The following is a 72,089-nucleotide window of genomic DNA, read 5'->3' as shown; positions in this document are numbered from 1 at the left end:
TGTTAAGCCCACCAAAAGCAGTTTATAACATTTCACAGCTCTTTTTCAATTCTTGGCCTTCTTCATCATCTGGTACAACAAGCCCAGTTGGTATAAGGTCTGAATGAGCCCTGCAATGGACTGGTGCCCCGATAGTCTCAGTGCTGCCATGAGATTCTCTGAGCCACCATGGCACTGAAATGGACCAGTCAAATTCAAGAATGTTATGTTGCAATGTAATCAATAAATGTAACTGCTGTTGTATTAGTACAGTTGTTTCTGCGGTGTACACAGTCATTCAACACCTCTGAATGAAGATGGCTTGATTAGTGTTAGTTGTCCAAGTCTCTACTACAGTGTAAGGGTCAAGTTGTTTCTGTGTGTTTCTATAGGGTTAATATGAGCAATCATGTCAAGGCAAAGGGTTACTCTACTTTGCAATGAAAGGGTTGGTAAAATTCAATCTTAATACATTAGACACAGAAACACAGTAAACATGAAGTGGCTTTAAATAAAAAAATACAGTTTTTATAACATAAAACAATAACAGTGCCAATAAAAATACGCTTGACTCTAAAAGTCTGAGGTGTTATGTACCACCATCAACTCCATCCCCCCTTCCAGACCCTTCCAGTTCACCTGCCCATAACTACATCTATGAATCTTTTTGCATGCCACTTAATTGGGAGATTCATTTCCTGATGGTACAGGTTGCCTCCTGTCTCTGGAGTACATTTTTAGGGACTGTAAGCAAACAATGTTTTTTCTGGACATATTTCTAATAAGTAATACTTGTCATTAAACTGTCCAGTATTCGTTCATGTGTTGCTTCTGTCGCATCCAGGATATAACCTGGCCCCAGCTACATTAGACTGCATTAAGTAAGTTTGAAAATGTTCTGTTAAACATTATATCATTGTTTTTGTGTATCTCAAAAATAAGCAAAAACATGAGTTATTCCCTACCCTTGCCAAAAGTCAAGGATTTTTGATTTTTCACTATGATGAGCTGAGTAGCTTCAACATTGAAGGACAGTTCTAATTTTCAATGCCCAATTTCCATTAGTACTTTCAATAAAATGACAATCTCAGACTCCAAGTCAGCATCACAATAAGGGAATGAACCTTCCTCAGCAAGATTGTGTGAGCGACAGGAAACAACCCTGGACTGAGCTCCAGTCCTGAGAAATAAAATTAAAAATTAATTTTAAAAATATAAAAATAAGATACAGTTAATAATAAAGTGTACTACGATACAATACAATACAATACAATACACAAAACCAATTAGCATAAATATTACAGTTTTGACTGTCTTAATTATTCAGTAGATGGGAAATGGGAAACTAAACAACTTTTTGGATAAATAGCCTTCAAAACATATAAAGAAAGATTAGAGAACACACCCTTTCAAACCTGTTGATGGAAACGTATATGGGCAAAATATATTGTTACTCCCTCCATTTTTATTATTTTCACCTTGGCAATAATCTCTTATTTGTTTTTTTTTTTCTTTTTGCAGATGCACATTGATGCATATCTTCATCAACTTCATAACCATATTAATATATAAATTAAATCCAAAACATGCTCAATGTCATGTGTTGCCTGAAGTATGAGTGTCCAATATGGTGAAGAATTCAATAAATAATATGTACAGTGGATGGTATAATAATACAGCTCATCTTTACTTTACAAAATATTTTTGCAAACACTCTGGCAGCCAATCCACCTTGCCACTGCTACTGAGTGAACAAGCCCAAGATATACTTACACAGGGATCTCAAGCTCCTGGAAAGCCATAGTGACTGCAGGTTTTCATCTGAGTCATTTTCTTAATTGGTAACCTTTTATAGATAATAATGGAACAGTCGTCTTTGGCCATAACTTTGATTAGCTTACTTTTAGGAATTCAGACCCTTTAAACATTTCTTAACCTAAACAAACTGGTGTAAAATGAGTTGAGATATAACTTAGGATTCTCAAGTTCAGTGTCAGGAAGGTCACCAGTTACTTTTCAAACAGTTCTGTAATTAGCGTCCAACTGTTTTTAATTAATAAATTTTAATGAAGAGTTTTATAGCTTGTCAGTGCTGTCGTTCTGCTACACCATTTCCAAAAATGTTGATTTTCATTTTTTGAAAGGATCACCAACATGTTTTGTGGACTAGAACTGATCGATATTTTTTAGATCTTAATTTTTACTTCCAAATATTTTATTGGAGATATTCCATTATGAACATATAAGTGCAAATTGAGTCAAATTAACTGATAAGCATTAATCACCATTTTTCCTAAACAAAATAAGGACTTATTACAATGTGCAGCATACAGACCAATTTCACTTTTGAATAATGACGTTAAGATACTCTCAAAAATTATAGCTAGAAGGATGGAGAAAGTGCCCTCCTCGGTAATATCACAAGATCAAACTGGATATATCAAGGGTCGACACTTATCCTCAAATCTTTGATGCATGTTTAATGTAATATACTCACCAATTAAGTCAAACACCCCAGAAATATTATTATCATTGGATGTAGAAAAAGCATTTGACATGATTGAACTGAAATACCTTTTTACTACATTGGAGAAATTTGGGTTTGGCCCAAACATTTGTGCATGGATCAAACTATTGTATACCAATCCAGAAGCTTCAATTTGTATCAACAACATTTGTTCAGACTACTTTAAACTAGAACGAGGTACCAGCCAAGGATGCCCCTTGTCATCGCTGCTGTTTGCAATCGCAATTGAACCACTGGCAATATACACTGTCGAAATGCTGATCAGATAAAGGGGATTATCAGAGAAGGACTGGAACAAAAAAAATTCTCTATATGCAGATGATATGGTACTGTATATATCAGACCCACAAAATTCTGTGCCTGCAGTCTTAACAGCACTCACAGAATTTCAAAAGATCTCTGGTGTCAGAATTAATCTTAATAAAAATGTACTCTTTCCAGTGAATTCTCAAGCATATAATATTAGATTAGACACTCTACCTTTTATCATTGCAGAACAGTTTAAATACCTTGGGTAAACATCACAAGTAAATATAAAGCTCTTTATCAACAAAATGTTGCCGTCTGCGTGGAAAAAATTAAGCAAGACTTGCATAGATGGTCAACCCTTCATCTTACTCTGGCTGGAAGAATTAACACTGTTAAGATGAATATTCTTCCTAAGCTCCTTTTTATTTCAAAACATTCCAATATACATCAATAAATCATTTTTAAGCAATTAGATTCAGCAATAACCTCATTTATTTGGAACTCAAAACATCCACGTATTCAAAGAGTGACCCTACAAAGACAAAAGGCAGAAGGTGGCATGGCTCTACCTAACGTCCAGTTTTATTACTGGGCAGCAAAAATGCAAGCTATAAAAATCTGGACACAAACAGACGAACATATACAGGCCTGGTCTGCAATAGAAGTAAAATCCTGCAGTACTTCTTTATATTCCCTGCTCTGTGCCCCAATAAATGCAAGTTATTGGCAATATACTAATAACCCAATTGTGCTTCACTCACTCAGAATATGGAACCAATGTAGAAAGCATTTTAAGATGGAGAAGCTTTTATCTGTGGCACATCTGCAAGAGAGCCACCTCTTTCAACCTTCTCAAAGATATGCAGTTTTTAATACAGTATCTGGAAAAAAATGGGGATTAACTTACTTAGAGATCTTTATATAGACAACATCTTTGCATCCTATGAACAATTACATTCCAAATTTAACATTCCAGCTAGACATTTCTTTCACTATCTTCAAATTAGGAACTTTATTAAACAGAACCTTCCCGATTTTCCTCATCTTTCACCCTCATCCATGCTGGAAAAAGTATTGCTCAATTTCAAGGACTCAGACACCATCTCTGCAATATATAAAATCATTTTACAGTCCCTCCCTTTCAAATATCCAAAAGAACACTGGGAAAAAGATCTCTCAATTAATATATCAGAAAAGGAGTGGAAAGTAGCAATGCAGAGAATTCACTCGCGCTCCATATGCGCAAAGCATACAATTATTCAACTCAAAGTTATATATCAAGCACATCTGTCTCGTCTAAAACTCTCCAAAATGTTTCCAGGGCAAGATCCAACCTGCAAACGCTGCAATCAAGTCCCAGCCTCACTGGGCCACATGTTTTGGGCCTGCACCAAATTTACATTATTCTGGACCAAAATCTTTAATTACCTTTCAGACATCCTTGGTGTCACAATCCCTCCTAACCCATTAACAGCTGTGTTTGGGGTTCTTCCAGATGGGTTTAAAGTGGAGAAAGACAAACAAACTGTGATTGCATCCTCTACACTTTTGGCATGCAGACTTATTCTGCTAAACTAGAAAAATGCAAACTCTCCTCTTTTAAATCAGTGGGAAAACAATGTTTTATACTATTTGAAATTGGAAAAAATCAAATACTCAGTTAGAGGATCTGTACAGATTTTTTTCAAAACATGGCAGGATCTAATCAGTAATATTTTAAAATATGCTCTCAAAGCACAGAGGATGCAATTATTTCTGTATTTCTTTTTCTTCTCCATTCATCTCTATTAGCTTATCAAACTTATCAATTTAGGTATGTTTACAAGCCTTAAATTTTACTCCATTGGCCCTGCTCTCTCTCTCATGGATGGGGGTCAACTTGTTCTCAATTCTACTTTTTGTAAAAATTGATTGATTTTTATGGAATGATTGTGATAAAATTAATAAAATTAAAAAAAAAAGTTAACTGATAACATGTTGGCTATCTGTTGGCATCTCACTATTGTTAAGGAATAAAGAAACAAGGGGCCTGAATTTTATAAAAGCAAGTCAATTAAAATTAAGGCAAAATAAGTCTGTTCTATTAGCAGCAGTGGTTAGTTACTAATTGAGAAAGTATCTAGAAAAAATGTGTACCCGTTGCAGAGTTTTGACATCTGTGAACTAGCACTTTGTATCGCAGACCTCATTACCTCACATTTTGGCTCAATGTAAAATGGAACTGGAAAACGATGATCAAGTATAGTATCTGATCATCAATGATCTACTTGATAATGTCTGCATTCATTGCCATTGCAAAACAGGTAACACACTGTGATTGTTTGCTTCACATCTATATTCATCACTGGATGATAACTGTCCAGTGCACTTAAACAGAAGACATCAAAAAAACTTTAAGCAAAAAGAGACAACATTACAGTACAATGGATTGTTGTTATATACCACTTGTATTACTGGCAATGTTAGCAAATGTCAGATGAATCCCTGATTATGTAAGCAATATGTATTTTAATATAGAAACCGAGTTTACTTTAACACAACAGTTAGTGATGCCTCCTCTCAACTCCAGGATGTCTGCTGCTAATCTCTGAATGCTCTATCTGTGTGGAGTTTGCACCTGCTCAAGTGGGCTTTCACCAGTCTTCCTCCTACTATATTAGGTATGGGTGGCACTACAGCAGTGCTGCTGCCTCATAACAAGGAGGTCAAAATTCATGTCCCAGGTGCTCCCTGCGAGGAGTTTGCAGGTTTTCTTCTTGTCTGTGTGGATTTCCTCCAGATTCTCTGACTTCCTTCCATTGTCCAAAGGTTAGGTGAATTGGCGATGCTAGGTTGAACCTAGCGTATGTTGGATAAAGCGGGTTTGGAAGATGCAACAGGTGTTAATTAAATATTGGGTTCATTGATAATACTTTATATTGTCACAGTGCAGCCCTGCACATAAATGTGTCCACAGATGAAAAAAATAGCCATTCTCTCAATGTACTGAGCAAAACTGAAATATGGATGTGCCACTCAAACATGTTCATTTGATGTTTTACCCACAGTGTTGGTGTGGGGAATATTCTGCATTGCCGAGCTGCACAAGACATTGAGGATTGTGCACATATTGTTTATGTTAAAAATGGGAAGGGTTTACATGGCAATAATTTTCAGGTCTCAGATCATTTCATTCTGCAAATTAAGTTAGTTGCATGTGGAACACTTCCCTCAAAGAAGAGAATGTTGATTAACTAAACATTGTTATGCTATATATAAGTGTGAGTGTGTCTGCACAGCGTGCACTCTCAGTACGAGAATTATGTCCCCTTTGTCCTTCACATATCTAAAATAGATGTCTTAATGCAAAGTCTCCTGAATCTGTGACCGTTGAGTAACACCAATGTTCCACAAACAGTGCTCTCAACTTTGTTCATTACACTTAATTCTTTGTTTTTGTCATCCCTTTTTCAGGACTCTGCAACGTGTTTCTGGTTTGACAAACTACTGGAGATTTGGCTCTGAAGAGATGGCTCTAGATGTGGCTGAATCTCTTAGGACATTCTATAGGGAAAATTTGCAGAATGAGCTGCGGTGAGTAGGGCTAGATACATGGGCAACAAACAGTAGATTGGTTGAATGTATTCTTTTGTAATATAATGAACTCAACAGATAAACTAGGTGGTGCCAGTTTTACATTTGATAAAAGAGTTTTGTGGTGATAACATGATAAATATGCTGCAATAAAACTATATCATTGGTACAGCTTTCATGTACAGTACCATACATGCTGATCTCTGATGGTTTGATGGTACTGTTTATTTCAGGAAGTCAGCAATTACAAATGATGGCTCTTTGGACCCAGTGTTTAAGCTTTTACAGAAAAAAGAAGAGGTGGCTGAAGCACAGCACAGCTTAAAAGAGCATAAAGAGGTAAACCAATGTGAAAGGACAATCACAGAAAACACTGACTGCTGTAAAATGCCTTGCACATGCATTTCTACTTTCAGCTGATGCCTGACCAATTTGTGTTTTGTGCATAGCATAGTAATAGAAACTGTGTAATAGAGAACCTGTGTGGGATTGAGGCTGGTAGTTCACATAACAAGAGAGGAGTCAGGCTGTAACATGCCCCGGAGGACTATGAATTGGCAATGAGACAATGGGCCACCACTAGCAGGAGGTGTTATATCTGATATATCGTTGCTACTCATTATAAACAGGTGACAAGTGGTGGGCCTGACCATTTAAATGGATGTTGCAGTTCAGAACAGCAGGGATATCTGGTTCTGCAAGGGGGAGTTCTATCCCTCAGAGTAATAGACATCATTTTCTACCTAAGAAGGTATTAGGAAATTTAACCCAGAAGTGGCCTTAGGCTAGAAGATAAAGGCCTCTTCATGGTATAAATTCAGTGTGTGGAGTTGGGAGGAAAGTTTTAAGAAGCACTCACATGACAAAAGGAAGATAAACCGAGGAAAGGAAGGAAGGAAGGATCATGCAGGAAGAGACTGAATTGAAGGGCATTAACAGATAGACAAGTGAGAAACCAGCTTATACAAAAGACATCCACAAGCCAAAATAGGTTGGCCTAGAGATGCTGCCAAGTTTTGCTTCTTTGTTGAATTATTGTTTTCTTTGTACATTCCTGTCACTAATACCCTGTAACCTTGTATTTACTATTCTTAATATAATATTATAAATCTTTAATAAACACCCCTTTTTTGTTACCATGATCTATTTTGACATTATTTGGGTTGGGGATGGCTCTAGTGCATCCACTATTGGTCACAACTGGTTTGAACCGGCGGTGTTCTATAATATTATTTGGTTTGGGGATGGCTCCAGAGGACCCATTACTAGTCATAACTAGTTTGAACTGGTGGTGTTCTACCTGTAGCATTTTATTTCTATAGACTTCTAAAGCATGATTTATTTGGTGTGGCCTTATAATGTAGTGCCTTATTTATATTTGGAAAGGCTATGTCACTATCCCTACCTCTAGCAAAGTAGGCAGTAGTACCCTGGGGACCTTTAAAAACTCACATTGATCTTATTTTGGATGAATTAAAATGACGTGTGCTACTGGTAAATGGCAAGGCTAGTCCAATTTGCATACACAGCATATAGTGCCTAATGCTGCTGCCTCATGGATTAAGTTTCCTGGGTTTAAATGTCACGCCCAGTCACTGATATTTACTTGGTATGTAAGATTAATTGGTGATTCTAGATTTCACCTGTATGAGTATAGGTGTATTTATGATTGGGCCCTCTGCTTATCTGGTGGTCTGTCTGGAATTGTATCCTGCCTTTTACCTAATGCTGCCAGGAAAGGCTTTAGACCCTTGTGACCATGAACTGAACTTCAAGTGAGTATAATGTTTTTGTGCCACAATATGACTGCATCAAATATTCACTACACAACATCAGAGACTAGTGGAGCAAAGCTTCCCTTTTTACTGTTCATGTGAGAGTATTGATCCTATGAACCTATTTGTATTAAAATGCTTTGCTGCTTATTGTACACAGAATATAGTGATAATCCACTGTAAGCATGTTTTGACGTGGCTATTATTTACATATACAGCACCTTACACAGGCAGGGCTGTAGTGCTCCATATATTCTCAACATACTATCTCAAACTGGCATATTCTGGCTTTCCCATAAATGTATGATACAATTATTTATCCTTACCTAGGAATGGTGCATTTTATTCTCCATTGCTTCAAGTTAAACTGTCTGCTCCTCTCTAGAAATTTCGAGTGACGCGCAAAGAGCTTCGAAAGAGAAGAGAAGAGCTACAGGAGAAGAAGAGGCACTTCCAGGAGCGGTGTCACAGCTTTGATGAGTTCTTTAAGGTGATCTAGTAACAGAGAGTGAGTGGGTACCTCAAAGAGACAGCCCCAGAAGCATATATGCCTTTCAAAAGATCTATAAAGCTCATCTCCCTTTCTTTCTGTCTGCCTCAAAGGTCTCTTTTTCTCTCTCTGTGTCCTTTTAATTCATTTTCTTTTTCGATTTCCCTCTCACCAATAGAAAAATGAGGAAATGCGTCAACGTGCCCTGCAGAGAGCATCTAAAGAGCGGGAGTTGATTGACCAAATGGAGCTACATCTGGCAGATCTACAGAACAAAACTGCTTCCTTACAAAAAGTGAAGATGCGGCTAGAACAACATGTTGAAAAACACTCCATCTACCTGAAGTACCTGGAAGCAGTGGTGCTGGCCTCCAGAAAGGTGAGTAACACACTCCCGTTCAGAGCACTGATGGAATATTCCCACCTGTGCCATTTCATAACACCTGAGTTCTTATTCTAGTTTCAGACAGTCAATGAGGTCATAGAGAAGTACACAAGTTTGGCAGCCATCAGGAATGAGCTATTGCAGGAGGCAGAGCAGAACCAGAGAGAACTGGAATGGGCCAGAGGGCAGCTAGAGTCAGATAAGGAGAAGAAAAGCATCATAATGGATTTGAAAAATGAGCTGGTCCAACTGCAGAAGGAGCTGGGTCAGGCCAGAGCAAATGTGCAACAGTGGGTAGGGTGCTATCATACAAATAAACTAGACCAGGCACAAAATTCTGTTTCATGCATATTAGTGGAATTACTCAACTTACTGTCCTTTGGTTTATAGTAAAGAAATGTTTAAGTGAGCCCCCAGCTGCTAACCCAGACTGACACTGCTTACACGTCCTCTCAGCACCTCCAATATATTTGCAATTAGACAGTAAATTGGGGTAAACCCACAATCAGTACATGCTGCACAGCAAACTAATGCCTTTCCCAGCCCTGTGTTTGCTACTTGTCAACTTCTTCGCTCTAAACTTAAGATTGATGTATTATTTGACGTAGGCCTTCTAATTAGCATGAACAGAATAAATATATACTGCTATCACATTTAACAGTCACACTCTGGGCAGAGGGTAGAAAACTGATTTGCACTACTTCCTCACTACTCTATTGGCCAAGGTTTCATTTCTGGCCAGGTAACTGTGTGGAAATGTCATGTCTTCATGGGTTTTTTTTCTTGGTAATCCAGTTTCCTCTTTTATGAGAAAGACTTGCATCTTAAGTTAATAGACAAGTCCAAAATGACCATGATTGAACTTGAATATCTGCACAAGTGTGCCTTGCCCTGGACTGACATCTCATTAAAGAGTGGCTCCTGCCTCACATCCAATGTTATTAGAACTGGCTTAATTTCCAAGCAGGTAAGACTTAGGGAATTTTCCAAATGAAATGAGACCATATGGTCCATGAAAGTCTTCATTAAATAATATCTAACATTTCATAATGTCTCATGGGACTAGATTTTATAAACCATCACTTGGGAGTTTGTTGTATTTTCTTCTTATCCTGGCCTCCATATGTCAGCCTCCACAAAATATTGTTTAGCTTTTAAGAAGTATTTTAAAATGATGATAATGTTAGTATGGTGAATGCTAGCTGTTATTCTAAAGTGAGTTTTTCAATATGGCTACAGGGGCACAGATTAGAGTGTGTTTAAGGGTTAATTCGCAATAATTTTAGAAGGTATTTATTTACACAAATAACCTTCTGGATTTGGTCTAAAACAGGAAACACAATGGGCTCGTGTCCAAAACAGTGCAGCAAGCCGGACCCTCATGCTGGGCACCATCAGAATGGCAACCCTCAACATGTACCGGACTATCTGTAGAGAGGCTAATGTTCCCAAAAACATATCTGTTCCTGCAGATGACACCCTAGCACAGCTGGACACGGTACAGGGGGCATCCCCATCTATTTTATATCATATCTCTTTCAAAATGCTTCAGTACTTACAGTGGCTTCTTTGCTTCTAAATCTTAGATTCAAAGGTTTCTCTTGGAGCTGGCAGCCATTTGTGAGACTGTAAAGAGCTAGAGCCAGACAAAGGGCTGAATTGCCATCCTGTGACAGAAGAGCAGATGATAGAAGTCTCTGGACATCTAAAGAGTGACCATGTGGGTATACTCTTATGCATACATAAACAAAGGTATACATGTGTTGGATGTTTATGTGCACATGTAAATATCCAAAATATGTATGCTCTTGTAGTTACATGCCTGTTCTTATCAGGTGTATGCATATGTGTAAATATGATTTGTATTCTCCAAAATGTTGTTTTTATTGATAAAATCAGACAAAGCTGTTTAGAACTTTCTAAATATAAATTGGATTGTGTGTGTGTGTTTTTTCCTAAGCTGCTTTATGATGATGGCATACTGTTCATTTTTCACATTCTTAAACATTTCCCTATCTCTCAATATTTGTTACTAAACTAACAGAAATCTTTAAGTTAAAATCAAATATTTACATTTTACCAAAAGCCACCTGTCTTTAAGTTGTAAAGCCTCTTATCACTCTTGGGGTGTTATTTAAAACTCAAACCCTTCTACTTCCTTTCAAGTCGGGGACAGACATGTGTGGCATCAACTGGTATGTTTTGTGCAGTTTTGCTCTCCATATTGCAAAAAACATATGGCTGCATGGGAGAAAGCTCAGAGATAAACTGCTAGATGTACAGCAGTACTACGGGGGTATGTGCCACAAGTATAAGGAAATATTAAATGAATTATAGCTTTTTTACTTAAAACAAATAAACATTAAAAGATATTAACAGAACAAGATGCAGAGGACAGAAAGATATGGAAGAAGATGATCCGCTGTGGCGACCCCTAACAGGAGCAGCCGAAAGAAGAAGAAGAAGAAGAAACATTAAGAGATATAATAGAAGTGTTTAAAATTGTAAAGGGAATTAGTAGGGTAGCTGTCAGCTATTACTTTAAAATGAATTCTTTCACTTAGAACACAAAGAAAACAGATAGTAGCTAGCAAAGCAATTTCTCTAGAATAGATTAAGTAGAAGATGGCAGTACATTAATGATCTTCAAATCTGGACTAAATAAAAAGAGACTGACAAGCTACATTAGCCTCAGTGGCCTGTTTTAATCAAAACATTTATGTTTTAGCACTAGTATCTGATACCTGGCCAACATGAATATAGTGCAGCAGCTCTACAGGCCAACACTTTTAATGGTTAATTCTACTGAAGGGTTTCTGATAATCTTGGAATATTTACAAAGTACTGACTCATAAGAATTTTAACCATGGGTCTCCTGCCATACCTTTCCAGAAAAACGCCCCAAGCTTTGAAGTTCTAAAAGAATTGTTTGGGGGTAACAAGTTGTATTTATTATGCATAGTCTACCCCAGATTGAACAGAAACCCCTAGGTTGTAGTTTGTAGTATTCAGTTTTCTCTGTCAATTAGAATTACTGCTATCATTAGATTGAGCACAAATTACAAATAAACTGCTATTCAGGTTATGCATTTTTTATTTCACACATGTATCTGCTGTCCACTTGTTCACCTCATTTATCAACTAATTATATATCTACAGCATTTTCTAAATTAATTTCATGTTCTTTCAAAAGTACATACAAAGTTCTTAATGCAGTTATGAAATGTAATCCCCCTCCTAATTGTTCATGCTTCATGTTACATATGCCTGAGCATAAAGGTGCACAAAGGTCATCCTCACCAAATGTTCAAAGCACTTGGCTCGCTCCTCTTAATCTGGAGTAGAAATGACTGTTCTCTGAGCTTATGCCTGTATCACAGGCTGCATTTACTTATAATGTTATCTTTACACTCAAACCTCATTACAATTGACAGAAATGGGGAAAAACTTTTAAATATCGTGCTTACATGCAGAATGGAGAGAAAGACGTTTATAACATAACTGAAGTGATAATGCCAACAATGTGAAAAATGTCCATGTAAAAAAGAAAAAATCTCATATAACTCGTGTTGCAAAATCCATGTGTCTTTTATCCCGGTTTTAAATACTTCCAGAATTATCAGCTGAATTTTAAATGGTAAACACAAAGGCTCCCTGGAGGGACTTTTTGAACTGAAGATTGGACTTTTGACCAATAAATGATGTGGTGGGCCTTCAACACATTGCTGTTGTACAGCACTAAGTTCTGTTTCAAATTGTTTGCTGTTGTACAGCATTGATTTCTAATATATGATGAACTTCTTTCTCTCCATTCTGAATGAATACATATACATATTTTTTATTTTGGCCACCACTACAAAGTCCAGGGTTAGCATATAAAAGATTATCACCTTTCGGTGGAACATTCAGAAAATCACAAACACAGTTTTGGCAATGATGATCTTCATGTAGATCATATCACAGCTGATTGCACACATGATAATATAACATCAACCAGCACCCCCTGCAACGGACTAGTACCCAGTCCAGATGGTGTACCTGCTTTGCACCCAATGATTGTTCAGATACGCTCCAGCTTCTGCCCAGCTCTGCCCTGGAGAAGGGAAGGTCAGGTCAGGTTGGGGAGCATGCACTGTACTGCGTGTTGCTGCATCCACCACACAACAAAACAGCTCGGGATCCTGGTTGGCAACCCGCCAGGCAGACACGTGGTCCAGTCCCACCCTCCAGAAATGACCCTCTATCTGCCGCAGCCAGGTGTTACGTGGGTGTCCCCTTGGCCTGGTCCAGCCACATAGGTCCTCAACAATAAAGATCCTACGAGCCAGATCACCCTCGGGGAATCGCACCACATGGCCATATTGCCGTAATTAACGCTCTCCCACAATGCAGGCAATGTGCCTCATTTGGGGCTCCATGAGCAACCGCTCATTCGATACAAAGTCAAACCAGCGGTATCCAATGATTCTCCGAAGAGACAGAGCACCAAAGTACTCCAGTCTTTGTCTCAGGTCAATAGATAGCATCCATGTATTGCAACTATATAGCAAGACAGGAAGCACCAGGGGCCTCATGTATAACCCCGTGCGTAGAATTCACACTATAACATGGCATAAGCACAAAAGCAGAAATGTGCTTACGCACAAAAAAATCCAGATGCATAAATCTGTGCAAACACCAGATTCCACGTTCTTCCACTACATACTGTAAATCCCGGTCAGTGTGAAAAGTAATACACATGCATGCGCCTGCTGTGCCGCCCCGTCTCCTCCCAGAATTATGCCTCTTTGAATATGCAAATCAATATAAACAGCCCTTAAGCTCAGTGTTCTGTGAAAAGGCAATGGCAAAAGCATGCTTTGGGGAATAGAAATTCAGCGAATACCAAGTGGAGGCCAGGAAAAACGTACTATTTGTATGGGTTAAACAGTGATATAAACAACAAAAGGAAGTTGATCGAGTGACATAGAGTGTCGGAGAAACTTAAAAGCTCAAGTTCACAATGTCGCACAGTGCCTGAAATAAAGAAATTGTCACATATCAAATTCGCTGTGAAAAGGTGAGTCATAGCCCACTGCCTGAGTGTCATATGAAAGCTTATTAGGGTACAGAGAAAAAAGGCACACGGTTGGAAAAAAGCACGAAATCTCGAAATTTCCACTTTAATCACGTAGTTTATTTTGTAATTAAAATAGAACATCATAAACTTCATCTTAAAATCGTTTAATTTACTAGTTTCTCAAATCCCATCGTAACTAAAGTAGCATGTTAAATGCCTTGTTTTGTATTTGATCTTCTATGTGCTCTATGTGTGTGAATTACTACGTGCTTCCGGGCTTTCTCTTCCTCCAACAGGACACAGAATCCATTACATTCGTAATATTACAGCTTTCTGAATAATTAAAATACTGAGATGTATACTTGATATCATTTTCATGATGACAGGAGTTGAAGCATGTTATTAAACATGGGAACACGGTGGCACAGTGATTGTGCGTGACCTTCGATGAAATAATTTATTGCAGCAGTACTGTCTCTTTCAAACGTACTAACTAATCAATTCTTGTCCTTACTTTTCTTTCTCCAAATGCCCAATCGCCACATAATCAGCTCTGTAATAGATGTTAAGCCATCTGTAAGCTTAGAACGCCAATTCTTCAAAACATTTAAGGAACATTGAAATATCTTCGTAGTAAATGTTTAATTATTCTATCCATCAAGTGTCACACCAGTCCCAGCAAGCATACAGCGCGAGGCAGGAACAATCCCTGAACGGAGCTCCAGCTCCTTGCTACCGCAGCGACACCATGACCTCAAATGTTTAATTATTAACAATATAGATTATTTAAATGAAGTTAAAGTTTTATCTGTATAATAAACATAGTTTTGCTGCATTTCATCTTAAAAATGATATTGTCATCATATGTAAATACGCGCTTTATAAAGTGGCTCAGGTTGTGCAATATTATAACTGTAGTGCAAGTTTATAGTGAGGTAATTTTACTAATAAGTACAAACAGTTCTACAAGGAGCACTTGATGGATTGATTGGTTGCGTTTATTGTTCTTGAGATGAAACTGTTTCTGAATCGCATGGTCCGTACAGGAAAGGTTTTGAAGTGTTTGCCATGTGAGAGCAGTTCAAACTGGCAGCATGGCTGAGGCAGCATGGGCTTGATGCTATATATTGATAATTCTCTTTCCGATCAGCTGCTCCAAGCAGAGGTGTAGCTAGGGTTTTCAGCACCCAGGGACAACTGAAGATTTCGCGCCCCCTCCTGTTTGCCAAAATGCAATGGGGAAGGGAAAAAAAATGTAAAAATGTATTTAAAATAATAGCATTTTAAGAAAAAAATGTCATATAAGTCTCCGAAAATGATTTTTAATGAAAGTGTTTTTTAAAATCAAAATCCGTCATTAGTTTTTGTAAGAAAAGATTTGTTTTCCGCATTTAAAAATGATTTTAAAGAAAGTATATAGCAAATTATAAAGCAAAAATAATTATATATTTATAAAAACTGCATTACTTACCATTTATTCGTACGAAAATATGATGAAGAAATGTCTAGACTTTTGCAGCCATCTACTAGAATACTTCACCACAGCCCAATCAATTTTCTATCAAAAACATAAACGCAAATCTCTTGGCACACAGAAATGGCGTTTGCAACAAATAAGGCAATGATACACTAATGCCTCATGTCGGTCGCGTGACCTGTTTTATAACGTCAAAAATGTTTCTGGGTTGGAGTCAAACATGTTAGAGTAGTGGAGGGGATAAATTATTGTCTGTTGGGTATATAGAACTACCTGTAATACAATACAAGACAAAAAAATATAGGAAAAAGATATCCTCATGTCCTCATGCTGATGGAGTGATGGACTGAGTATGTGAATGTTTTTTATTTACTTTTTAGTGCATTTAAGAATGGAAAACATTTCATTCTAAAATTTCATAACATCAATTTGGCGCCCCCTGGATGCTGCGCCCAGGGACAGATGTCCCCCTTGCCCCCCCCTAGATATGCCACTGGCTCTAACTGGTTCAGTGAAAGTAATATGGAAAAAAATGTTCCACTGTAGCAACCCTTAACAGGAGCAGCTGAAAGAAGAAAAAGAAGGTGCAGTGAGTGTAGCAACGCTAAAGCAGCTATGGTATTTGGAACAGATTGGCCATTACGTGGACCATTATATTGTTACAGGTTAATTACAATCAGAGGCATTAAACTAATAAACAATAAGCTGTTAATTTCAGTGTATTTATAAAGCCGCGTCAGGGATGTGGCTCTAAAAAAGAAAGGGTCACCACACATGAACAGTAGCACTGCTTTGATGCTGGGTGCCGCCAGTCTGCCAATCCGAGCGCAGAACTTGCGTACCCCAGAGTATGAGCTACCGTGGAAATGTGCATGGCTTTATGCCAATTTTAGGTTTTATACATTGCAATTTGAACGTGAAAATGGGCTTATGCAACATTTTTGTGCGTACACACCGTTTATACATGAGGCCGCAGGCCCCCAGAAAGTGCCATAATCTGAGTCTCATAATACACTCATTGATAGGAGTGACATTTGGATACCATCAGAAGAAGCCAATCCGCTACAGCAGCGGTTCTCAAACTGTGGGGGCGCGCATATCTAATGACTAACTGACGAGCGGCGCCGCTGCTGCTGTTTTTTTGTCGCGTATTTTCAATCCAGAAAGTTCGATACGTATCAGTATCTGTCGTGAACATTCGGGTAACAGTAGATCAGGTGATACTGCGGTGTGACTGCACCACATTGGCAACGCAGTCAATATTGCCTAATTGAGTTAAATAATTTACTGCTTATTGGGTTATTTTCATGATACAACTAACAGCGGTATAATATTTGTCGGACGAAAATTTGTTTGTCTCGCGCTGATTGACTTCATCGGTGTCCTCGTTTATGAGATCTTTAAAAATTAAAAATATTTAATCATTTCTTTACATAAAAAAATAAATAAATAAGAATAAATAATTTATTCTTTGTTTTTGGAATTAGAATTACTACCAAAAACCACACAATACATTTTAACAGTTATTAAAGCACTTTAAAAAAATACATTTCAAATATTTCATCAAAGTTAGCCAAACACATGCACATCTTATGGAAGTAAAACTGATAGGATACTGCGACACCATATGAGTATCATACCTCTGTTAGTTGTATAATGGGTTATTCTCATCTATTTTATATTATGCAGGGGGTGCAGTATTATTCCAGGTAGAAAGGGGGTGAGATATGAAAGTTTGAGAACAGCTGCGCTACAGCAACAGCTACTCACTGAGCATGACAGCCATCAGAGTGACCAGACCAATAATAGGTGTACTCACCTACACAGATCTGGCCAGTCCCAGGTCTGTGTACCTCAGAGTGCCGCCACTAAAATGCAGTGTGTACGCAACTCCTCTGACAGCAGACAAAGTTGATCATTATGCCAGAGAGACAAGAGTGGCGTTTGGGGGTGGCAAGTGGGGCAACTACCCCAGGCCCCGCGCCTAAGGGGGCCCCGCTTTTCAGGTCCAAGTGTCCCATTCAAGCAGATTTCTCAAGTTATATTGTACAGTATATATATACAATATATATGTGTATATATATATATATATATATATATATATATATATATATATATATTTGAGAATCTACTAAGAGGAACGATTTTAAAATCCCTATTCAAGTTCAAATTCCATACATGTGCGTCTTTGAAAACATTTCATAGTCCAAATATTAACGCACAAAATCATTTGTCACTAATGATAACCGGCTGACATGACATCAACGTGAGTTATGACTATGACATCCTGCATATCAAGACTCAGAGTATACTTGCAATTTGGGTGGTTTTGTAGAAGAGGCCCTGCTAATTTCGGCATGACTCCGCATCGCATTTTGCACTATTGTGGTATTGTCATGAATTATGAATTGCACTTTTTTAATAGATTATATTGTTATATTTTGATAAAATCCACGTGTTATCTTGTAAAAATTTAGCTGAATACTGTAATGAGAAAATCTGATGTATGTTAACATTATTTTTATTATATTCGTGCCCAAGTTTATACAGTCCACACATACCGGTAACAGCGTTTGACGTAACTGGCGCCACGTGGGATTGGTCAGCCCTAGGCCCTGCACACTCCTAAGGCTGCCTATGTAGGGAGACAAGACATTTCACACACCTACCCGGGTGGGCTGCTTCAAATTGGGATCCAAGTGCTGCCGTGCAGCGGGTGATGCCGCAGAACCACACCAGTTCTTATCCTCGACAGGCCTTACCCTAGTGGTTCTCGGTTTTGACTCTAACGGGAATGGGGCTCCTGAGGGCTTTCCCCCATCTCTTTTATAATGCAAGTAGCCTTCTTATGGGCGTAGTAGCAGAAAGGAGTCCTACATGTCGTCTCAGAACTGTGTGGATTTTTATACGGTGGCTGGAGTGCCAATCCTGCCACCAAACCCCATTATTTTCCTGCAAGTTGGGGAACCATTTGCAGGACCGGATAAAGTTTAACGTCATACCCAGGACAGAAAAGAAGCAGGTTAAGTAAATGGATTACCTGATGTACAATGTCTTTGAGAAAAGTCTGTTTTCAACATCCACTTTGAATGAGCTTGACATAATGCCAACAAGTACTGGCATAACCCTTATTCTGCACAAACATGGACTGAAAGGTAAACAGGTTAGACTCCAGTAACTCCCTCCTTTAGAAGTAATATTAATTCCCTTATATCTCTTGCATTCCTTCTACGAAAGTAACAAAACACTGTCTCATAGCAAGGACTCAGCCTCTAATTTAGCACCGTGAGCGGAGCATTTCTGTTGAAATTTGTATGTATATTAGTCTTTCACCAGTCCCACTTTTCAAAAGCACGTTATTTTTCCCATAAATTGTATACAAAGTTTTAGAGACACGTTACCCAAAGCACACCAGTTGGAGGTTGCGCATAGCAAATACCATCGGTGTGAACAAATATTCTGCGGGACGTAGGTGCTACGTCAATTTTTTCTTCTCATATAAGCACATACTGAGGAAACTTAAGATACTTGTGAACATCCTTTTACCAAGCCCAGTGCTTCTCCCCGATATATAAGAAAGAATGTATTAAATGTAGAGGTCGGTTGATTTCAAATGTAATATCTTTAGTCGAGATTTTGAATATATACTGTATTTCACAATTTTTGCATATTCTTCTAGCTGTTCCCCACAGGTGAAGCCACATTCGATACGAGCTTTCGATTCCTTTCCCGTGCTGCATTAGATTTAATTATATATTACGTATCTTTTATTACATTTTAAGGTTACCTCTTTTTATGTCCATTAATTTGCGTATACAATGAACTGAAAACATTGCATAAACTGTGGATTATGCGTGTGCCGACCAACTAATTGAGGGATGTTTGTCCTTTATGGTGTCCCGTACACAACTGTAGTGGAACGTCCTTTCCCAGGGAGAGGTTGAATGAGCGCTTTTACAATACACTATATAATTGAGTTGACTTCCACTGAGAAGTTTTATCAACATCTCAAATTGCATTTTAACATTTTTAGATGCAAAACTGAGCCAAGAAATCTACATTGTATTACAGTACTATAGCCGCCCATGTTCTAGCATTCCACAAGAGGCCCACACCACCTCAACCATCCCTCAATCCTGGTGGTCAAGGTAACCGAGGACGCTGCGCGCGGCCGCGCGCTTAGACAGACACTTTGCCGATGACACGAAGTTCCGAGAGCAGATTCGTAGTTCAGGTGGAGACGCTTTTTAACAGTAGGTAGGATTGAACTTGGGTAGCTTCGAACTTTTTCACCCCGGCATATAATTTTTTTTATTTTCTTGTATGCATTAACTTTCAATAATCCCATGTAAAGTGTCCAACAAGGCGTCAGATCGAATCCCAGTGTAATCTCGTGGTACGAAATAATTTTCTTGTTTTACGATTGTGAAATAACATATGGTCTCCTTTAATTGGCCTGTAAAATGTTTATGAACAGCTTCGTTGAGAAATAAATTATACTGATTGGATCAAAATTGTTGGTTAAACACGTAAGCGCTACTGGTTTGTATTGTTTATTAAGCCAGGTGAGCCATAGCTTAGTTGTGTGGTTGAATTGAATACTTTAAACAAACGATAATGCTTCTTGTATATGCACACCGTATATGCCTTAAACTTTTAGCATATTTTATAATTCTGCAGTTTTATCATTTCTTTGCTCATTGTTGATTCATTGTTCTCTGACTTGATATGTTAAAATCATTATATATTATGTAAATTGTATATGATTTCTGTTTTCTACCCTTGACCTTTTGGAAAATTAAACGCCAGACTGTATATTGACCTGTTTTTATTGTTTTTACATTGTGACATAGTGGCTAAGGCACCTGCCTTTAATATGCATGATTGCTAGTATAATGTTCACCACTGATTTGCTATGTGATTAGGAGTAACTCACTCAACCTGCTTTGTGTTTATTTATAAATTCCAATAAATAATTGCATTATGGCTTTGTACTTGTAGAGAGCTTTGGGGAAATGTTTAGAATTGAAAAGAGCTCTATAGAATAAAGACTACAAAGTGGGCAACATTATCAAATGGTACATCACCCACATGGAGGGTCTTGGTTTGGGCATCATCTCCCATATTAGCCAATAGCCTTTAATATTTTCTAATGGCAGTTTAACCATGTAATGATAGTCTGAGAAGATCTTGTCATCATGTTCTACACATTTTCATGTTTATACAAGTCTACACATAAATCCTGTTTCCCAGGAGTCTATATTATGTCAACACCTTATTTGTGTCTGACAATGCATTCTCATATGTGAGAGATTATGGGTGGCTGAATACTGTTTACTCCACACCTTAATAGTAATAGTCTCCCCTGTGGAGATGTTTTGAAGTGCTATGTTTAATGTTCCTGCAAGCAAAATCTGTATTTCCAATTTTGAGGGTTTTACATTTTCCAAGTCTAGCCCTATTCCAATAAATCATTACTTTCCTGTGGTTTGAAATATTTTCTACTCACATGTAAGAATTTTAATTGTAGCACGAGTATGTAAAGAAGATTTTCATTAGAAAGACATACCAAACTGTAGTTAAATCCATCCATCCATCCATCCATTGTCTAACCCGCTGAATCCGAATACAGGGTCACGGGGGTCCGCTGGAGCCAATCCCAGCCAACACAGGGCACAAGGCAGGAACCAATCCTGGGCAGGGTGCCAACCCACTGCAGCTGTAGTTAAATATATTTTTAATATGAAGGGAAGCTAGCCTCAGTACTCTGACAAAAACATACAAATACAATTTTTATTCCTCTGATCTACGGGTGATTCATGTAGCATATTCTCCCTCCAAGACACCAGACTCCCAGCATTCTAACACTCATTTACAGTCCAGCCTGGGCATGTTGTGTCATTGCTCCCACTTTTCAAAGGCAAAGTGCTTAGCTCACTGCCCCATAACATTTCCAAAAATTTCCCAATGTCTGCTTTGAGTGACTGTTTTAACTCAAAAGGGTCAGGTGAATTTAATAAGCTTGCTTGAACCTTTTCATTAACCTGGGGGCATCTTTAGGTCTTAATTCTTGCAGAACTGTACACAATGAGATAATTATCTTCAGTGCTATTTAGTTATCCATGCACTGTATTTTGGTTGTTTATTCCTTATCCAAACCCTGGTCAAAATCACTACTGTGGTGAAACTTAATAACTGGCCCTTCACATGCAGGTAATTAGGTCAAATGCATGCTCACATTAATGAGAAAAAAAGTATGCTATTTTGTTCCTGCCAACCACTGTGGTTACATAATTTAATTTCAGTGTTGAAATTCCAACAAAGGGCAGCATAGTGGTGCAGTGGTAGCGCTGCTGCCTCGCAGTTAGGAGACCCGGGTTTGCTTCCCGGGTCCTCCTTGCGTGGAGTTTGCATGTTCTCCCTGTGTCTGTGTGGGTGTGCTCCGGTTTCCTCCCACAGTCCAAAGACATGCAGGTTTGGTGGATTGGCGATTCTATAATTGGCCCTAGTGTGGGTGTGTTTGTGTGTGTCCTGCGGTCGGTTTGCACCCTGCCCGGGATTGGTTCCTGCCTTGTGCCCTAGGATTGGCTCCAGCTGACCCCTGTGACCTTGTGTTCGGATTCAGCGGGTTGGAAAATGGATGGATGGAATTCCAATAAATGTACTTAGTTTGGAAATTCAATATTTTAATTAGAAGGAGGTAAAAGTTAAAGAATTCTGTTACTTTTTTATGCAAGAAAAGGAAATTCATCCACCTATGTCCTGGTGCAGATGTGTTAAGTCTCCTAACATATTAATTTTGAGGCTTTGGGTTTACTTTTTACATATATAGGTTTCTTTTTTTAAAATGTATTATTTAATTTAGACACGGAAATGGTGTTTAATTATTTATAGGTATTGTTTTGGTTTCTTATTTGTTATCCTACAATAATGTCTGTGTATGGTTTTTTGCAATTGCAATTGCAATTCTGGAAGCAAATGAAAATCACAAAGACAAATAACTGTAATTTTTGTATTTTATTATGCATAAGCATAATAAAATAGATTAAAAATCAACTCTCTCCTTTAATTTTAACAATGTAATTTTTCTGTAAATGTTAGCTTATGTTGTACTGTGCATGAAATGTGTTTATGAATGGTGTACACATTGAAAAATGTTTGGACTAATATGATATAGTTCAAACTTTGTTTCTTTGTTTTGTGCAAGGATTTTCAAATCGATGGATCATATTAATGGTGTCTGTTCCCCAATGGAAATGTTTGAAGAAGATACTGATCAAAGTACATCTAGTTCTCGGAGGAGGTGGTCACATTCACTGGATGAGATTCAGCCAATTCCTGGTATGGTTGTTTACCTGTGAATTAATGCAATCAGTATATTGTAATATTAAATAATAAGCCATCTTTCCATTTTTTGCTGGCAGAATGATGGAACAGTGAACATAATCTATTTGTAAAACCCAATTTTCAATTCAGTAAAGCATAATGTTTCCATTGTCAGCAAAGTTGGCTTGGCTACAGACTAGCTTTTTAGAGGTAGTTTAACCTATTTGCTGCTAAAAGAAATAATGGAATGGCCTTCTTGGGTGACTTTTCAACCTATAGGTGACATATGGAATGGCATTTGAATGGCAGTATTTGGTATTTGTACTGTATTCTCATTTTTCACCTTCTAGTTTTAACTAAGCCTAACTGTGATTTTGTGCATTTTCATTAAACCATTCTGTGCATGTACTCTGTTCATGTTTTCTTCCACACCCCAAAGGCAACCATGTTAGCTTACCTTGTGATGTAAGCATAGGTGTAGTCGTGTGTGTTGGTTTGTTGCACAAAGGACTTGCACCACATATATTGCCCGTCCATGCCTTGCTCCCCATGTTGATAGGATAGGATCTGTCTCTCCGCAACCATAAGTAAATTTGATTAAATAGATTAATGTAATTGAAGGATGGTTATATGTAAATATTACAGTTAAATTTAATTGTTATTATTAATGAATTATAAACTAAAAATTATTCACTAGGAATGGGCTACAGCTTTCCTGTGACCTTGCTCAGGATACGTTTGTTTGAGAAGATATAGGTGGATGGATTATTCAATTGGAAAAGCCACATTCATTTTTTCCAGTATTCATCTGCCTGGGTTTTTCCACAAATAATATTATGCAGTTCTTTTTTGAAATCTTATGTAATCATAACATTCTTAGACCCGCTTGACTTAGTTAAGGATGCTGGGTGGCCAGAACAAGCACTGGGTGCGAGGCAGGAAGCAACCATGGGAAAGGTGTCATTCCTACTCAGTGCCCCCCAGCACACATACACATACAGGCATACACACACACACACACACATACACAAACTTACACTGTGCCAATTTGGAATCATCAGTTAACTTAACCAGTATGTCTTTGGCATGTGTTAGGAAAACCAGAGAATCTAGAAGAAAATTCATGCAGGCAGGGTGAGAATGTGCAAACTTCACACATTGATTGAGTCTGTGATATGAAAACCAGAGACTGAATTTGTGGTACAGCAGCACTACCCACTGTGTCACCTCCTCTGTATAATCATAATTCTAGTCAAAGCGCAGTATAATATCATCTAATAATTTATTAGCACTACTGAAATTATTATAGGTAAATATTGCAGGTTGACCACAAGGCTTCACTTTATTTGTTCTTTTGAGTTAATATTGCTCTTCGCAGGACATTTTAGGACAGCCTAAACAGAAAGTGTAGAAAGAGAGATGAGGCTGAGATTAATTTCTGGAGACAGGCTTGCAGGGCTTGGAAAAGACTACTGGGGCTTCCTTGAAAGAACACTTTAAACATGCATACTAAAGTCATAGAAAATGTGTCCGCAGTCAACTCTTTTTATATTTAGCTAAATAAAGCAATAGGCTTGAAACCTGAAACTGTAGTAACTTACATTTGACTTAGCACCACCTGCTGGTGAACCCCATAATTCATAATCTGGCGATTGTCTTCTTGAGCAAAAAAACAAGAAGCATAGACGCTACTAACAAAAACTGGAGTTCTCCCCAGGAACTTTTTACAGCCTGAATGTGCTTGGATTCATTGCAGTTCTGAAACATGCCTAAACAGGCATACAGCAGAAGCATACCGCTATGAGTCTAATAGTTGCTTTAATATTGTTATTGATAACTTAATTTTTAATTAGTAATAAAGTAACAATCAAATTAATTTTCCCCTCCACTAGTAAAAGTCTTAAGAAAACTGTTCTTTGACTAAAATATCCATCGATCCATTTTCCAACCCGCTGAATCCGAATACAGGGTCACGGGGGTCTGCTGGAGCCAATCCCAGCCAACACAGGGCACAAGGCAGGAACCAATCCTGGGCAGGGTGCCAAGCCACCGCAGGACACACACAAACACACCCACACACCAAGCACACACTAGGGCCAATTTTAGAATCGCCAATCCACCTAACCTGCATGTCTTTGGATGGTGGGAGGAAACCGGAGTGCCCGGAGGAAACCCACGCAGACACGGGGAGAACATGCAAACTCCACACAGGGAGGACCCGGGAAGCGAACGCTACCACTGCGCCACCGTGTCGCCCTGACTAAAATATACTCATCTTTTTTTCATATTGGTAAGTTTTTGTGGTCTTCTCCGTGGTTTCATCAGGAAGTGTGCAGGAAAGCAGAAAAGACACATTCATTTTTATTTTTACATCATTCAATCCTTTTTGTGATTATATATTTATCAAGACCTTTCTACACTCTTTTTTCTCTCAAAAGCATGTTTGATTGGTTCCATTGAGAAGGTAAATAAAAAAATGGCAGATCCAGGGCTGAAGCTTCATCGCTACTGTAGGCCTGTTGGGGTAAGTCACTGCAGAATACTGTTACAAAGTACAGTAAACAGTAAAATGTTCAGAGTTGCTGCATACACACTATCAAACGCAAATTTTGGTTCGGGTGATCAAACAGTAGTTTGAAAAGTTTTAATTGCCAATAAACAGCTTCTTGCAAAATGCTTTTAGGTAGTAATGCATTTTTAAAGTGAAGTTTCTAGCTTTAGATGAGCAGCATGATGGATTTCAGTGAGCAAACAGAGATTTTTTCTGATATTAGCTAACTTCGGCTTTTTAGTTACCTTGTCACACCCACATGAGCACTGTTTATTATTGTTGTGTACTAAGCAATTACTTGTCATCTCATAACAAATGAATGTAAAGATTCTAAAAAAATCCCTGCAAAAACATTGTCAAGTTTATTAAAGTTCCAGTCACAGCATAGCAATTTTAATACAGACAGCATATATAATCTATAGAATTAATACAACTGACCACTTGCAAATGTTACTTTTGAATGGTCAAAGTCAAATTATCTTATATGTACATGTTAGGTTATTGCACTCAGACTGCTTCTGCTAGCAATGTAATAATGAGCCATACAAAAGTACAAAAAACAAGTGATATTTGTGATAAAAATAATCACATGTGCAATGTGGAAGAAAAAAATGGCACCCAGGTACAGAATCTGAAAACCTAGCAACAGAGGTAACTTTAGCACCAGAACAACTTGGGTAAAACCAATGGCACCTGTATAATAAAGGTCTGGCACCATACTACTATATGGTGCTGTACTATACATAAATACTGTTTTCATATCTTTAAAGGTATAAAAATAGGCTGTGTTATTTTGTTTAAAAAATCTTTCGTAATTAATGGCCAGGTTTTTGTGTTGTGACAAAGAATATTAAACAGAATTTATTGTCATATGGATGTGAGAACTAACTTTTATCTTCAGTGTTTACTGAATAATTTTATTTACTATATAGCATTTAATAAGAAACTTGCACCCTGGTTTTTCAGGTGAGTCTGTATGGAGATAACAGTGGGACATTGCTGAAAATCTTGAATGTAAATAGCAATGTAACTCATGAGGACAAACCTCATGAACCTAACAGAAAAGGTATGAGTATCTGTTTACTTTACTATGAATTGATTAATGGTTTGTTTTGTAATCCACAGTAATAATAATTAAAATAAACAGTATTATTATTATATGTTATATTTATGCATTAATGATCAAATATCTTAGGCAACTCTAGAAATTTTTTAAAGCTAGTAAGAATAGTACAGCTTTGGTTCCCAAACCTCAACTGGTAAACAAACCTGCTTTTCTATGACTCTGTTAAATTCCAGCAACAGTTTTTATGATTTCTGGGGTTGTGCTCTTGGGCTGCATTCTAATTTTAGTGGTATAGGATATCTGCTCACAATCGTTGGATAGGTGACTACTGAGAAATATATATTTATTTTGACTCAACATGCTATACCTTTGGGAAATCAACTTATTAGCAAGAATGCAATATTTCAGCACAATAATAACCCAGAAAACACTGCAAATACAACTAAAACCTACTTGGAATTGTAATGGAAGGCACAGATTAAATGGCATCCTAGCTAGGATTGATGATGCTCTTTTTACCTGGCCAGTAGGCCATAAAGAATGGACAGCCTGGTGTGATATGAACGTGTGTCAGCTGCCATGCAGTAGGTGGTTGCTCCATCCAGGATTGGTTCCTGGCTTGTGCTCAGTGCTCCTAGGATGATCACAGGCCCCCCACACAAAAGTCAGGCCAGACAAAATAAATTGTACAAAACAGAATTGGCTATTCTAAGTATGTTCACAAGGATTTACATTGTCTTTGTTGAACAATATTATTTCTGAACTTTCTAATGATGTCACGAGTAGCATACAGTGTACCATCAGTTTGCCATTAACCTATTCTCTGGCTCTAATTCACATTTCTTTAAGAAAGTTATTATGTTCCACAGTGTAAAGCAAGATGGATTTTGTTTTTGTATGGTGGATAAAAAAAATTAGCTATAATCTACACGCATTACCTGACAAAATGTATTACTGATATTTATTTTAAATGTAAACCAGCAAATGATTACACAAATTTACTTTGACTGGAAGACTGCTAACTATCAAGTCTTCTTAGATACAGCATGTATAGTGTCTAACCTTTATTATAATTTCTATCATGGCCTGAACTGGAACAGTCAATTGTAATCTAGACTGCAGTAAAAACTTAAAACAGATGTAGTTTAGTGTTCTTTGTATTTATAGTATTGCATTGGTTTATAGTTTTTAATGGTTCATATAAAATAACTTTACTGGGTAGCAATGACTACCTAGTGGCTCCTTAGTTTGACCTCTAGATAATTGTTTGTCTGCTGTGCTCCTTGTTCTGCATTGGAGCATCATAGAGAATGCCTGATTTGTACAAGACACACCACTGATCCTTGATGTACCAATCTTCTGCATAGTAGAAAATCAATATTAAGATTCTTTTCTCAGATCAATGTCAAAATTCAGTCAGCTGTGTAGATGCATTGTAAGATACAGATAATAGATAGGGAGTAATACACATTCTTATCACAGTTAGCCAGGGATTAGTGGCTGGTTGTGAGTAGCATTCCAAGACATGGGCTCAAATGTATGCTAACATCTAAGCAATACAAAGTACTTTGAAAAACATATTTACCCACATCTTGATACCTCCTAGTTTGTATATTTGTTACAATAAATGGGTTTGAATCTTTAAAAGCCAAATATAGGGAAACAGAGTAAACATGTAAAAATAATAATAATTATGCATTTATATAGCGCTTTTCTCACTACTCAACACTGTTGTCAAATTGTTACTTAAGGTATTTAAATAAAAATTGCCCAACACCTGTATTGCCCATGTGAAAAGGAAAGTGCCACTTAGTTACTAAGTTGTTAGACTCATCACAGCCAGACCTGATTGCAGTCATCTAACCCTTACTATGAGAGGAAAGTAGTCACAATAAGGTTTCTAGAGGAAAACTATGCCTTAATCCAAAGAAAATTCCAGAAAAGGTGGAGGAAAAAGTTCAAAAAAGCTCACAGTTCTGAAACTAATCAATCAGGAAAGAGATACAAAGCTATTTCTAAGATCTAGGACACCATATCACAGGAAAAGCCACTATCTCTAAATGGAGAACATTTATACAGTAGCAGTGGTGAATCTTTCTGGAAAAGGCCAGCCTACCAAAATTAACTCAAGATTATAGTGATGACTATTTCAAGGAGCAGTGGAAGATCTCTGAAGAACATTCCAAAAACTGCATGCATCTTTCCTCTCAGCTATGGTTGACATTCATGAATCAATGATCAGAAAAAGAGAGAGTAAAAGTGGGATTCATTTGAAAGTAGCAAAGTAGAAACTTCTGCAATCCAAGAGTAACATCAGTGCTTGTCTTGCATTTGCAAAGAAAGACCTAGATAATCTCAAGAATTTGGGAATAATGTTCTATAGACAGATGAGTCAAAGGAACAGCTGTTTGGAAAACACAGGTCCCAATGTGCCTGGTGTAAAGCTAATTATGCATTTCGCAGTAAGAACATAATACAGTATCTACAATAAAAGTGGGAGTGGTAGCATGATGGTGTGGGAATGGTTTTCTGCCTCAGGACCTGAAAAGCTTTATTAAAAAAACCTGCAATTCTACACTTTACCAGCATATCCTTAAGGACAATGTCTGGTCCGTGACCTGAAGCTGAAGCAAAATTACGTTATACGGTGGAAGAATGGCCCAAAACACAAAATCAAGTCTACAACTGTATGCTCAAAATAAAAAAAATAAAATTAAAGGTTTGGAGATACCCAGTCATAGTTCTGACTTGAACAGATTGGAGATGCTATGGCGGGACCTGAAACAAGCAGTTCACACTTGTAAACCAGCAGTGTACATGAATTAAAGCAGTTTTGCAATTGAGAGTGGGTTAAAATTTCTCAGCAGCAATATGAAAAAATGATGTCAAATTATAGATAGCATCTAGTAGGGAGTATTGAAGCTATGGGGTAAATTACTTATTCACATGGGTGAATAAAGAAACTAATAATTTCAAAACCTTACTGTGTGTTCACTCAAATTCCCTTTCTCCAATACTGCATTTTATCTAAAGGTCTGAGGACATTCATTGTGTAAAATATACTACAAAATCAGAATATTGGAAAGAGGCAAAAACGCTTTCACAGCACATTATAATTGAATCTTACATTACACATAATTCTTCCAAGAGGGGGTGCCTGAATAAAAAAATCACATATTGAAGCCTACATTGTAGAACTAATTCCAAATCAAAACTACTACAAATATTATTTGTGAAACACCCACTTAATTAGGACATAAATTAGTCAATGATGTAACAAGCAGGCAAAGTGTAGATGTAGTCTGTGTAAACTGGAGTTTTACCTTTCTATTTTCCATTGCCAGTTATTATTGTGTTAATTTAGTCAATAATTTATTTTCTCAACTCACCTTTTTCCAGATCAGGTTTGAATTAAGTCAGAGCTTAACCCTAACTAACTTTTTTTGACAAGGTTTACAGAAGGCGCTTTGTGAACCTATTCTGATAACAAAAAGTCTTTGGATATATGTATATATTTTATTATTTGGTGATATTTTTTGTATTTGTGTTTTGTCGCATATTATTTTGCATTTTATTTTTGACATAATCAATTCGTAAATGCGTATGGTAGACCTATTGATGGAAGTATGCTACATAAGAATATCCATCCATCCATCCATTATCCAACCCGCTATATCCTACCTACAGGGTGACGGGGTTCTGCTGGAGCCAATCCCAGCCAACACAGGGCACAAGGCAGGAAACAAACCCTGGGCAGGGTGCCAGCCCATCGCAGGGCGCTCACACACACACACACACACACGTACACACACACTCACAAACACTCACAAACACTAAACACACACTAGGGACAATTTAGAATCGCCAATGCACCTAACCTGCATGTCTTTGGACTGTGGGAGGAAACCGGAGCACCTGGAGGAAACCCATGCAGACACGGGGAGAACATGCAAATTCCATGCAAGGAGGACCCGGGAAGTGAACCCAGGTTTCCTTACTGCGAGGCAGCAGCACCACCATGCCGCCCTACATAAGAATATGGTACATAAAAATAAACTGAATTGAAATTGTTCCTGTTATTCATGTAACTTGAAATAATTTTGACAGTTGCTGTTTTTGTATGTATTTGTAAACATTCTGAATAAAGAAGGCATCAGTTATTTCTGTGAGTAATATATGGTTCTTAGTATTCTTAATATAATTAGAATAAATGCAATACAAGAATCATAGAAGCAAACAATAGTGATATCTCAGATTATGTAATATCTAGCAAAGCTTTATCTGAGCAGTATAGTGTTAATTAACAAATGCAGAAAGTGCAGAATGCTAAATAAAGTGCTACTTCCCAAAACTACAACAAACTGTTTGTGGAATAATACAATACAATACAATACAGTTTATTTTTGTATAGCCCAAAATCACACAAGAAGTGCTGCAATGGGCTTTAACAGGCCCTGCCTCTTGACAGCCCCCCAGTCTTGACTCTCTAAGAAGAAAAGGAAAAACTCCCAAAAAACCCCAGTAGGGAAAAAATGTTAGAAACTTTGCGAAAGGCAGTTCAAAGAGAGACCCCTTTCCAGGTAGGTTGGGCGTGCAGTGGGTGTCAAAAAGAAGGGGGTCAATACAATACAATACAATACACAGAACAGAACAAATCCTCTTAGAAGTACGTAGCAGAATTTAACAGTCGATGATATCACATAATATGATTTGGATTTGTTTAGAGTCCTGGGGCCTCATGTATAACGCCGTGCGTCGAATTCGCACTATAACATGGCGTAAGCACAAAAGCCGAAATGTGCTTATGCACAGAAAAATCCAAATGCAGGAATCTGTGTGTACTCCAACTTCCACATTCTTCCGCTACATAAATCCCGGTCAGCATGAAAATTAACGCTTGTGCACGCGCCTTATGTCCCGCCCCAACTCCTCCCAGAACTCTTTGAATATGCAAATCAAGTCGTACCTCACAGTCTGAGTGTCATATGAAAGCTTATTAGGGTACAGACAAAAAAAAATGGGGAAAAAAGCACGAAATGTCAACTTAAATCTCGAAATTTCCACTTTAATCGCGTAGTTTATTTTGTCATTAAAGTAGAACATCATAAACGTCATCTTAAAATCGTTTAATTAACCAGTTTCTCAAATCACATCGTAATTACAGTAGCATGTTAAATGCTTTGTTTTGTATGTGATCTTCTATGTGTGTGAATCACTAGTTGCTTCTTAAACCGGCTCTCTTCCTCCTACTGGACACAGAATCCATTACATTTGTGATATTACAGCTCTCTTAATAACTAAAATACTGAGATATATACTGTATGTGATATCATTTTCAAGATGATAGGAGTTAAAGCACGTTATTAAACATGGGTTTCACGGCGCTGTGATTGTGTGCGACCTTCAGTGAAATTATTTATTGCAGCAGTACTGATGGGCGGCTCTAGGCAGAGAAAGAATCGGTGGCCCCTTCGCCCGCCAATGTCGATATGGTATCTTATACACGGTGGATGGCCACGTCTGTTGTGGAAACTGCATAGCCGCCTCGTGCTCATGACACAAACGTTTAACTTTTGTCGAAATTTGCCGCTGCGTTTTTAGTTGTGTCGTTATTTTCTCTTTCTGTTTTATATTCAATATATATTGGCCTGGCTGCCCCTGCAATTCTTGCTTTTCTTTCTCCAAGTAACCGATCGCCACACAATCAGCTCTAGATGTTAAGCCATCTGTAAGCTTAGAGTGCCGATTCTTCAAAATGTTTAAGGAACATTGAAATATCTTCGTAGTACATGTTTAATTATTCTATCCTTCACGCCAGTCCCAGTGAAAAATATGGATTATTTAAATGAAGTTAAACTGTTACCTGTATAATATAATAAACATATTTTTCTGAATTTCATCTTAAAAATGATATCGTCATCATATGTAAATAAGCTCTTTATAAAGTGGTTCAGGTTGTGCAATATTATAACTGTAGTGCAAGTTTACAGTGAGGTAATTGTACTTATAAGTACAAACAGTTCTACAAGGAGCAATTGATTGAGCGCGTTTATAGTTCTTGGGATGAAACTGTTTCTGAACCGCAAGGTCCGTACAGGAAAGGCTTTGAAATGTTTTGCCGTGGCTGAGGTAGCATGTGCTTGAGTCTGTATCCCGATAATTCTCTTTCCGATCAGCTGCTGCTGTGATTCCCCACTCAGATACAGTTATATAAATACTCTGAGTTGTGCAATGAGAATAATATGGAAAAAGATGATCTGCTGTGGCAACACCTAACGGGAGCAGCTGAAAGAAGAAGAAGAAGGTGCAGTGAGAGTAACAACGCTAAAGCAGTTATGGCATTTGGATTACTATGGCTATTCCCTGGACCTTTATATTGTTACAAGTTAATTACAATCAGATGCATTACACTAATAAACAATATGCGGTTAGTTTCAGTGTATTTAAAAAGCCGCGTCAGGAAAATAAGGAGTAACCACACAGAAACAGTAGCATTGCTTTGATGCTGGGTGCCGCCAGTCTCCAAAACCGAGCGGAGAACTTGCCTACGACAAGGTATGAGGTACCGTGGAAAAGTGCGTGGCTTTATGCCAAGTGTAGGTTTTATACATCGTGATATGAACGTGGAACATTTCTGTGCGTGCACCGTTTATACATGAGGTCCCTGGAGACCTCATCCATCAAGCTGCCTTCCCCATTTGGCCATTCCACTGCTGAAACAGAGCTGGGAAGCCAATAAAATGAAATGACCCCTCATTTTCACGATTCCTGCGATCCTCCATCAGGGATGACTTTACCTTAGGCAGGTAAAACAACTTGGCAGGTGGACCGTGACACCAAGTACCACATTTGAGTACCGAGAAGAGAAACAGAATAGGTGAGGGTTAGCATCCAACTCTAACTATCATGTTACTTATGTTTTAGTGCTAATGACTAACAACAGAGATTCAGTATGTACAGTTAATCAGCAGCTCTTGTCAGGATATGCTAAACTGAAGTAGTGAGTCTTCAGCCGGGATTTAAAGGCTGAGACTGAAGGGCATCTCTTATAGTAGCAGGCAGACCATTCCACAGTTTAGGGGCCCTGTAACTAAAAGCTTGACCTCCCACTGTTATTTTATTAATCCTTGGAATCCTAAGCAGACCGGCATCTTGAGATCTTAATGTGCGCTCAGGTTTGTAAGTCATGATAAGTTCAGACAAGTAAGCCGGACCTTGGCCATTTAATGCTTTATATGTTAAAAGGAGGATTTTGAAATCTGCCCTAAACTTAACTGGGAGCCAGTGTAAGGATTTAAGAACTGGAGTTATGTGTTCATATTTTCTTGTTCTTGTAATAATTCTTGCAGCAGCATTTTGGATTAACTGGAGGCTGTATAAAGAACAGTTTGAACAGCCAGTGAACACCGCATTGCAGTAGTCAATCCTACTAGAGATAAATGCATGAATTAATTTCTCAGAATCCTGTTTATTTAGAAAGCGCCTTAATTTCCTAACATTTTTAAGATGGAAGAAACATGTTTTGGACAACTTTGTAATATGTGCTTTAAATGACATGCTAGAGTCAAAGATAACTCCTAGATTTCGGGCTGATTCAGTAAAATTAATTGGGATTCCAACTGAGTTAAATGATGACAAAATATTGCTGTGATCAGCGTCATTCCCTCCAACAATTAACATCTCTGTTTTATCTGTATTTAAAGACAAGTAGTTCTCATTCATCCACTCCTTTAATTCACTAACACAACTAATTAAAGACAACATGGAGAAACTTCATTTGATTTAAATGAAAGGTATAACTGGGTGTCATCTGCATACAGTGAAAATTAACATTATGTTTCCTAATGAGAGATCCCAGTGGAAGCATGTAAAGTGAAAACAGTAAAGGTCCCAGTACTGAGCCCTGCGGGACACCATATTGAACTTTTGTGTATAATGATGGAGTATTGTCAGCACATTTCTGTACATACTGGAATCGATTTGATAAATAAGAACTAATTCAAGTGAGCACGGGCCTGTAAGCCCAACATCATTTTCTAGCCTGTGCAGTAAAATAGAATGGTCAATGGTGTCAAATGCTGCACTTAAGTCCAACAACATAATTACAGTGGAGTTTCTTTCATCAGAGGATATCAGAATGTCATTTATAACTCGTGTTAGTGCTGTTTCTGTACTATGACCAGCGCGGAAACCAGACTGGAATGTGTAAGGTGTGACTGAGGTTGATTGGCAACTACTTTTTCTAGTATTTTAGAGAGAAAGGGTTTGAAATAGGGCTATGATTATTTAGTATGTGTGGGTCTAAGTCTGACTTTTTAAGTAATGGTTTAATGACTGACACTTTTAGTGCATCAGGTACTGTGCCATGCAAAAATGAACTATTAATAATGTTTAGGCGCTGCAAGAACATCCATTGCACTTTTTACTAGTTTTGTTGGCACTCGATCTAGGGAACAAGTAGTGGGCTTCATTTTAGAAATTAAAGTTAAGACTTCCTGCTCAGTTACAGGATTAAAATTACTAAAGTGCTGAATGCAATGTGAGACAGGGTCTGCTAAGCTAGTATTTGGTTTGTACTGTGATGCTGAGATCTGGGATCTTATATTTTTAATTTTCTCATTGAAGAAGTTCATAAAGTCTGTACTGCTAATATCTGTTGGTATTTTGCACTGTTGATCTGAATTCCATTTGTTAATTTAGCCACTGTTCTAAACAGTACCGAGGATTTTTATTATTGCTATCTATTAATGTAGAATAGTATTCTGAGCGAGCTTTAAAGAGGGCTTTTTTATATTTATTAACACTCTCTGTCCATGCAATTTGAAAGACATGTAGCTTTGTTGTTCTCCATCTGCGCTCCAGTTTTCGACACTCTAATTTAAGAGCTCAGTGTTTTCATTAAACCAGGGAGAGTTTCTATGTGCTTTGATCACTTTTGTTTTAAGGGGAGCCACTGTGTCCAGAGCATCTCTCAAGGTCACATTATAATGTGACGTTAGCTGATCTAAATTGTTTTCCACACTTACATTTGATGTTAACTGATCTAAATGGTTTTCCACGATTACACTCAACTTATTCAAAGTATCTACAAATTTTGAAGCAGAATTACAATCTAGATGTCGCACTGTCTTTGTTTTAATCTGTGAGTGCATTGGCAAGGGCAGAACTAAATCAAATGTAATTAAGTAGTGATCGGAAATAACTTCATTTAATGGAGTAATATTTAAATTTTGAATTTCAACTTTGTAAGTTATAATTAAATCTAATGTGTGGTTATGATTATGAGTTGGACCTTTGACAATCTGACAAAATCCTACTGAATTTAACAAATAAGTAAAACATTTGCTAAAAGTGTCAGTTTCCACATCAATGTGTACATTAAAACCCCCTATCAGTACTACATGATCACAATTTATAGCCAAATCAGATAGAAGGTTGCTAAATTCAGTCATGAACAATGAATATGGCCCTGGTGGTCTGTAGACTAGCACTATAATTGTGTTGGAATCTGTTTTAATATTTAAAATGAATGCCTCAAAGGATGTAAAGTTGCCTAGATTTTTAGACGTGATTTGCATTTTGTTACAATGAATTATTCCAAGTCCTCCTCCTCTACCAGAATCTCTAGATTTATGAAGGAAAGAGTATCCATCTGGTGATGCCTCAGCTTGCGGGACAGTGTCACATTTACTAAGCCAGGTTTCAGTGAGAAGACACAGATCAGATTTTGTACTTAATATAATATCATTTACCAAAACAGCTTTACTGCCAAGAAAAGACACAGATCCGATTTTGTACTTAATATAATATCATTTACCAAAACAGCTTTACTGCCAAGAGAGCGAATGTTCAATAAGCAACATTTAAAACTGCATGCTTCTTTCAGAAGTGGTGATATATTTTTTGTTTTAATTTGAAGTAAATTTCTATTACAGATGCCCCTGGTGGAGGGTCTGGTTTTATCCCTTGGTCTAATTATACACCTTATTTTTTGGTTATCAATTAATTTAAGGTTTGTATCAAGACTAAATTTGTTGGATGCCCCACAACAGGGATTTTGGGTAACAGGTTCAGGATAGTAACAGGTGGTATAATCAACAGCCTGTGATTTAAAATCCCATGACTGCAGCCTGGATGGTGCTCTGATCAGTCAACCAGGCAGTTTTGCTGCCATATTTTGGGATAATACATAAGATCCATTCCAGTTAGGATGAAGACCATCTCTTTTGAAAAATTCAGGCCTTTCCCAAAAATCACCCCAATTGTTCACAAACACTATGCTTTTATTTGCACACCAGGTTTCTAGCCAGCAGTGAAGGGAATGCAATCTGCTATAAATCACACCCCCTCTATATAATCTTGGTAAGTGGTCAGATACAACTAAATTCAACCTTTTCTTTTAGCTTTGGTGCATAGAGAGATGAAGTTCCTCTTTAATACCTCAGATTGCTGTAAATAAATAACATTAGTGTCGACATGCAGCAGCACATAATCAAAACAACTTAGACTGTTTTTTCTTGGTTCCGTTGTTAGACTACATATTTAAGAATGTCTATGTTATACTTACAGTCTGCTTTAGAAAATGGCTGAATGCATGCAAATATTTCAATTTTACATTCACAAATCTTTTTTATTGTAATATTTTTCAATATTGTAGCACAATATTGTATTGTTTACACCATTCATCTTAAGTTGAGGATTACAGGGGCTCAGAACCTATTCCAGCAGCTTTGGGCATGTAGATTTCCCAGTAAATTAGACATCTTTTAGATTCTTTTAAGTAAAGAGATTATGACACCAGTTTGGACCATAATTTATTTACAAAGCACCAGCAGTAACTGTATATATTGTTGCACTGTCAAAACTTGACTTAGAATACCTATCCCAAAACAGAACATTTATAGACAAGTAATGTGAGTAGATAAGCAGGGTATTACAGTATATATATGTGTACATCAAATAGTTAGAATTATATTGCTGTTACATTCCTGAAATTGTGAGAGACTCTTTAAATAAATATTGACATATCAAAAGGTTGATATATCCTAATAGTTTCCTTACATTGTCCAATTAAAATTATATTACCACTTTGCAGGAAACCTTTATAGCTGTTTACTGGTAAACAGGTTATGGAATTCTTTTCTGTATCTATGTTTTACATGTTAAATGTTATTGTTTTATTACCGCATTGTCCTACCACAGGTACAAGACCAATGCACTTGTACTTCTGCCCACACTTACTTAGATTGGGACAAATTACAGTCACATGTGAACCTTAATTCAAATAAGTGCAACTGTGACTTCTCCGGAATTTGTTTAAATATTTATAATTTTGTGAAAAGTAAGCTACACTTTTTGTTGAATAAATGTTACCTTTTTGGTTTGAACATATTAAAAGGCTATTACTAATTATATGTGGTATATCTTTTACAAAATAAAAAAGCACTGACATATAGATATTTGCTGAAAAACTTCATTGCTGATTCTAAAATCTGTGTCATTTAAATTTCTTCACCTCTTTATTTCAGCAAGTGATATAAGTCATCTTCTACAATCAAACATTAGTCTTCCAGAACATGGGACAAAGCCAGACACAGAGGAGGCGAAAGGAAGCAGTCATCATATGTCAATGGTTGGAACCTTCTTTATAATGAACAGTAGACTGGAGAAGCAGCACTGTAGCTTAGATTGTAGCTTAGTTCTTTGCTTTATGGCTAAAGAATGGCAGAATTCACTCCATCTGGAGAATGTCATTGTGGCTAAAAAATTATTCTTTTATTGCAATCTCATAATTTTTTTCAACCTTCTTATCCAGGTCATTGTGAAGGCAACAGTATGCACAAGGAATAACAACCTTGGACAACACACTAGCTTATTCAATTCACATATACATCAGGCCACTTTAGAGTTGCAAGTTAAAAGACAAGGTAGTTCAGAGTATGCAAAAGGAAAACCCACACAGATTTGAGGAGAACATGCAAATTCCACAAATACATTCCTGAGGCTAGGATTTGAACCTAGGACTGTGGAGCTGTGTGGCAGCAGCTCTTATTACTGTTCCTGTAATCAAACAATTCCCTGAACTCATAACTAAAATTTCTGCTCTTTTTTCACAATTGCATTTATTTTACTGAGATCTTAAGGAAAAAAACTGCCATTACTCTATCCATATTCTTTCCTGAAAGGAAAACTAATTATGGTTTGGTCTTATATTTACAAGTTGCCTTGCAAAATATTTTCAGGTCGAAATATTGGAGCAGAAGATAATGTTTCTTTTTTCTTCTTCTTAATTTGTTAGACAACAGATGAAAAGCCAAAACTGGTGGAGCTACAACATTATCCTGGTTTTAGTGAAACAGAGCCTACATCTCTCCCAACTGGTGTTCACATTGATGAAGTTATTGAGCGGGTAGTAGCAGCCCAAACTCGGCCAAAGAAAAAAAAAGTAAGAACCAGAAAAATAAGCCAGATGTATCTATCATCTATCTACTAAGAAAATTTGTTGTTTAAGCCATTATTTTTTAAGCAACTGTGAGGTGCAACTAATATTTCTCCTGTATAGAGTAACATTTATTAGTTAGAGGTGTAACATAAAAACAGGAAGTGCTACGTTAGACTAAAATAAACTGTGACATAATTTGATTACATCCTCTAGTTAATAATAACAATTGCATGTCCCCCTTTCTGCCCTTTATCCTAGCCCAAATACCTGAAAGAGTTCAAAAATCTGCTCACTAGCCAAGCTTTCCGTTGTATTCTTCTTGACTCTTTCTGGTGGGTGTTTCTACATAACTACCAGGTATGTGAGACATAGCAACTTTTCTGTGTTGACTGGTGCAGTTACTAACCATCATAGTTTTTATAATTTTTAAATCAAAGCACACAACTGTAAGACAATGTGCAACTGAGTGTCAAAGAACCGCTGGAGGTACTGTAGTAGTAGCAGAGGAGTAAATGAAGAGAAAACTGATAGTCCTTATAAACAATGCTTTATATAATCTCTCTGATATGCTAACAATGAGTACTTTCAGCCAATGAATTATTTAGCAGTAGCATGTCAAGAAATGTTACTGGAGCTCCCTTATACCAAGAGCAATATGCATTTATAATACCTCACTGTGACTGTGGATGCTCTTTTTTGTCTTTAGCCAAGTGAAAAGTTTTCTTTCTTTTTAGTAATTCTTGTGTGTACTGTATTTGCTTATTATATTTACATTATGTATGTACTGTATGTATTAATTTATTGATAAAAGGGCAATCCCCCTTCCCCCAAGACTAATTAAATTCTATCTAATTTACTACAGATATAGGCTGCATTAGAAAGAGGTGTTCTGTATTTATTTTCACAATTACCTGGGACTACTCTCACGCAATTTAACAAAAAATAAACTAAATGAAGTTAGTTAATTTCATTGCCTCTAACATTACTACTTGTGGCTCAGGTCTTCATCTGGTGAAATTAGTGGCCTTATCTGTAATCTCGCTCTCCTTTTCCCCCATGTTTTATGCTTTGTATTTTTAGCCCAATGAAGAGACTGCAAAGAAACTGTTTTCAAGAACTTCAGAGAACTATGTCAACCTTTTGGTGCTCTGTCGGTCCTTTACACATGGTGATGTTTTCCTCAAGGTAAAATGCAAAAATAGGCCTATGGATAATACAGTAAGGGGTCTGATGAATTTAGACTTACTTGTGGCAGATCTGAAGGGTGTGACTTGCCCAGGTGCCATGGTTGCATTGTAGGATTATATAGGAGGGCTATAAAGCTGGAAATTAGCTGAAATCTGGATATTAACTGATTAAGTTGCTGCTACTAACTTTATAAAAGTCGTTCCTTAAAGTAGTTCTTTTAAGGAGTAACATCTTAGCTTGGACAATATTGGTGATCTAAAAATGTTATTTGGTTAAGAATTCTGAAGTGACACAGGGATTCTGCAGTTAGTGAAGATTTGGATCAATGGGTGTCATAATGTAGTACATTGCTGCTGGGGGCTTTGAATGAACATTCAAAGGTAAAGAAGCTGGAGATGCCAGCATAAGTTAAGAACTTCAATTCACAATCCACTAACACAGTCATGCTCTTTTGATTTTCCTGTGACATAATATATCTGATGTTCTTCTTCACCCTGTCTATATGGGAGTCGTTCCAGCTTCCCTAGTAATAAAGTGGTCTTATTTTAGTAACTAATATTGTGCTTAATCCTTATCTAAAGATGTTGAGATATAATTGATTTTCAATTTAAGGTGCTTTTCATGGTTTTTACAGTAGGTAAAAAAATCTCAACAAGTTTGGATAAGCCATAACATTAGGAATAGACTAGATGAAATAGAAACAGACTAGATAAAAATAGCTTTGTAAATGTAACCTTACAGTACAATGAGTTTGTTTATTTTGACCAATGATCATAAAGTATATGTTACTTCATTTCTTGCTGGTGTAAAGCATAAAGTGTTGTTATTCTAGATTTAATAAGGACAGAATAAACATAAGCTGTTCAGAGACCAGCAGTAACTGGCCACTGATTTTAATTGTTAGAAACCAAAACTTGCTGAAAAACAGAATACATACAAACATTTAACTATCCAATCAAGGTGCTAATGCCAACAAATCATTGTTTCAGTGATATGGTAGGCCATTTTCAATCAGCAAATAATTACAAGATAATACGAGCATCATTTAAGTCCTGGGAGTTTAATCTTGGGCAGGATGGTGGTTCAATGGTTAATATAACTGCCTCACACATCTTGCATGCTCGTTGCTATCTTCTGTGGAGTTTGTATATTCTCCCTGTGTCTTTCTGTAGGTACTCTGGGTTTTCTCCCACAGATCAAAAACATTTGTGTTTGGTTAACTGGACATTTTAAATTTGCCCAGTGTAATTGTGAGAGGGCTCTGCCCCCACACCCCTAGCAATTCTGAATTTAATTTAGCTTATTTGGTTAAGAGAAGGGACAAGGCTTAGAGTTAATAAAATTGATGTAATAAAAACGTGTTTCAAAAATCTTATGATTTAACAATAATGATATAAATTTACAATAAAGACATAAAACTGCAGTGCAGAGGCCCTTCTGTGTGACTTGGAGTAGATATTAACAATCAAGACTCAAGATTAAAATTATGCATCAACAAAAGCAGTATTTATAAATGCCTTCAATAATGGTCATAAATCATTCTCAGAAGACATGAACATCACAAGTGCCCCTCTGGCAACTCGTGTGTACAGGTGCCGGTCATAAAATTAGAATATCATGACAAAGTTGATTTATTTCAGTAATTCCATTCAAAAAGTGAAATTTGTATATTAGATTCGTTCATTATACACAGACTGATGTATTTCAAATGTTTATTTCTTTTAATTTTAATGATTATAACTGACAATTAATGAAAGTCCCAAATTCAGTATCTCGGAAAATTTGAATATCAATTAAGACCAATACAAAAAAAGGATTTTTAGAAATGTTGGCAAACTGAAAGGTATGAACATGAAAAGTATGAGCATGTGCAGCACTCAATATTTAGTTGGGGCTCCTTTGGCCAGGATTACTGCAGCAATGCGGGGTGGCATGGAGTTGATCAGTCTGTGGCATTGCTCAGGTGTTATGAGAGCCCATGTTGTTCTGATAGTGGCCTTCAGCTCTTCTGAATTGTTGGGTCTGGCATATTGCATCTTCCTCTTCACAATATCCCATAAATTTTCTATGGGGTTAAGGTCAGGCGAGTTTGCTGGCCAATCAAGAACAGGGATACCATGGTCCTTAAACCAGGTACTGGTAGTTTTGGCACTTTGTGCAGGTGCCAGGTCCTGTTGGAAAATGAAATCTGCATCTCCATAAAGTTCGTCAGCAGCAGGAAGCATGAAGTGCTCTAAAACTTCCTGGTAGATGGCTGCGTTGACCTTGGACCTCAGAAAACACAATGGACCAACGCCAGCAGATGACATGGCACTCCATACCATCACTGACTGTGGAAACTTTACCCTTGACCTCAAGCAACGTGGATTCTGTGCCTCTCCTCTCTTCCTCCAGACTCTGGGACCTTGATTTCCAAAGGAAATGCAAAATTTACTTTCATCAGAGAAGATAACTTTGGACCACTCAGCAGCAGTCCAGTCCTTTTCGTCTTTAGCCCAATCAAGACGCTTCTGACGCTGTCTCGGTTATCCCTATTGCTTGTACACTTTTTTTCTACCACATCTTGTCCTTCCCTTCGCCTCTCTATTAATGTGCTTGGACACATAGCTCTGTGAACAGCCAGCCTCTTTAGCAATAACCTTTTTTGTCTTGCCCTCCTTGTGCAAGGTGTCAATGGTCATCTTTTGGCAACTGTCAAGTCAGCAGTCTTCCTTATGATTGTGTAGCCTACAGAACTAGACTGAGAGACCATTTAAAGGCTTTTGCAGGTGTTTTGAGTTAATTAGCTGATTAGAGTGTGGCACCAGGTATCTTCAATATTGAACCTTTTCACAATATTCTAATTTTCCGAGATACTGAATTTGGGACTTTTATTAGTTGTCAGTTATAATCATCAAAATGAAAAGAAATAAACATTTGAAATACATCAGTCTGTGTGTAATGAATGAATCTAATATACAAGTTTCACTTTTTGAATGGAATTACTGAAATAAATCAACTTTGTCATGATATTCTAATTTTATGACCGCCACCTGTATAAATTATGCCATAACTGCCATCTATGTAGGAGCTTAGGGGTAACTGTGGGTGCTCATTTGCCAATTAATATGGGGGGGTGTTTATGCAGAGTTGGTGCCCATGAATTATGTTATAATATTCAGATTAGAAAGTACTGTACTGGTTGGTCATGATGTCTCATTCCTGTGTGTCTTTCCTACAGGGGTTTGCATACACATTGAGCCAAGCCCTCTACTGCTGTTTCTGTCACTGCTTCCCACAATCCTGGCGCCAGTTTTGTAGTAAAGATTTCCTTTTTCATTTGTGTGATATTTCATTTCAGTGGACAACTGGTGAGAAACACTCATACATGATCTTTTATATCATTAAGGTGATACTAGAGTGTTAGAAATGTTTCTGTTCAGTAAATTAGAATTTATTTGAGAAAAGTTTGTTATTTTTCAATTTTTGTGTGTGAGGTGGCAGCTGGTAAAAAAAAAAAACTTACTATAAATTCTAATATCTGTAGGCTATTTACATCATATTTCACGAATGTCTGGCAAAAAAATTAAGCTTGGACTCCCAGGTAACTATACAGGGCAAATTAGTGCCAAGGTTTGGCTTTAAATCAGGTCTGCTGTTGGAAGAATTTAACAACATAGCACAGCTGGGAGGTTTAGGATCAGGAACGAAAACCTTTTTTTTTCTTTTTCTAAGTTTTTGGAACTACTTACTTTATATTGTAACAACATTGACTCTATTATTATTTAGTCTAATGCTACTGTATATTGGGTTTTAATGGACAAATATTTTCTGCTTAGATTACTAGCTTTAAAACTAATTTACATAGTATAATACTTTATATATTATAGTACTATTTTGCATTTATTGTTTCTTTAATACATTTTATGCTTTTGTTTTATTTTTACTTATGAATTTTTATTTTTTTATTTTGTAACTGCACTGCTAGCATAGTGCATTAAATGTATTTATTTATTAATCAATTTCATTCTTAAACTAGTTTTATTTATATTGTATAACCTAATTAAATGCACTTGCATGTTAATAATTATAATAATACATTTAATTTATATGCTGTAGCACTTTTTTGTAATGTTTTCATTATATCCGTTTCATTTTTATTTAATGACAGTTTAACTTTTGCTGTTTATGAATTATTTTATATAAATATTTTACAATTTATTTATTTTCTCTATAATGACTGCAGTGTGTTCCCATTTATCTTTTGACTCACTTTACAAAGTCACTTTTTAACATTACTGCTGCAGTTTTGCATTTAAGGTTTTAATCATTTAGGTCCTGCAATTACTAAGCATTTTTGTGAATTTGTCATTTTTTTAATTCAGTTCCTAATGTCATTGTTTACATTTTAGAATAAGTTTAATTTAGTTTCTTTTTTTGTGGCAACACAGTGGTTATTACTGCTGCATTATAGTTAAATTTGCAGCTGGTTGGGTGGATGGATTTTTACTTTTAGTTTGGAGATGAATTCAAAAATTCTCTATCAAATTCAGATTCTGACTCTTTGATGTTCAGAGAAAAGTTGATTTTGGGCCCAAATACAGAGATAACTTTCAAAAAAACAAGTTGCATTGCTTTAGTCTTGTTACAAGCTCCAGGCCTATTGTTTTTGGTTTAGTTTGGTCCAGAACTTATTTCAGTATGTTTCAGAAACTGTTTGACCTATGTCAAACAATACTGTAGAAATTGTTTTTAAGTTTTGGAAACTTCTTCATTTAGACATGTGACCAGAACAACTGATTTGCAAAGTTTTTGCATGAGTAGTTTTTGAGATAAATAATTTATTTAAATATGCATGGAGGTACATGCAAATGCGCATACCCACCCCAACACTCTGAAAGAAAATGAAGGTAGTTAACAGTTTGTTAAACATACCAAAGCACATGTTGGATGATGAAGAGAAAGAAATGAACACACATAAGCACGCGTAGATCTGTAAAGGTCAATGTGCGTAGAGGCATTAAGTCACCCCTGACCAATCTATATGTGCAGCTTGTTTACCTTATTCCACTAAATATGTTTAGTTTCAAATGAAATATTATTGAAGTTGTTCACTTGATTCAATTTCCTGGATATTTTTACTCTACATTTATTTGTGTATATAATGAATATTCTATATGTTAATGTACTTGATTGTACATAATTGTACAGTAATTGGTTATATAGCATTGTAAAAAAATTTCTGTTGAGTGATTTGGACCATTCGATACCAATTTTTCAATTCCATTTCTTATATCATTAGTTTGTTATACAGGGTGGTCCAGATCTAATTATGCAATTATAAAAAGACGAACACATTGCACCCGCTGTTCAACTGACAACCGTCTCCCCGCCATTTTGGAATGAAGGGCAGGTGCTGCCATCTATTGCCAACAAAAATATTTTTTGCGAATTCTGTATGTAATAAACTTAATAAGTTATAGCATAATGAAAATTGCATAATTAGATCTGGACCACCCTTTATTTATGATGTTTGTTCTAACACATTTTTTTATTTGTATTTTTTTTATTTGTTAATTTGTATTTGTCATTTGCAGGTTTATTTTCCTAATATGTATCTGTCTTTTATGTATCTTATTTTTATATAGATTTTCATGTTCACAGCAGGTGTACAGTATTGCATTTTTGTTTTTCTGCTTTTTCTGTTAGTTTTAGCTATATGATTTATTTTTTAACTTGTTAACTTTAGAAGTTCACAGTGCCATTGTGTTGTGTGTAATGTTTGGCAAAATTTGTTTGTTTTTTGCCTTAATTAATACCTCTGATGGCCATGTAAGATAATCAATTTTGACTTGCTTTTGTATATATACTATGTTTTTTTTCTATCAGTCCATCAATCCATCCATTATCCAACCCACTATATCCTAACTACAGGGTGACAGGGGTCTGCTGGAGCCAATCCCAGCCAACACAGGGTGCACGCCCACACACACACACACACACACACACACATGCACACACACACACCAAGCACACACTAGGGACAATTTAGAATCGCCAATGCACCTAACCTGCATGTCTTTGAACTGTGGGAGGAAACTGGAGTACCTGGAGGAAACCCACACAAACATGGGGAGAACATGCAAACCCGGGTCACCTAACTGTGAAGCAGCAGTCCTACCCATTGTGCAACCATGCCACCCATGTTATTTGTCATGATTTTTTTTTGCTCTTCATTTACCCTTTTATACTATCTTAAGTCCCCTTTAAACTGTTGCTTTACTTAGGGATGCTTTTGTAAAATTCCTAAATAAAATGAGTAAAAAAATAAAAAATATGAGACAAGTAAAGTAATTAAAGATATGTGCATGTACAGTTTCAAACCAAAATGGCAAGAAAGTATACCTTGGAGCTAATAGTTTATTTTCTGATGCTCTGTGATTTTTGTGTACTCAGTGAAATGTTTTTGATTTTTTTTTTACTTGTAAGGTACATTCAACTGCATTCATTTCACTGTGATGCTCAAAGCATTTATTTCAAATGAATTATTTGTTTTTGCACCATAGTCTGCAAAGCTTTTGTTATTAATTCACTTTGCTAATTTACTTGTCAGCAGACTAATAACCTGCCAGTAAAATATAATAACAGAATTTTGAATGTATTTCTCAGTATTCCCATAGGCTGATAAAGTATTCAAAATTGATAATAAACTTTAACACTTTCACCTCCAGAATGTGCTGAAAATGACAATTTCAACAGATAACTGAGAGAAAGCAGTTCAACATTCCTTGCCTAAAAGCAAATGTTTACACTAAAGATATGAAATAAAAATACTAAGATATTCTTAAATAAAGATTTTGACATCCTGAAGAAATGTTTATTGCTTGAAGAAATAGACTATTATTAACATGATTGACATTATTTTCCAGGGATCCATCCTTCTCCTGGTGTTATCAACGGCTGGAATTTACAAGCTTTAGAGCCTGCGAGTGTCCTTAAGGAGAGGATGCTTCCAGGTAGTGACACAAGCAGAAGAAAGCCTGGTGAGTGCTTCACTTGACAAGACTAAAAGAAAACATTACAGGTCATATGCTCTGCTGCTTTATATTACTACTATAAATTTGATTTCAGAAATGACAACCCTCAAAGTAAGACTTTTTTACCTTTTTAGGCCATATTAGAATAAAGACTAATTCGGACGTAAGTGTTCTGCACTATCATAATGAGGAAAAAACATCTAAAAGCATCACAAAGGTAAGCTGTGGCATAAAATAAGGAGGAAAGTTTCCATCAGCAGGCAGTGTCTAAACCAGTAACTCACACAGCAGTTTGAAAATAGAGGCAATTTAACAGAAATGCCTTCCTTACTGAGAGAGCAAATTTATTGTGTTTGTTTAGAAAGTTATATATAAATCTCGAGTATTTTGAATTAAGTAATAATTTTAGAAAGGGGTGTACTGTTGTCTTAACTACCAATATAAAAAAAATCATTTGTCACTATTATTTTTTTCCATTTCATTTTGCTCCACCCTGTTTAAATTCTATTACAAATCACTGTATCAATTTCTCTTCTTTATTTTAAGTCTGCATTTAGTCGAAAGTGTAAACAGAAGTAAGAATGATAAAGTGTCTTTCAGATGAGTAAATTGTGAGTGTGTTTTTCAAAAAAACTTTCAGAAAAAATAAAATAAAAATAAAAACATCAGTAATATTAGTATAAATGTTGTGGTTTAGTTTTAGGTAAACAACCAGTGAATTTATGTATATTATTAGGAGGGTAAAACATACACCTGTTTATTTCTGCTTTAATAGGCCGAAAACAAGCTGTTCTAACCAAGGCTGGAACTGGTCTTTGTTTTTGTAAAAGCTAGTAGTAGTCAATAGGTGAAGGTTATTTCTCAGAAAGAAATGTGACCAGCCAATACTTGGTATTTACTTAAATTATTGGTATTTATTTATTTATTTAATTACTTTGGTATAATTGGTATTTACTTTAATTTCATATTTATATAAATTGCCACTGGAAAAAGTTGTGCCTTGTAGGGCATATCTATTAATAATTATATATCTATCAATTCCAAAGCTTGATTAATGTAGTGTGCAGGGCACACTTGTACACAAAACACTTAAACTCACACACTCACTTGCAAAAGGCTAGTTTAGAGTTGACAATTTAATCTAATATGCTCATCTTTGTTATGTACCAAAAATGAACTTGCATACATTGGAGGAAAAAAGGCAAACTGTGGTTAGGCATAGCTTTGGCCAAAATGTCAGCAGGTTACTTAGCACAGTGCCACTGTATTGTCCAAAATGTGTGTGTGTGTGTGTGTGTGTATATATATATATATATATATATATATATATATATATATATATATATATATATATATATATATATATATATATATATATATATAAATGATCTTCTAAAACAATAATGATGTTTTTTTACTGATGGTGCAGAACATATAGTGTATACTGCTGAAAACATATTTCAACAATATATTTTTCCTTAGCCTTGGTCGATCTTCCCTGCCACAAAATTCCAAAGAAGCACTTTTAATATATGTGGCCATAGCCCACTGATGCAGCACTACCTAAGAAGCCAGAAGGCAGATATGAAGGCTGGCATGGATGTCCTGTTGCAAAGAACAGAGATTGTGCAATATCCTTAAAATGCTATATAACTGAGGTTGTGAAGGATTAAAGCCATATGTTTGTTATGTGTATTGTTGTGGGAAACAAGTTAGCAGTTTATCTTGACTGCTCATGGTATGAAATTCATAAGGCCAGGAATTCTTTTTTTCCACTATTATGTAGTAACTAAGATGATAAACAGTTCACAGTGTTCTATAGTGAAGCCAGTGAGCTCCCTTGCAAGGTAAAAGCAAAGCAGAACCACCAGAATACAGCAAATGAATCATTATAGTGTTAAAGGGACACAGACTGGTAATGATTGTAGGAAGGAAATAGCATATTTAGTGCATGCTAATTGTGTTATTTAGTAAAGGTGACCATAAAGTATATCAAATCAAAAAAAAAGTATTTAACCAGGGGAACACTAAGTAACAGAAGTTTTCCAACAGGAAGAATCCAGATCAATTAGTCAATCTTTGTTTTGTGCACAGATTCACAGAGCACAGCATCAGAAGATGTTTTACAAGGCAAATGAGTACATTTCAGTTTAACAAAGTATTACATTTTGAAGAGCTAGTACAGTAAATTAATAGTATGAGGTTATAGTACAGATGGGCATAAATCAGTACAGTAGGTATGGAAGAAGCAATTAAGTACAGTCAATTAGAATTTAATAAAGAAAGATTACCTTTTTAGTGTAATTTAATTTCTCTACAAACGTATATAGAGAATAAGTTTAAAATAGTAGTAGCCATGAAGATGAGTAAGTCTTCATGGAGAGTAAGCTTAATGAGTGAAGTAGTGGAAAAGGTGGACATTAAAGCCTTAAGGTGCCGACAGGTTGGAATGACAAAACAAATATGAAAGGTAATCTAGTGTTTTGAAATTAACTCCAATATCAAAGTTTTTAAGATAATCTGACTTCAAATATGGATCTGATGTTTAATTGGATCATTTGTTTTAAATCAGAACTGTGGCAACCATATTATGTTAATACTTCAAGTAGGCTATGAATTGTAGAAATCCTGCTGAGAACTGAGGAAAGTTGGTAATTATATTTTTACAAGAGAGCAAATATCGAATTCTGCTATTGTTCCATGGGTGATTGAAATAAAGATGTCCTTACATCAGCAGTAATGTTATTTTCAAAACTCAGTTTTGTCAGAAATTACTACAGTGGATATTCAGAAAAGCTTACAGGAACAGAAATGTAAGATGAAAGGCCCAAGCTTTTTAGCTCTTATCAGTTGGAAGATATTAGACATAAATGTCATATTACTGAGGAATGTTGTGATCATGTCTGTGATGTGTATGATAATCATTCAGGAGTTCTCTTTATGCAGAGTTGACCATTTATAAATACTGTATTAGTGCAACAGTTGATTGTGTTGGCAAATCAATCATCCCAGTGACAAAATCTACATATTGAAAATAATTGGACTAAGCGTTGTTCATTGAGACAGAACTGAAAGATAGAGGCTACAAGAGAGTTTAATTTGCCATCTAACAAAATACCTGTATTCATCCAATTAAAAGGAGGTGCACATTAGAGATAATCATCTACTAGGAGGTCCAGTAGTCTTTTCATCAGTCACTTCAGGAGAGATTTATAGTCATTAGTATTTAAAGGCAGCTGTAGAGTCAAGCTGTGGGAGATCTATCATTGGACACAAGGAAGAGATTGTTTTCAGTGTGTGCAAAGGTGATTTCAATTTCTACCCTATAATGCATGCAGCCTTTGACCATTTTTTGGTGCCATATCAACCTGAAAGTACCCACTTCTTAATTCATGATAACTTAAACATTATATACCAACAATAATTCTAGCTGTAGTCATGTAGTTAGTTTCTGCGTCCTGCTAGGCAGCCTGCAAAAAATGTAATGTCCTCTAATTGATAAGAGCCACCTTATTGTTAGTAATCGCTGCATAGCATATTATACTTCCCATACAGAGTCGCACTTATTATGTATTTCCAGGAAGACTAGTAGTTGTTGGGCACTAGCATTCTGTGATCTGTGATTGTTGAAAAAATAGGGCTGTAAAGTGGGTGAGTTTCCTTACATGGAATATTTGTGCTTTTACCTAAGCAAAAGTAATTAGTACAGTGAAAATTTCTTAACATGCAGTCAATACAGGAAAGTTACAATGATGCCTCATTGTATGACACAGCTGAGTTTAGAGTAGGAAGGACAGCTTAAATGTCTTGGTTTTTTGGCTGAGCAGCAGGCAAATGACAGGTAGGTTTTTAGACCTTTGTAGGTAGTCCTTTCCACTATAACTTTCTTTTGCATATAATAAAGTAAAAGATATTCTTCAAAAGTTAATTATGTCTGTATAGGGCTGGGTTTTGAGCAACCCATTACAATGTGCAATCAAAAATTTTATGTGAAAAAATATTTCCTTGACACTTTACACCACAGATTATTCTTTCAGAAAAACTGTCAGGCAGAGTGAGCACTCTCAGGCTTCTGAAGAGAAGTGGATGAGTGAAAGACCAGTCTTTTGACAGTTCCTGGCATACACAGAAAATTTTGCTACAAGAGAGCTGCTCCCTGTACTTAACCCCTTCCTGAAACCCTTCTTTTCTGTTTCAAATCTGCAGATATGTGTAGAATATTTGAACAGATACTCAGTTACAGGCCTTCTACTGACATACCCAAGGCCTGATTTGCATTAGGAGAGCAAAGACTTGCTCTTTGTAGCAGAACCACTAACAATTATATACAAATAAAGCCACTTGTTATTTCTCTTATATCTATCTCCCTGTCTATTATTATATGCTGAGAAAATGTTTTGTGCAGTTACTCATTGAAATAAAAGCACTATTAGGACACAATCACTTAAACACTGAGTTTCACAACAGTTCACTGAGATACGTCATTTTATTTCAGGTGTCAAATACATAGTATTAGACTAAAATAATCTTCTCCTTAAATTAGAAACATTTTGGATGTATACATTTTAATATAAATTTTATGTTTAAATATAAATGGAATTAAAAATACAGTAGCTATATAGCCTGAATGAATCAAATGACTTTTCATGTTTCCCTTTAATGGGCCTTCCTGATAATCCCTAGTGTGTTAGTGTTTTCTGCTTTGGTAATGCATTGTGTTAGGTTCAGCTATAACTCAATGCCCTGTTAAAACACTGGTGTTTAAACAGTGCTACGTCATATAAATAGTAGTTCCCTAATGGAAATTAACTGTTTTGATCATTTCCCAAGTGTTATACGAGCTACACCTCAACATCTCACATTCACTTGTTTTCATCTTTGAAATGCATGGTGCTACACTGAAGCAGAGTACTACTCAAAGTTCCTTGGTTTCACAGAGGTAAAACCAATGCCAAACTATATGAACAGTAGTTTCCTATCAGATTTTCACTGAGTAGAGCAGTTTCACTGAACTAGCTGTCACACTACTTTGTGCTTTCAGTGTGGTCTGTTCTTGCAACACATTGTCATTTGGTTTTCTGACTTATGGCCTATAGGCACATGCTCAGGTAAGCTAGTGTTTGTTTCTGGTTCTTTAGTCATTCCTTTGTAATTTACAATTACATTATTATTGATATTTGACTTTTTTTCTGCATGAGCTATTTTAGATAAATTTGGAATTTTGATTTAAGCCATATTGTCAATGTTCATTTTTCTCCACTCCCTTGAGTTGTTCATGTAACCTCATACCCTTATTTAATTGTCTTTTTTTTCTTTTACTTAGTCATGTTTCACCTGTCTACTTTCAATTATATAAATAATTTTTTTGTGAAATTAATTTTATATGAACAAGTATTTAGTTTCTGTCAATTTTTTTTTTCTTCTTTCTTTGTTTACGTGTTATCATCCATCTATATACTGTACATAAAATAGACTGTCTGTCTTTATGTTCCCTATACAATTCTACATACTTTCACCGATATGGATCAAATTTGAAATGTCTGCTCTTTAGAACCATGTGGACAAGATAGATTACTTTGGAACCCAAATATTTGACTCTGGGGGTCCCAGTGTTTTTTTTTTTCCCCTGAGTGCTGCAGTTCGCACATCTGAATAGACTGAAGGCAGACTAGCAGATGAAGTAACCAGAGCTTAACATTAGTTACCCAGGTAGCACCACATGCTGCATCTATCTACTATAAGAAGGATTGTGACCTTTTGCGGGGAGAGGTTGGGTGAGGCTTGATTGAGAGTGGAAGGGCAGCACAACACAAAGGAGAATCAAAGGTGGGTTGTTTAAGTCTTGCTTTTTGGCTTTTCTTCATAATTTAGGCACTACAAACTGTCCACCTTAAACTAAGACCATGCGTCAGACATGACAGCTTTCATGGTTACAATCCAGGAATCCAATTAGACTTGAAAAAAACATATTCTCAAAACATAATGGGCTGCTTCTATCTACTGCAATATAAAAAAGAATATATTACACTTTTGCAGGGAGGTGTTGTGTGCAGCTTGATCGAGAGTGGAAGTGCAGTGCAACACGAAGGAAAATCAAAGGACAGTTGCTAAACTCCAGCTTTGTCGCTTTTCTTCATAATTTAAATACTACCAACTGTCCACCTTGAACTAAGGGGACGAGTCAGACATGATAATGTTCATGGTTACAATCCAGCAAGGAGTTACTGTAATTCTGGAATCAAATTGAACCCAAAAATAACAAATTCTTGAGCAGAGACATTGATCAAAAGGCAATGTGAATGACAAATGGGACAATGTGCAATAAAAACTGGGTCATCATTTAAAAAGCAAAAACCTTTGTTTTATTTCTCTAACCTATTCTGCAAATATACCTAGCCAACACTTTGGCTAGTATATGAATATTCCATCCATCCATTATCCATCCATCCATTCATTATCCAACCCACTATATCCTAACTACAGAGACACAGGGTCTGCTGGAGCCAATCCCAGCCAACACAGGGTGCAAGGCAGGAAACAAACTCCGGGCAGGGCGCCAGCCCCCCATAGAGTATATGAATATTTCTTAACTTTATTAGAAAATATTGTTCATTGTCCTGAAGTAGAGGGTGTTGCCTTTGAATTATTTGAAGTCTGTGGACTCACCAATTGAAGACCTTTCTTTAAAACTTGAAACTGGGAGTCTGTAGACATTTCCTTTGACTCTGATGTACTCATGTTGGACATCACACTCTGTACAAGTATTTATATTCAGGATTATATTCTGTTCATCATTATTTAATGATTTGTTTTTTTTACCTTTTTTTTCTATTTTTCTACTTTTCAAATTTGTCTAATTCAAAGTTTATGACACAGCTGTTAGGCGACTATACCTATTTCTTTTTAACATTATTAAATTTTATCATTTTGTTTTCATTGATTGTGTTAATTTTCTTTTTTTGGTTTTATGTGATCTACACACTCAATTATATTACCATTCAGTTTTTTGTTTATATATTTGTTTTTTCAGTTTTTTTGTTATATATACTTTTTCATTTGCTTGATTATATATAAAATAATCGGGAAAGCCCCATTTCAGATTTCAAGCTCATCATATGATCTTCATAATCAAAAGAAAAGCAACAAGTCTAAAATTCCACTTTCAGGGCTATAGGTACACAGCAAATTGAGTAGTGTTAAATTAACACTAAGGGTAAAATGCAAACTTTTACAGTGTACATAAGACTACATACCTGAAAGTGTAACATCAGTATATTTGAAATAGTTACATTTTTCAAACTACCAAAGTGCAGTGTTTTCAAAAATTTATATGAGACATATACCTCAATGCAAAGCAACATTCTTTATCTCACTTAATCCAGTTCATGGTCATGGGGGACTGGAGTCTATCCTGGTGGCCCCGGAGGATGCACCAGTTCTTTGCAGAGCCCACTCATGGCTAATTTGAAATCACAACTTTACCTAACCAGTACACCACAGGCAATGTGAAGGATGAACCCATACAGGCACAGGGAAAATGTGCAGACTCCACACAGGCAACAGAAAGGTGCAAGATTAAAGCCTAGGTTCCTGGATCCGTGAAGCATCAATATTCCAGCCTGCATTACCATGTAGAAGAAATAGCAGTTTCTAATTTTAAAATAGATTACTTGTAGTTTTTGGAAATTACAGTAGTTAGTGTTACATCAGTAGTTGTATGACTTAAATGTTACACTGTCTGGTGTACAAATTATATTTCTTACTAGTCACCTGAATTACCTGTTAAATCATTAAGATGCATTAGCACAGTGGACAAAATACAGTATGTAGTTCACTGCACATATGTTTTTGTAAACTATATAATCACAAAAACAAACAGTGTACTGAGTGACTCTACAGGAGTATGTCTTGAGAAAATCTTTAAACATTTACCTTACTTAAAAAGTGTAAAGTATCCCAAAGGAACTGAATGCATTATAAACACACTACCTCCACCACTACATAAGAAAGCTAATATTTCAGTCATCAACCAAAAGAAGGTACTCATTCCCAGTGGTGTAAATTTCACTAGAAAAGTATTATTTTATTTAGGTCAACATTAATTAAGTCAAGTTAAGTTTATTGTGTGTACACTTAACAATGAAATTTGTATTGCATGTCTCCACAGAATAACTGGCAAACATAAAATACAATAATACATAAATGAAATGTATACATAGTATGCAACATATAATTATATATATATATATATATATATATATATATATATATATATATATATATATATATATATAAAATATAAATTATAATATATATATTATAATTATAATTATATGGGCAGTGTGGTACATTGAATAAGGCTTTTGGACTTTAAACCCTAAGGTTGTGGGTTCAAATACCACTACTGGGACTATGTGATCATAAGCAAGCCATTTCACCTGCTTGTGCCATAACTGAAAAAAATAAAACAAAACAAATATAACCAATTGTATCTTAAATGTTGTAAGTTGTCTTGGATAAAGGCATCAGCCAAATAAATGTAAATATATAGAAAGAGAACTTACAACTTATGGTTTCTCTGAACATGCCTTAAATGCCAGCGTCCCTATACTGTTTGCCTGAAAGATGGCTGAGATACTTAATTCTCCATTAGTTTGCAGCGAGTGTTGTATATGTCCTGAACTGAAAGCAGTTGGATGCTGGTAATATTCTGTGCTGCTTTCAACAGCCTCTACAGTGCTTTATCATCTTTAGCCAGGCAGATTCTGTGTACCAGGATGTTATAAAACAATGAGGATGGACTCTACTGTGTATCTTTGGAAGCTTATGAAAACAGACAGAAAATGCAGGCTGCCTTCAGTTGTCTAAGCAAGTAGTTGGGCTGATAATCATTTTTCGTTTTTTGTTTTCAAGAGACAAAATGTGTTGTGCCCACTTTAGCTTATCAGTTATGGTTACTCAAAGAAATTTAAAGCTGCTCAGCCTTTCAAGAACATTCCCTCTAATGTAGCTGTCAATGTGGGCTGCTTTTAGCTTTTTAAAGTCTATGGCCAAATCCTTGGTTTCACTGAGATAAAGATTCTGATTGTTGTCTTGGCACCATTTTTTCAGAAGATAGACCTATTCTCTAACCTGTCTCATTAGCGCTGGTGGCAAGGCTTATTCTGGTCGTGTTATTAGCACAAGACTGGGATTTTAACTCTGGGCAGTTTTCTATGTACCTGATGGATAGATGAAGAAGATACCTCAGACATGTAATCAATAAAGCTCCAAAGCAACAAAGTGAAAACTTTTTTTAAAAAAACTATACTATTCTAGCTAAAATACCACTGGTTTTAGTTACTTTTACAACTATATTTTTTGTAAAATAAATAATAAAATGAGTGTATTTATGAAATAAAAAAATGTATGAAAGTGACTGCTATTTTATCAAGGGAAATATGTGGTTGGAACTTTTTTTTCTAAGAAATTATTTGTCATAAAAAGGTATTACAATCTACTGTATACATAATTACTGATGTGCTGCATGCTTTTAATTTTGTAATATTTGTAGGTATTACGTATATTCATCTTTGATGTTGGATTTAATACTTAATTAAAATAAATGTAAAGTTTTATTGTAATAAAAATAATCTGATTACTTTATTTTTGTCAACACATTATTTTATATTTACACAAAAAAATACACTGATGCAACATACATCCAGAGGGGACTGGGCGGTCTCATGGTCTGGAATCCCTACTGATTTTATTTTTTTCTCCAGCCGTCTGGAGTTTTCTTTTTTGTTTTTTCTGTCCCCCCTGGCCATTGGATCTTACTCTTATTCTATGTTAATTATCCATCCATCCATCCATTTCCTAACCCGTTGAATCCGAACACAGGGTCACTGTTGACTTATTTTGTTTTATTATTGTGTCTTTTATTTTCTATTCTTTATTATGTAAAGCACTTTGAGCTACTGTTTGTATGAAAATGTGCTATATAAATAAATGTTGTTGTTGTTGTTACATGAAATTTAGTGCTCTGAAAAATTATCATTTTTCTGGAAAGGTATTAGTGGCTCGCTTTCTTAATTGAAACAGTTAACTTCCTTCTAAGCTAAAACAAAAGCAGTCTACAATAAAGGAATAACGATTTAAATACACATTTACAACAATACAAAAAACCTCAGCTCGCCAAGCATGAAGAAAAACACATTTTTGGCGATGCCAGTCACGTGGTGTCTCGAAGAAGGGCGCATAACGACGTCTAAATTCGTCTCGCGACGTTTCCTTGGTAGCGACGTTGCGTACACCGTGAGGCCGCACAGGGACGTCAGAACGGAGGCGCGTAGCTTGAGGAAGATGGCGTTGGAGGCCTGTCGATGACAGCAAGGAAAACGCGGAGTAAAAGAGACTTTTATTTGTTTCCCGCGTGAAGAATACAACCAGAGTGGAACGTTGTATGCTGAACCGAAGGCCGTCCTAAGACAGCCCTTCCGCTTAAAGTTACCGACATAAGGAGAGGTGAGTAAAGCTGCTTATAGTCTGTTTACAGGCCTAGTCGCCATTATTTTTTTTAATGCGGTCGACGCATTTAAAGACAGCCTTTTTTCGGCTACTTTGACGTGATGGTTTAAGTGGCGACTGTTGTAAAATCAGTGAGCGGTATTAGGAAGAAGTAGTGTCGTTGAGACACAGGACCATTTTACTGTTCCGTAACCTGTTGTCGTTGAGCGAAAACGTATTTACATTCAGCGGCAGGGTGCACCGCGCTCTAAGGCGGGCTTTATTTTGTCGAGTGCGCTTAAGTGTGAGCAGCTTGTCCCGGCGGTGATGTTGAGAAAGACTTGGGTTTTCGTTGGTTGTACAAAGAAATGCGTCCTGTTTGCATTTCTGTTCTGAGCTTGATTGACACAACTACAGGAACAAACATTACTCAATGTAATTTATCGAGCCTGTTTTCTTATATAGACCTAAATCGCATTTTTATGGTCATTGCTTTTTTTTTTTTTAGCTTTTGCCTGTTTAGTGTAACCACGTGTTACAGTGCTGTTGCTTTGTAGCTTTTCATCTCTGCCCCAATACTGTTTGGTTTAATTCAAAATATTTTGTAGACTGTCTTTTAGTATTAAAATTATTTACGTTACATTTAGCCCTTCAACTACAAGTGCCAGTTAAACTTTATAACCTAAACGTTTTTGTTTTGCAATTATTAAATATGGTAATACGTTAATGATCTAGAAACGCATGGGCATTCGTATTCCTTGATACTGACAGATGTTGCTTCATTTAAAATGAATCTTGTTCCAATGCGGATTTTGTATTGAAAAACATGGTATATTAAGAAAAAGATTTGCCGCATATATGTTAAAAGTCAAAAGTGGTGATGCATAGTTTTCGTCATTATGGCTGCTAACGAGAAAAAATCGCCTTAACAGTATTTTTCCTATTCCCTTTTGCACCACAAAGTATACAATGTTAATTTCTAGATGAACTTTTTTTTTAGTCATTTATCCCACAGTGAATTTGGTATGACTTTATGAAGGAATTACTGCTGAAGACAGCTAAGACAAAGGAAGTAACACTATCAGAGTTTTTTGGTTTTTCCACCTGATCAGTGTTGGCGTTCCTTGACTTGTGAGCCACAATAGAACTCGGATATTACAGGTGCTGGTCATGAAATTAAAATGTCATGACAAAGTTGATTTATTTCAGTAATTCCATTCAAAGAGTGAAGCATGTATATTAGATTCATTCATTACACACAGACTGATGTATTTCAAATGTTTATTTCTTTTAATTTTGATGATTATAACTGAAAACTAATGAAAGTCCCAAATTCAGTATCTCGGAAAATTAGAATATTGTGAAAAGGTTCAGAATTGGACACCTGGTGACACACTCTAATCAGATAATTAACTCAAAACACCTGCAAAAGCCGTTAAATGGTCTCTCAGTCTAGTTCTGTAGGCTACACAATCAAGGGGAAGACTGCTGACTTGACAGTTGTCCAAAAGATGACCATTGACACCTTGCACAAGGAGGGCAAGACACTAAAGGTCGTTGCTAAAGACGCTCACAGAGCTCTGTGTCCAAGCACATTAATAGAGAGGCGAAGGGAAGGACAAGATGTGGTAGAAAAAGTGTACAAGCAATAGGGATAACCGCACCCTGGAGAGGATTGTGAAACAAAACCCATTCAAAACTGTGGGGGAGAATCACAAAGAGTGGACTCCAGCTGGAGTCAGTGCTTCAAGAACCACCACGCACAAACGTATGCAAGACATGGGTTTCAGCTGTCGCATTCCTTGTGTCAAGCCATTGCGTCAGAAGCGTCTCGCCTGGGCTAAAGACAAAAAGGACTGGACTGCTGCTGAGTGGTCCAAAGTTATCTTCTCTGATGAAAGTAAATTTTGCATTTCCTTTGGAAATCAAGGTCCCAGAGTCTGGAGGAAGAGAGGAGAGGCACAGAATCCACGTTGCTTGAGGTCCAGTGTAAAGTTTCCACAGTCAGTGATGGTTTGGGGTGCCATGTCATCTGCTGGCGTTGGTCCATTGTGTTTTCTGAGGTCCAAGGTCAACACAGCTGTCTACCAGGAAATTTTAGAGCACTTCATGCTTCCTGTTGCTGACGAACTTTATGGAGATGCAGATTTTATTTTCCAACAGGACCTGGCACCTGCACACAGTGCCAAAGCTACCAGTACTTGGTTTAAGGACCATGGTATCCCTGTTCTTGATTGGCCAGCAAACTCGCCTGACCTTAACCCCATAGAAAATCTATGGGGTATTGTGAAGAGGAAGATGCAATACGCCAGACCCAACAATTCAGAAGAGCTGAAGGCCACTATCGTAGCAACATGGGCTCTCATAACACCTGAGCAGTGCCACAGACTGATCGACTCCATGCCATGCCGCATTGCTGCAGTAATCCAGACCAAAGGAGCCCCAACTAAATATTGAGTGCTGTACATGCTCATATTTTTCATGTTCATACCATTCAGTTGGCCAACATTTCTAAAAATCCTTTTTTTGCATTGGTCTTAATTGATATTCTAATTTTCCGAGATACTGAATTTGGGACTTTCATTAGTTGTCAGTTATAATCATCAAAATTAAAAGAAATAAACATTTGAAATACATCAGTCTGTGTGTAATGAATGAATCTAATATACAAGTTTCATGTTTTGAATGGAATTACTGAAATAAATCAACTTTGTCATGATATTCTAATTTTATGACCAGCACCTGTACTTGGAAAATAACACATACCAAAGCTGTATCTGAACAAAAGAGTCTTGTGTTGGGGCTACCTGAGAAGTCAGAGTTTTTCCTTTTAAGACATTTAAAAGAATACTCCACATAAAAATGATTTTTCTGTTTGTAATTTACCCCATGTAGTTTGTAGTGGTGGTTGTGATAAATTTTTAATCTTTCTTTCAATGGGGGAAAGCGGTTTATAATGTGGTGAGACGTAATGATCAGTTCTGTTCAGTGGCAAGTGATGTGGAAAATGTGTTTGGGGGAAAAAGAATTCTCGCATAACTCATGTCTCATAATCCATATGTTTAATATCCATTTGTATGCTCAAAACAAGCAAAATTGGTGTATTTTTCTGCTTAAAATTAGCATTCTTGCCTCCGAAAAATGCGGCATGGGTGATGAACAGGAAAGATGCCACTCCCATAATACTGTGGATTATACAACATGAGTTATGTGAGAATTAGTTTTCTTTCCTTGCATGGCTGTTTTTCACATAGTTGCCATTGGACAGAAAGGATCCATTGCATCATAAACCATTTTTCTGTCATTGTGCCTCAGTGGTAGCTGGCGGAAAAAATTTAGGTGAGGGTGCGGCTTTTGCAGGGACAAACTGAAGCAGCAGTTACTTATTATATAGTGCCTTCCATATCTATCTATCATATGGTGCCTTGCACGTCTGTTTATTATATTGTCTCTTTCATATCTATCTGGTCATTCCACATGCTCTCATGGTCCTTATAATGTCAATGCACATCTTGGCCTGTCCAGTACCAGACCCATAGGACAAATCCGGGCTAAATGTGTTATACCCTTTCCACCTTGCTGCCTAATCTGATGCCAGCTTTTACATTTCTGCTGTGCTCCAGATCTTCTGTCCATGACATCCACAGTTCCCTTGTTTTTCTTATAACTTGCCTTATAGATGTAGAAAGGAACAGGTGCAACCGACACCCAAATTGTATACTACACCTGCCTCTACATTGCCAAATCCGTTACATGCTTGCCTAGTTTCTCGTTCTGCCAAGTCCCACACCATAATGTCTGTACCCCTTCTTCCACAATCTTCCAATAATGTGGACTTCTGTCTGTCCTATATCCCATCCATAGCACAACTTCAAATGAAATCTTATTCTGCTTTTACTATCAGGATACCTATGTTTTCTTGAACATAAATATTTCCCTCCTTTCCTTCTGGCCTGAAAATGTCTCTATGTCTGCCTAACATTTCGCTGCATATTATTGTCTAGAGCAGTTTTTCCCAACCCTTTTTTCCATAGTGGTATATTTTTTGTAACGAAAATCATCCCAAAGTACATCACTATTCAACTAACCACAAACATCTATGCAACTCATCTGTTATTCTGGACAGGATGTGTTGATTTTGGTCACCTCTTCATTGTGCCTTATAATGCCAATCCTGCATTTTTCTCACTCTTTAATATTGTTTTTTATCAGTAATTCTGCTCCTTGTGTATGTAAATTTCCCCTTGGGTTTAATAAAGTATCTGTCTATCTGTCTGTACCCTTCATCTAGCTGTTCAGCAATACTAAGCCTGCCAAAAACATTTAGCTTCATGCTATGGACTAGATGACTGCAGCTACTTTTATACCGTTTGCATATTTCAGAAAGTTGTTTTAGATCTTGTACCCTTGTGGTTGTCCACAAAGCTTTGGTACCAACACTTTGAAACAGCAAACCGGGAAAGAAAAAAAAAAAGTCCTTGTATAAGGACAGGCTCATCCTTGAATTCATTCGTCAGGACAGTCCAGTCCAAGCTCCTTATCTTCCTTTTTTTTCTCTCCAAGTGAATGGTTTATGAAGGGTGTTTCATCAAAGAAATATCTGAGTTTTCTTTAATTTCTGAAGTTCAGCTTGATGTTGCTGTCAAAGTCATGCTCATTCACCTGTACTTGCATAGCATTAACACTAGAATTACCAGAGCCTACGAAAAAACGTGTAGATCTGTCCCACCTTAAATCGCTTCGCTCCTCTCCATCAGCGTCTTTTGTCTTGTAAATGTGCAGATAAGCAGCCCACTATCACATCCCCCCGACGCCGCACAGTTTTCTAAGCTCAAGTCTGTTTACCTGCATGTCAGTTGCTTAGCGTTGTATAGAGTGAGAAGTCAAGCAAAATGACACCTTTTATAAATATCATATCGTTATTTGGAACACATGCATTTCATGTGTGTTCCGTGTCTACAACGATCTATGTAAACACTTCGTTAACACAGACACATTTTTCATGTTTTAGTAATAATGGACAAAATGTAGACATTAAACGTATAATGTGTGAAGCCTGAAGTCCAAATATCAAATAAACACTTTCACAAAATTTACAAATATAACAGAACAAGTGCGCTTCTATTCAAAAATACAACTGCAGAAAAAGAACCCACGTTAGGGTGCAACATTGACAAGCATTTGCTACGGCCGCTTCGGTGCCTCAGCAGTAAGAACTGTTGACTGGTAATCAAAACTTCACGGGTTCGACCCCGGATGAGTCCGTTTTGAGAAGTGAGCTGCTCTTATTCTTACTATTTTAGAATGAAAACATACATTTGATTCCACTCTGTAACCGCTGGTGTAAATTTATTATACTCGTAAAAGGTAGCTTTTTTTTTTTTTTTATTTATTATTATTCAGTTTTATTCTCTCAGTCATGTTCACGAACCCGGCCCCAAACATTTGACACTGCTGTTTTCACATAAAGACGCGCTATAACAGAGGTGAACTCGGATGTAGATGACGGGTCTACATCGGATCTAGAATGCCATCGCTGTACTTTGTATATGTACATGGGAAGCTGTGCACTGTAATTGTGACTTTATGCTGTAGGAAGTAAGTAAATAAATAAAGGTAAATAACATTCGATCTGGCTGTTGCATACAAAGTACAGTGACGGCAGCTTCCACCTTCAGCTGTAGACTCATCAATACGCGAGCGACTCTCCATGCTAGTGTTTATTTTGGCAGCGCCCTGCATTACAAGCTGCCAGTGTTCTGCATGAAAACATAAGATTAACAAATTTTCCTCTGCCATCACTACAAAAAACATGGCTGTGTAGTAGTATTTAAAATATAAGTTAGGATTAATACTAGAACGTTGAGAATGGTGTAAAGTTACAGTAGTCTCTGGTAGTTGTAAGAACTCTGCATAAGACAAACCTTTATGTGATGGTGGTGAAAAAGAAACTAAATAAAAAGCGGTGCTGCAACAAATGGCCTCTGAATTCTTTTGTTAGCCTAGTATACATCTTGAATCACTGTAAAGATACTTTCTTTACACATAGTATATATTGCTGCTATATATTTTCACTTTATAAATTTGTATACATTTTAAAGTTAAAAAATGTTCCAGTGTTATGCTTTTGGAAAGAAAAATGCTTCAGTATTTATTAAAGTAATTACTTTTCAGTCAGCTAAGCATATACAAATCACAAGTGAATTAAAAACTAAATTTCTTCTTGTAGAAATATGTCAACGATTTAGAACCAAACCCCACATAATTCTGTGAATATGTAAGCATTTGTCAATGGCAAACTATATGTTAGGCTTATTGCAAAAGTCTGCATTTGCAGTCAGTCCAGATTCTTGTCCTCTTAATGTAGACACTTTACATTATTTCTTTTGTTTTTCTGTTTTTGTATTTTTCCACCTGGTATTTCTTGGAATGTTATTGCACGGATGTCTTTCCAAAGTCGTCCTCCTTCTTGGCATACAGTGGCCTCGGTATTTATTCATAAAAAGCAAGGCAGCACTTTTCAATCAGCCTAAAACATAAAACTGTAGTAAAAACTTGTATTTTTCTATACAGATTATTCATAATTACAATGTACTTGCCTATTTCTTGTTATAATAAGTATGTAAACAGCATGATGAACTGATTATAAAACTGTCTACATGTAGTCAGTATTCATTTTTACACTTTTTGAGCAGGTTCTGCACTAAAACATGGCACTTTGTTTCTAGTTTGATGCATCCTTCTGAGATGAAGGTTACCTTCACTTTTAGGGTCTAGGATATTTGTTGCAGCCTGAGCTGATGTGTTCTTGGTCAGAAAGAACTTTTTTTTAGAGGTGAATATGTTTAGCAAGGTACCCTACTGATTTGAACCAGCTATTTCACATGGTGTTTCCTGCCTCGGGAGTTCCTGACAGGCTTCTTGAAGAAGGCAGACTTTACCCACATCACTAGTGATGCAGCCTCACTGAAGTATTTACAGTGCTGGCAGGTCTCTCCCACCAAACTGATGATATGACACAAGCAGGTTGAATGTACACTGTTAGGCATGATCCATTTTAAAACTTCCTGGTATGCTTTCAGACAGTATGATGCATTGTTTGTAACCACTGCTAAAATGTACTTAAGATTCAGCTGGTTGTGAAGAGACTGAAGTGTTGCCTGTGAAAAGGTGGAAACATTGCAGCTCTTAATGAAGATAACATCTGCCAAAAAGTACTGGTCTTCAGTACCTGTAATTAGTGCTGGGCAGTATACCGGTTCATACCAAAAAACGTTTTTTATTTTTGTTATGATGATGGATTTTTCTTATACTGGAACACCGGTTTAAATAGCCTAAACAATGTTAGGAACGTGGTGCAGCGGGAAACTGTTTAAGGGGGGAGCCTTTTTCACTGCTGTACCGCTAAACAGGAATGCAACAGAGAACATGGAGGTATTGAGCAATGAAAATGGACAGAGAACATTCCTAAACAGAAGCTGTAGCAGACAATAAAGTTGAACATGATGATGCAGAAGAACTTTTGACGAAAAAAGTTGCCATGTCTGTTATCTGAAAATAGTTTGGTTTTAAAAGTTCGGATGTGGACCATTATGTTTAAATGTGTGAATACTGTTTCTATACTACTGGATAATACTGCAAGCCAAGTTGTACTTGTTTTATTTTTTTTTTCCAATACTGTGTAATGTAACTGGTTACTGTGTAATAGTGTGATGATGCCGGTCCCCTACAGACTCCCTCTTCCCACATGGGAATCTGTTGAACCAACACCATCGATAGTTATGACCGAGATGAGCTGAGAAATCTCAAGTCGTGGGATGGTTGAAAGTGCTTTTGTTAAAAACAGTGAAAAGTAAAACCAGTGTTCAGAAAAATACAGTACCCAAATAAATAGCAAATCCATAAAACCAGTGAAACGTGGGGATAAAATCCATAATAAATAAATCCGTTAAAATAGAGGTTAAAATGTAGTCTCTGTCCTAGCCCGATCGCAGCACACCACCTTCTGTCTCCAAGGGCTCACCCTTTATGGGTGTTGCTGGCGGAGCCTTTGCAGCACGAACTGCTTTCTACCAACTCTGTCTTGGCTGCCGCCACACTGCGCAGCCAGACTGTCCGAGATTGGCAAACCTCCCGTCTTCCTTCGCGTTCACTCAGACGCTACTCAGATCCATTGGAAGGTCTTACATTTTGCTTGCCCCACTCTACATGCTTAGTCAGTGGGATGAACCAGCCCCTAGATCGCCTCAGCCTGCGCTCTCTCACGGAGCCCCAGCTCGTGCTGCCTTCACCTTCCTGGTGTCTGTGTCGTCTCCCATGACTGTCTTTTCTCTTCTTTAACCTCCTTGTGTTCTATTATTTCTTTTTTGCTTCCCCCAATCCTGCTTGACCAAAAATATACATCTATGTGGGCGCAGCATCTTATTCACACGCTGGAGTAAGCCAATGAAGCAATAGAGAACGATCGGGTGCGACTCGCCCCAATCACCTCATCAACTCCCCGCAGTCATGCAGTCGCATTTTGAAGTAATAGTACTATTACTGGAAGTTGTACTATTATTTATTTTATTGTTATTTATTAGTTTAAATATTGTGCAGTTTAATGATAGTAAAGTTGTTTAAAAAGTCACTTTAACGTGTCAGTGGACAGAGATTGTTAACATTAACAGAAAGTGTAGTTGGTTTACAAAAAATATTTACTATTTATTTCTTTTCTAAGATATGTTCAGTGAAATACAACTTTTGACAAGCACCCTTTTACTAAGCTTAAATGCCTCTTTGGATGGTTGACAATATGTTGTCAAAATTTTAGTTTAAGTGGTTGCAAAATTTGTTCAATAAAAAGGTTCTATATTTTGTCTGCAACTGTCATGCAGTGTGCTTCCTTCTCTTCATTAGTGCCTCATTAGTGCCCCCCTCCTTGAAAACTATCACTTTATAGGGCCATGCAAACCTGTATTAATACTTGTATGCACATTTAAAATGTTATTTTGTACAATGTACAATTCTCATTAAAGTGGAATAGGTTATTTGCCAGTCTACTGCAGTAATTACAGTGGAAAATGTGGTTAACTCATGGATGCATGGAAAAATACCATTGAATACCGTGAAACCGGTACAATTTTGAAAGGTACCGTGGTATAGAATTTTGGTCATACCGCCCAGCACTTCCTGTAATTGTAATTATTTAAATTATTTCTAATGATTCTTAAACCTTAAATGTTTACAGATTAAAAACGTGCATCATTACATCTGTAGCTTTGTGTATTGCATATCTTAAAATAATTAATTACAAAGCAAAGGCAAATTAATCTGCAAGATGCTAAATCCAGGAATTAAACAGAAAAAATGAAAGAGATCTGCTTTTAAGGGCTTGTTGCATCTGAGGGGAAGTCTGCTTTTCTGCCCAGGTTTGTAGGTGTCGAATTTTTAACAGAAGAGTCAAATGTGGACCTTGCATGCCTCATTATGGCAAGGCAAAACATTTATTAAATCCGGAAACATCGTTGTTAATTTTTAAAAGGGTACTATGGTACGCTGGCAAAACTTTGCAGAAAGTTGTCCGGATTCGTAAAAGTCACCGGGATATTGTTGTGCCATCAGTTTTGCAGTTAAGGTTGTGTTTCTTGGTTTTTTTGACATAGTTTATCAGATGCTACTCATTTTGACATTTGCCTCATGTCTCGCGTAGGTTTAATAAGAAAATATGCGGGAAACACATGCACAAACAAAGACACACGACCGGATTTCTACAAGAATTGCGTTCGCTTGAAAAACAACAAACTACAAAATAGCATAGTAGTAGAACAATTGTTCTACAGATTATACAATTATTTAATTTTTCGAGAAGTTTTGTAACAGTCACCCCTTCAGTCCCTAAATTCCACACATTTCCGTTTTAAAATGTAAAATTCATTGTTATGCATTAAATTCCGTGATTCCGTCTATGTTTTCCACATCGCTGAAATAATATGGCCCTACCTTTCAAAGTGGAGTGACAGCTCCTGTCTAGTTTTGTTTACAGTTTGCTAATAAGCAGCATGCATTAAGAAAGTGTGTTGTTAGCTATGGAAAGTAATGTGAAAGTTTAGTTAGTAGTAAAATTTCTCCCATTGCCTGTGAAATGCTCAGCAAGTAGTACCATTACAGTTACAGGCACCATTCCCTGGTTATAAAGTCAGAATTTTCTCCAAATACAGTACATCCCCAAAATTCGCGGGAGTTACGTTCCTAGAGTACCCACGAATTGTGAAAAACCGCAAATTTTCGATGTGGTTAAAAAAATGCCTATTTTTATAGTTTAAACCCTTAAGTATGCCCCCAAAATTCTTTTAATTTAATTTCAAACTCCGCTTAATACATTACCTAAAAATAAAGAATGTAAAGGTAAACCCATATACTGTACAGTACTGTACTGCTATGTCTCCCGCAGTGCTAGAATGTAAAATTTTGATGTTACCGCTATATGTACTGAAATTCATGCAAGCGCGTTTTCATTGCCAGAAGCCTTAGAAGGTGCAGGGCGTTTCGATGGCATCTTGGGGCTTTAACCCTTAAACTGCCACATACTTGGTGGTTAATGCATCCCTTGACATCAAAAACGTTTTTGCTGCACTTTTTACGTAAACATAATTTACAAAGAAAATGAAATTTTAATGGAACACATTTTTTGTCATGCAAAGATCATCACAATTACTGCAACACTGATCATTTTACATACTGCTAATGAACTGCAAAAACTTTTTTAAAAAACTACTTGAACAATATGTACAAGGTTCAACTGATGCCATGGATGAAATGCGCTTGAGTGGGCTGCACACAATAACTCAGCGGTAAGTGCTGATGCTTGCAGGCTAGTCTAGTGCAGCGGCTCAATCCCAGGGACAATGAGGCTGCAGGGTGTCACGCTTGTGTCACAGAATTGCACAGAAACACAGATTGTAGAGACAGTAACTTTATTCAAACACTTCAAACAAACATGTCTTTCAGAAGTAAAACGAGCTCAGTATGCACTTAGTTCATGATTAAAGAATACACAAACCTCATAGGGGAGCACAATGGGAGCGGGACCCCCAACAGGAGCAGCGGATGTCAGGGGGAGGAGATAGAAACAAAGCAATCGGCCAAAAAAGACAGGTGCTGTTCCGGCTTTTAAGTAAGCGTAGTGCGGGAAGCATATCACGTGACAGAGCAGCTGCAAGTAAGGGAGCAATGTGAAGGCAGTCAATCAGTGTTTTGGGGGTGTTTTGAGGAGCATCCGTGTTTTCTAGAGGTGCGTTCAGCTCACAAGGGGCTGGCAGTGGTCATGAGGTGGCTGCTCAGCAAATGTACAGCACTGAATGATCAGCTCCTGCATGCTCGAAAATGGCACTGGGAAACGACTATAGCCGGTTGTGGCAGTGTAAGGGTTAAGAGGAACAAAACGGAAAACACAAGAACACTCGGCTGGAGATTCATCACAGTCAATCAGAAGCAAGGAGAAATGAATAACACTGTAGCGGTATGGTGCCACTAAGATTTATACCGTTGAGCAGAAAACGATTTATTTATTTTTATGGTGGAGATTCCAGGGATGCAGCCAGCCTTGGCCCGATCTGCACACACTCGCAAAGAGAGACAAAAACAAAGCAAACCGATAATCAAACAGCAAATAAAGAATGTAATGAAATAAATGAAAACAACAATACCACCCCTGTTCCCCTTATGGTGATTACATATTAAATACATTAAAGCACTAACAAAACACACACTGTAAATCATGAAAAAGTTCATGAAAAACGGTAACGGATGAAATGCAATGCTGAAAATAGATAGTCCAGAGATCCGCATGTTGAATGGGTATGTAAAGATAGTCCTCTACCGCTAGTTCCTGAAATGGTGAAAACGGGTTCAGGAGCGCTCCTTTCGCAGGATGGCCATGAATCCACTTACAGTCCTCGTGCACAGGCAGATGACAGACAATCCAGACACCAACCACGAAACGATCCAGGACAAAACAAACAAGTACAGGTAACCCAACAGAAGGCAGACAGAATCTTGAAACAAATTACAAAAACGTTTTTTTTTGCTTTTGGTCACCGGCCCCCTTTTTAAAAGCCGTGCTGACATCCTTTAACCCCAACAGCCCTAGCACCCTCAGCAGAAAACCAATCAGAGCCACTGCAGGGACTACTGGGAGTTGTAGTTTCAAATTCTATTGGATACTTTCAAAAACCCAAGACGCATTTTCCTTTTTACAGTTGCTTCCTGTTCTCTCTACAGTACAGTATTGCCATGAAAAAAGCCATAAATATTACGGAGGATATTTGCGGTCTTTACTGACAATTATTATATAGGTTCTAAGGAAAAATCTGCGAACTGAAGCCACGAAACCTGAACCATGTCTTTGCAGGGGTCTACTGTAATTCATTAGCATGATATATACTTGGGGTTAGTATGTTAGAGAGGAATGTGCAGCATTATTCATAATAACACTCAATCTCTTCATTAATACCTCGGGAGAGACTGTCTGGTGGAGCTGTCCTGTGCAATTTGACAAATGGCAAGAAAAGCTACTTTTACAAATGTAGTTCTGTTTATGTCCTTAAAAGGGAGATTTTCTGAAATTGGAGCAAGCTTGTGTTACGTACAGCAGCTCACATTTTCACAATGAAAAAGAAAAGATAAAGAAGAATTTTGGAATTGGTGCTTAGTAAAGAATAAGCTTGTCATCCCAACAGCAGTATTTGTCTGTTTTACTTATTAGTTATGTTAGCCTTGTATCTCCTTGATAAACATTTTATGAAAATGTGATACTTTTGCAGCTTTTTAAAGCATTTGTACTGTTTATTATATGCTTATGTGTCATATATATGTAAGTTTGATGAGAAACAAGTGCTGCCTAATAATAATGGTAATGTGAATAAACTGCTCAAATAAATTAAAGGAACACTTTGAAAACACATCAGATCTCAATGGGAAATTGAATCATGCTGGATATCTGCTGATATGGACTGGATAATGTGTTAGGAACATAAAGATGCCACATCGTTTGATGGAAAATGCCTATCAGCATCGGGGTATGCTCCTAATGAGATGATGGATGGTGTCCTGGGGGATCTACTCCCAGGTCTGGTGGAACCTGGCATCATCGGATGGACTGAAACGTAATGTCCCAGATGTGTTCTATTGGATTTAGGTCAGGCGAGCAGTTGGGCCAGTCAGTGGTATTAATTTCTTCATCCTCCAGGAACTGCCTGCATACTCTTGCATCATGAGGCCGGGCATTGTCGATCACCAGGATGAACCCAGGACCCACTGCACCAGCATAAGGTTTGGCCATGTGTCCAAGGATTTCATCCTGATACCTAATGGCAGTCAAGGTGCCATTGCTTAGCCTGTAAAGGTCTTTGCGTCCCTCCATACGTATGCCGACCCAGACCATCACTGAACCCCCCACCAAACCATTCATGCTGAACGATGTTACAGGAAGCATAACGTTCTCCGCGCATCTTCACCATTCCACTGACCTCCCTCCCATTTAAACACATGTACAGGTGTTCTGTCCTGTTCCTACTGATATTCATTCTGCTCCCCTCTAGAGCATATCTCCTCCTCTCCAGGGTCTCCTGAACCTGCTCCTTTCTTTTGCTACTGATCACAGTGTCATCAGCAAACATCATAGTCCACAGGGACTTCTGTCTAATCTCATCGGTCAACCTGTCCATCTCCATTGCAAATAAGAAAGGGCTCAGAGCCGATCTCTGATGCAATCCCACCTCCATGTTGAATGCATCCATCACTTCTACAGCAGACCTCACCACTGTCACAAATTTTCCTTGTACACATCCTGTACAACTCTTGCATATTTCTCTGCCACTGCTGACTTCCTCATATAATACCACAACTCCTTTTGTGGCACCCTGTCATATGCTTTCTCCAGGATCATCTGGTGCTCTTATGCTTTATCTCCTTGTACTCCTGTCTACTTTCTGCATCTCTCTATCTCACTTCTTTGCTGTCCTCTTCCTCTGTATACTCTTCATTACTTCCCTATTCCACCACCATGTTTCCTTTTCCTATGCCCAGATGTCACCCCAAGCTCCCTTCTGGCTGTCACCCTTACTACTTTTGCTCTAGTTGCCCTACTATCTGGCAACTCTTCACTGCCACCCAGTGCCTGTCTTACCTCCTCCCTGAGCTCAACCTTGCAGTCTTCCCTTTTTCAACTTCCACCATTTGATCCATGGCTCTGCCCTCACTCTCCTCCTCTTCTTGATCTTCAACTTCATCGTACAGACCACTATCCTATGCTGTCTAACTACACTTTCCTTTGCCACCACTTTGCAGTCTTCGATCTCTGCATAGGATATAATCTACCTGTGTGCATCTTCCTCCACTCTTGTACGTCACCCTATGTTCCTCGCCCTTCTTGAAATATGTATTCACCACTGCCATGGTCATCCTTTTTGCAAAATCCACTATCATCTGACTTACTTCATTCCTCTCCTTGACACCAT

The 72,089-nt window shown here is 37.0% G+C and overlaps 3 protein-coding genes across 11 annotated transcripts in view; all 3 read left to right on the top strand.

Annotated features, from left to right (window-relative positions):
- LOC120518671 (coiled-coil domain-containing protein 42 like-2-like) overlaps positions 1-10,653 on the top strand; it is a 13,508-nt gene extending 2,855 nt beyond the window's left edge. Inside the window, exons 2-7 of the mRNA XM_039741587.1 lie at positions 6,209-6,328; positions 6,562-6,667; positions 8,489-8,593; positions 8,772-8,972; positions 10,312-10,476; positions 10,565-10,653. Coding sequence (XP_039597521.1) covers positions 6,209-6,328; positions 6,562-6,667; positions 8,489-8,593; positions 8,772-8,972; positions 10,312-10,476; positions 10,565-10,618 — 751 coding nt within the window. The 3' untranslated portion in view covers positions 10,619-10,653. The remainder of the gene's footprint in view (positions 1-6,208; positions 6,329-6,561; positions 6,668-8,488; positions 8,594-8,771; positions 8,973-10,311; positions 10,477-10,564) is intronic.
- An 8,771-nt stretch (positions 10,654-19,424) lies between these two features.
- LOC120518636 (protein FAM227A-like) lies at positions 19,425-51,511 on the top strand. Of its 7 annotated transcripts, none has more exons than XM_039741532.1 (13): positions 19,425-19,771; positions 22,722-22,855; positions 25,279-25,364; positions 26,358-26,457; positions 37,986-38,089; positions 38,756-38,902; positions 39,158-39,256; positions 39,980-40,084; positions 43,308-43,437; positions 46,996-47,109; positions 47,238-47,320; positions 48,586-48,734; positions 51,126-51,511. In XM_039741532.1, exons 1-13 carry the CDS (start codon positions 19,713-19,715, stop codon positions 51,211-51,213), a joined length of 1,398 nt encoding a protein of 465 aa, XP_039597466.1. In that variant the 5' UTR covers positions 19,425-19,712; the 3' UTR covers positions 51,214-51,511. The 7 variants fall into 7 exon arrangements, with proteins under 7 accessions (XP_039597466.1, XP_039597457.1, XP_039597492.1 ...); XM_039741523.1 differs by having other exon boundaries at positions 51,123-51,511; XM_039741558.1 differs by having other exon boundaries at positions 19,425-19,767; positions 51,123-51,510.
- A 5,880-nt stretch (positions 51,512-57,391) lies between these two features.
- Positions 57,392-72,089, top strand: part of wdr33 (WD repeat domain 33) — a 217,738-nt gene continuing 203,040 nt past the window's right edge. For 2 of the 3 annotated variants that reach the window (XM_039762909.1, XM_039762898.1), the window contains exon 1: positions 57,392-57,609. The gene's annotated coding sequence lies outside the window, so the exon portion shown is untranslated. The remainder of the gene's footprint in view (positions 57,610-72,089) is intronic. The other variant, XM_039762920.1, reaches the window with a different exon arrangement.

Source organism: Polypterus senegalus, chromosome 1 (assembly GCF_016835505.1).
Source record: "Polypterus senegalus isolate Bchr_013 chromosome 1, ASM1683550v1, whole genome shotgun sequence".
Lineage (NCBI taxonomy): Eukaryota > Metazoa > Chordata > Cladistia > Polypteriformes > Polypteridae > Polypterus > Polypterus senegalus.
This window is presented reverse-complemented; position numbering and strand designations above follow the sequence as displayed.

What these genes read in the sequence shown, in the direction of transcription:
- LOC120518636 (XM_039741523.1), top strand. Translation starts at nt 19,713, where the DNA reads ATGACACGAAGTTCCGAGAGCAGATTCGTAGTTCAGGTGGAGACGCTT. An exon ending in TGTTTCTACATAACTACCAG is followed by an intron (nt 39,257 to 39,979) that starts GTATGTGAGACA and finishes TTGTATTTTTAG; the next exon opens with CCCAATGAAGAGACTGCAAA. An exon ending in TTCATTTCAGTGGACAACTG is followed by an intron (nt 43,438 to 46,995) that starts GTGAGAAACACT and finishes ATTATTTTCCAG; the next exon opens with GGATCCATCCTTCTCCTGGT.